Below are 72,089 nucleotides of genomic sequence, written 5' to 3' on the forward strand. Positions count from 1 at the left end.
ATCCCCCAAGCTGAACCTTTGCTCGTCCCGAGCAAACAATCAAACTTAGCCTCGGTGGATCAGGTATTGTTACTATGTTCACATTTCAAGAGTACCATGTGTACAACAAAGTTCTTCTCCTTGCATGAAAAATTTAGCTATGTAAACTTACCCCTATTACCTTGGTCCCTTATGGGGCTTATGGCTTTTCCTTTGTCTTAGGTGGTTGAGAGACAGAACAGTTTGACTTGAGCACTAACTTTCTCATTCGTAGCAAGTTTCATATCAGAGGTTTTGTGATAGTTTCAAAAGAAAGCTTAAATGTTCCTCTTATGGTTCTCTCATGTCACTCAAATGGTGTATGATTCCTCACCAAGGCATATGGTAAGAGTTGCCTTCTCTATTTCATCCTATTTCTAAAAGGCTTATGTGGAGTTCAAGGTAGGGATGAAAGGAGATAGCATACTTACTTTGCATGTATTGCGAAGTCAAAGCTCGGATCCTTGAAGAGAAGTGTCATACTCCCAGATCAAGATGTGCAAGTGTGATATATGGTGGACTAGGTTGCTCCTTTATTTGATAGACTCTCTATGTATTGAGACATGGCTAGCATTTTTTTTTCTTCTTTTTTTTTATATATGAGCTTTCATGTGCTCAATTTTCTTTTTCTGTGGACTTGCACATGTCCATCTTTTTATTTCATTTTGCCTAGCCTTTTGATGTCTCATTTACCAAATAATGCTTAGAGAGATGTTCTAACATTTAGAGTATGGAGCAACCTATTTAGTGCATGCGAAATACATGTGGTTGCGTACTTCCAGTGTAGAAGCAGCATATATATATGTGGTGTGTACGTGATCTTGATCTTAGGAGCATGAAAAGTCTCTTAACAAGGGTCAACAAGACTTGACGACACTCAACACAAAGCAAATAGCCTATGTGGAAAGATTGCAATTATGTAAAGTAGATATGGCTGTGGTAGGAATTCATCACCATTGAGGAACAATTAAGGTTTTGATCATTTTAAGAATAAATCTCTGATAATCATGCATGCTTAGAAAAATATTATAGTAGCTCTTGTCTTACTATCTCATGTCCCACAACAACTTAGACTTAGTTCTAGCACTTGCAACCCACAAAGTTTTTAGGTTCATGGCCGTTTAAGTGAGCTAAGTGATCCATACTTAGAGAAATACTAAGTTGTATACTAGGTACTAGAGAAACATTAACAAGCAACTAGTCATCATTTCCATGAGGGATATAAACATACATGAAGCATATATGCTAAAGGGAAATGCTAATAAATATTTATTATTATTATTATTTTTTTAAGTAAGAATGATAAAATGTATGAAAATAAATAGGATAGAATACTTACCTTAGTGGGGGAGAGGATCTCCCCCAAGCTAGATCTTCGCTCACTGTGGTGGCGGGAAATTCTGGTACCATCCAGCCCAGCGTTGTGCGTCTTCCTCTCGCACACGTCGGATATGTTGGCCGTTTTGTAACGCCAGTTGCAATGTTGCTTCTTGCCCAATCTGCAATTCGCCCATGTCATTAATGAGACTGTCCATACCTGTGGGCTGGTGACGCCTAGCCCTGTCCCTTGGGCGTGGAGTGCGTTGTGGAGGTAGACCCATGGAGTCTGAAGCATCCACTGACATCGCTTCATCGCCCTCTTCAACGTCATGGTGCGAGGATCCTCCTTGCTCCATCTGGGCGGCTTGCATCATCCTTCTTGTCACCCTGCGTGTCCCTGCAATATCTGGACTTGCCACTTGGGCTAGTCTAATGGTAAGTGTGCGGACCCCATACAACTGGCGCCTCGCACATGGGAGAGGAATTTCGGTTGTATAGCCCGGATAAATCATTTTAAGTTCACCATTTGGATCTCTTATGAGCATGTTAGCATTGATAAAGAAGTTCTCATCTACCACTCCTCTAACATAGCCAATGTCTTCAAAATAATGTGATTCAAGTAATCCAAAAGTATCGGCTATTCAAGTAATAAAGGATGTGAAATAGATGGGCTTCCCATACTCAATAGAGTTAAGCCAATAGTTCACTAGCAGTTTCACAGGGGAGACCTTGATTTTACTAACCATGGCATAGAGAATTTTAAGTTCATCATCAATTAAAGTATCAGTTCCCATGCCAGGATATAGAGTGCACATGATCCAGAAGTGAAGAAAGCGCAAGGTTGGATTATGGATTTCAATGGGAGTAGGATTTGAACAATCATTAGAGCCAGAAATTGCTTTCCAGAATCTAAATTTATCGAACATTCTAGTGGCATGATCTAGATCAAGTTCACATTCATGTTCACACCCTAAAGCAGTGTTTAGCAAACTTCAATTTAATTGATGTTCTTGCTCACACATGCGAAAAGATATTCCATTATTTGTGAGTTTTAGGGTGCATAGAAATTCCTTAGCAAGCAATTCTTTTCCAAATTCAGGCACTTGCCAAAAACTACTCCAACCAATTGCTCTAAACACCTTATCGAATTCAACATCCATACCTGTGCGGGCCAAAAGGTCCGGATCGATGATGCTAGTGTGTAGGAAGAGACCCTCTCGGATGATGTAGTACCTTTGCAACTCTTCTTGGCTTAACATGAGGCCGCTCTCGGGCTCTCTCATCCTTGATGGAGGCTCGTAGGGTACCATCCCATGGTAACCTTCTTCTTCCTCCCTTCCATGAGCATGGTGAGAGCCTTGAGAAGAGCTCTCACCCTTTGCTTTCTTGAACTTGCCGAAGATATGCTTCTTCATCCTCCTACACAAGTGAGGCAAACCAAGCTCCTACTACTACTACTATGCAAGGGGAATCTTTTTGGGTTTTTGTTTTGATGACTATTTCTAAACTAAACTTGAGAAATGGCTTGTAACAAAGAGAGAAGAGAAAGGATTGTGAGCTCGAAATGGTTCTGGTGGTTTTGGGTGTGGAGTTGAGCTCACAATGCTGTGGTATTTATAGGGGGAGAAGGGCAAGTAGTGGACCCACAATATAGGGGTCGGCCGACCCCCCCTAGAAGCACTTTGAATTTGAGTTTAGCTTTATACAGGGAACCATTCTGCATGCTTTCAAGATTTTGCAGAGATGGTCCAAAATGGGGGTCGGCCGACCCCCATCCTAGCCCCTCCTCCACTTTAAACATTGTGTCATTGATTGTCCGGAAAAGTAAAGGCTAGGTGTGGACCAAAAATTTTCAAATTGTTTCTGAGATTCCCTGTTTTAGTGCTTTGTGAAAGGTAAAAGATGAATGGCAAAAGTGGAGACATGTCTAAAGTGATTCCTATGGACCATGGGAGCACTCAAGCATGCCTAGGTGACCACTTTGCAGAATTTAAGCTAGTGGAGTGGTCCCAAAAGAATCAAAGATGAAAGGAGCATCTTATGACTAAAGTAAAGGATCAAGGGACCACTCTTTTTCAAACTTTAGCTAGTGTTACAAGCATAGGACTCCATTGTGATTCAAATGGTGGCCAGCAGGAGGCAAGTGGGGCCAATATGGGGGTCGGCCGACCCCCACATTGGAGCTCCCAGAGCATCCAAGTGCTGGGTTGGAACCTCTATGACTAGCAAGGTTGAAATGTGGTGAAGTGGGCCCCAAGGTGGGGTCGAGCGACCCCCCTTTGGGAGCTCCAGCAGCTCAAATTTTTATGACAAGTTATTCTCAAGATTTTATTTATTATGGCTAAACATTTTGTCGAAATAAGATATGCAAAATTCAAAGTAAGAATGCAATTGAAAAGTGAATAGTAGAAATTGAAATGCAGAAAATAAATATGGGATAACTACTGATTTACCTTAACAGCAAGGGCTCCATGTTTTAGGTCCGTAGAGCAGGACCTCTCCATCTTGTTCATCCTTCGGGTGCATCAGATGGTCCCGGAGACGTGGACCTTGATTGCACCTCTTTCTCCCGCCATACTTGCTTGGTATTGATTTTTGGTTCAGCGGGTTCCTCTTCTTTCTTTTCGGCCCTTTTGGCCGACTTACCTCTCTTGTCCCTTCGGCGTCGGATGTGGCGAGGCTTAGTCGGAGGTTCTTTGTCCTTCACCTGCATGTTAGCTTTATAACCATTGAATGGACATTTTACCTTCCATCTTGGGAATTGGAGGTGAATCTGGCCGGACCCCACATAGATGACTGCATTGACCGTGTTGAGGAATGGCCTTCCCAAGATGATCGAGACATCATTATTGGATCCCATATCCAAAATGATGAAGTCGGCAGGGACGTAGTCATCTTGGACCTTTACCAGTATGTCCCTTGCCAACCCCTCAGGGAACCTGATCGTCTGATCTGCCATCTGCAAACGAACAAATGTGGGGTGCAAAGGCCCCCCTAGCAAATTATCATAAGTTACCTTGGCCATGATGTTGACACCCGATCCAAGGTCGCAGAAGGCGTTGTGGAAGATTTGCGGTCCGATCTCACAGGTGATGGTCGGCAGGCCTGGGTCGTCCTTCTTGGTGATGAAGGGCGAATCCAGAAGATAGCTCCAGTTGGATTGTACTGGAGGCTTACCGAACCTCGTAGTAACTAGTTTAACTCCTTCAATTGGGTCCTCAGGTTTCCCTGGGATCTTACCTTGCTCGAAGGATGGGACAGCTGCTGCTAATTGAGCTAATTGTGTTTCTAGCATTTTGTTAAAGCTCAACTGATTTTTCATAGCAGAGTTAAAGCTATCCAACTTTTCACTTAAGTTTTCAAGGATCTTATCATTAGCCATCATTTTCTTGTTAATGCTATCATTGATTTTAGATTGGCCTAAGACAAGATCTCTAAGAGAAGGTTGGTTACCAAAAGAATTATTGAAATTTTGATTGTAACCATTACCTTGATTACCTTGGTAGAAGGGGCGCGAGTTCCATTGCTGTTGTTGGGGCCGGTACCCATTGTTGTTGTTGTTGATGAAGCTCACTTCCTCCTTTGTTTCGGGACAATTGTTTCCCGAATGATCATCTCCTCCGCACACTTCGCACCATGAATCAGATTCAATGGCCCGTGCAGTGGCGTAAGGTTGAATGGTCTCTTGCTTGGAACTTTCTTCCATCTTCTTCATTAAGAGGTCCATCTTAGCAGAGAGCATGTCCACCTCATTCAAGGCATGGACACCTCTTCTCTTGGGTTGGAGGCGTTCCTCATTCCATCCTTGGTTTATAACCATCTTTTCAATGAGGTCCTTGGCATCCTTGACATTGTGTTGCAAGAATGCTCCTCCAGCGGCAGCATCAAGGTGACTACGGGCCAAACCGGTCAGGCCATGGTAGAAACCTTGGATTAGGAGCCACTCCTCTATCCCATGATGAGGACAGGCGCGAATGTACTCCTGCAGACGTTCCCATGCTTCGGGAATCGTCTCATCCTTTTGCTGTTGGAAGCTGGAAATCTTTCCACGAAGGGCGCTGGTCTTGCCCATCGGAAAGAACTTCTTGAGAAATGCATTGGCGCACCTCTCCCACGTGGTCACTTCACCCTTGTTGGCGTAGAACCATTGCTTCGCCTTCCCCAATAACGAGAATGGGAAGAGGCGAAGACGGATGGCGTCTGCGACGACATTCTTGATGGTGAAGGTGCCGCACACCTCCAAGAAGTGTTGGAGATGGGCATTGGCATCCTCGTGTGGCTTTCCACAGAAGGGATTAGCTTGCACCATATTGATAAGCGCAGGCTTCAACTCAAAAGTCGCATCCCCCAAGTTAAGCTGCGGACCCGTGGCGACATTGTCAGCCGACGGCGCAGAGTACTCAGAGATGGTCTTCTGGGCCATAGCTTCTTTGATAACCGGTGCAGATACTCCTTCCTCTAACGGATTCAGGTTCGAGATGAACCTTTGAGGTGGAACTTGACGACGTCTAGTTCTCCTCAACAGTTGCTCAGGATCTTCAACGAAGTTTGACGGCAATTGGAAACCGCTCATACACTGTCAGGCTTCACAATAAAGGAAGACAAGACAAGTGATGGGTTATCCCTATCACTACTTGATAACTAGCAAACTCTGGATTCTCTTTTTGTTAAAACTCTTAGACAGACGCTCTCCCCGGCAACGGCGCCAGAAATGCTTGTTGACACTTCTTAACGCAACCACCGGATATCGGCGACGGCGCCAGAAGTGCCCTGGTAGGGTAACTCTATTTACTATTGGATAATTCCGCAAGCGCACAGAATGTACCGCTGTAGCACTTCACCAAGGAGTATTCCAAGGTATCGTAATTTATATTTTCCCAAGGGAAAGCGGCTAAGTGTGTTTAACAAAAAGGGGAATGAGATTCCTTGAGTTGTCTAGTATCAACTAGTGAATAAGGGTGGTAAATAACGAATAGGAAGGGTAGTGGTGAATCCAAGGTCCTATGCTAAAGGTAAATGGTAGAGTTAGCTAGGTGGGAGGACAACGAGTGAGTAAAGGACTCCTATGTATCTAACTTGACTTCTGTGACTTACTTTAATAGATAATTGCCTTAACTACGCTAGAGCCTTACTAACTGTGTGCGAGGGATAGCCGAGCTGGTAAGACGCTTAGAAGGTTTTTCACCTAACCCCTTACCGAAAGCGACTATTGGGCTTATGGACGCCTTACCTTTTAAGAACTAGCCTGTACGTGAGGAGAACCTAATGCCGCCCACGATCTGTCACCTACTAGGGAGTGCGCTCCTACTTTCCGTTCAAGCCAGCGGTAATCAAAGGTAATCTTAAGTATGAGCACCACGCTCACACTTAATCCTACAACTCTAACTAGTTGCAGCTAGCTAGAGCTCCTATACAAGATAGGACGATGATGCACACACAGGAGTGGTTACAGGTCACTAACTTCACTAAGACAACTATATTACTAAAGTAAATGCACAACAAGACTAAAAGACTTGCACTAAGTAAGAACTCAGTAAAGTAAAGTAAGAATAATATATTAATAAAAGGAAAGTCTTACAAAAGTAGAAAGGTACAAGAGCTATACCAGACTCTCCAGAAGACGACTCCGGAGACCCCGAGCTTCGCTCGACTCGACTCTAACTCCCACTCTAGACTAACTACTACTCTACTTGTATGCTTGGAACTTGTAATGCACTTGGCCTTGGAATTGCACACTTGAAATGAAGGGTGGAGGCTGCCTTTTATAGAGGGAGATGGAGTAGGGGTTACTCCATCGCCACGTCATCGATCCGCGTGACATCTTCTCTCCACCCTTGGATCAAACCGACCTCACAACCGCCATTTGATCAACGGCAGGGGCAAATCAACATGTGGGACATGTGGGGAAGGTCGGTGGGAGGCCACCGACCCTGGAACCGCCTTTGATGTGGGGTCGGGCGACCCCACTTCTGGGCCTCTGGGCCCACCAGCAGTGTCCACAGGGGTCCCTTATGTCGGTGGACTAGGTGGCACACCTGGGTCCCACCAAAGAGGGGTCGGGCGACCCCCTCCCTGTGGGCCCAGGGTGTCACCTGTTGTCCCCTCGATCTCCTCTTGATGATTCTGATGTTGGCTTTGTCAAATAATGTCTTGAATTTGTTGTTCCTGCATAAACAAGCTAAGAGTACAAGTGGAACTAGTTATGGATAAAATATGTTCATGTCATGTCGTTTCCCCTTGCAACCGAGGCATGTTGACGGTGTTTTGTATGTGGATTTCTATGGTATATCCACCGTCAACAGGGGTCCTCGCGGTTTTTTATGCTCCGTGGTGGCGATGAGATCATCATCGAGGACCTCACGTTGGAAAGGCCGCGCTTTCTTCATCTTCTTGTTCTTCTTGGGTCCTCGACTGGGGCCCCCATCATTGTCGGCTGGCGACTTGCCTTTGCCTCCTTCGCAGCTGAAGAAAGCGCCGACTGCTTCCTCTCCCGTGGCATAGTTTGCCACCACGTCCATTAGCTCATCGACAGTCTAAGGGCGATTCTGGCCCAATTCCCGCACTAAATCTCGGTAGGTGGTGCCCGAGACAAAGGCCAGGATAATGTCGTGGTCTGGGATGTGCGGCAGCTCGGTGCGCTGCTTTGAGAAGCATCGAGCATACTCTCGGAGAGTTTCTCCTGACTTCTGCTTGCATTTGCTGAGATCCCATGAGTTGCCAGGCTGTATGTAGGTCCCTTTGATGTTGCCCTCGAATACTCTGACCAAATCCGTCCAATCATAGATTTGGTTTGCTCGGAGCTCCTCGAGCCATCTGCGAGCAGTGTCGGAGAGGAAAAGCGGTAGCTGTCGGATGATGGCTCAATCGTCCCCTCGAGCGCCTCCCAACTGATAGGCTAACCAGAAGTCTGCTAGCCATAGTTCTGGCTTGGTCTCGCCGTTGTATTTAGCAATGCTAGTCGAGGGTCCAAACGGCCTGGGCAGCGTCGTGCTGCGGATCGCTCTACTGAACACGCGAGGGCCCGGCGGTACCGGGGCCATACGGTCCTCGTCGCTGTCGTACCGCCCGCCGCGGTGGGCGCTATAACCGTGCTCCTCTGCATCCCCATGTCGACGGCGACGATACTCGTTGATGTCGTGTCGTGCGTCGTGTCACTGTTGATTATCGACAGGGTGGTTTTGGACAAGCGTTGTCCTCTTTCCTCGAGGGGGTGGTTGCTGATGGACTAACACCTCCTTCTCATTTCGGATCGGCTTGTCACGCTTCTCCGTGGCTGCTCCTCGACGTCGAGAAGCCGAGCTCTCGGCCTACTGAACTGCCGCCACTTGAAGCAGAGTCTGCACCTCGTCTCGAATTCGCTGCGCTTGGGAGTTGGAGGGTTCAGGCATGTTATGTAGCAGCATCGTTGCTGCCACGACGTTCTGGCCTGCTCGGGGGAAGAGGCTGACGGGTTGTTCTGGTTCCTTGTCCCCAATGATCTATCGATGTACTTCTCGAGCCCGTCTACGAGCACTTCCGCCAGGCGGGTATGGTTGGTCCTGCTCGAGGATCTGCTAGAGCAGGACAAGGCGCTCGCGATCTTCATCGAGCTTTGTTTTGAGCTCCCGTAACTGCGCAAGTTGCGCGGCTTTGTCTTCTTGTGGAGGGGGGTCGACCTGACCGTCGTTCCCAGGCATCCTGGGGTCCTCCCTCGCTACATGGGCTCGACCGCCGGCGACAGCGTCTTGTGTTTCGTCGGTGGTTTCTACCTCCCCGTCGATGTTGAAGCATTCCCTAGTAGGGCCGTAATTGTCGGACTCAGAGTCGGAGTCCGGCTCGGCGGCGTAGAAGCATCCACGTCCCTCCTCCAGTAGCCGTTGCCTGAGTGAGGTGATTGTGTATCGCCCAGGTCCTAGGCGGCGGAGGCCTCGTACCTGGGAGGAATCCGACAGCTCGGACGCTTGTTGTCGTGCTCCAGCGTCGCGTGGGAGGACCATTGGTCGATCTACGTATGTCTGGGCGTTTGGACATATCGTCTTGGCAAGCGATGCCGCGGTGTTGTCCAGACCGAACGACAGCACTCTTCTTGGGGTGAACAACCCGTGCGGAAGTATCATCGTGGAGGACAAGAGCGCGTGAGGCACGTCATCTCCCAATGTCGTCGCACGATCCTCGTGACGTCGGGCCGTCATATCCGCGGCTTCGGCGCGCGGGGCTATCGGCTCCTGCGTCACCACCCACCTGGCACGAGCTGGCGACCGCGAGGAGGCAGAGGAGTGATGGTGGCGCTATCCACGCCACTTCTTGGGCGGGGAGGCATGGTGGCGAGGCCGTCTCGGAGCCCTCAATCGTGCGGGCGCAATGCGAGCTCCTCCCAGTCCTTTGACCGAGAGCAGGATCATGTCATAGCCGAAACTGGTAGACATGAACTCGAGGCTCCCGAACCAAATCACCGTGGAGCGCGGAATCATCGAAACAAGAGTGGCCATCTGGAAAGAGATGGGAAATCGGTGAAAAACACACAGGACCCCTACCTAGCGCGCCAAATGTCGGTGTTTTCCCCCTGGGGGGTCACACCAACGAGTAAAACTTGTGTGCGTGCTCCCTTTTCCAGATGGTGATGCAAGAAAAGACATAAAGATTTATCCTGGTTCAGGCAAGAGAAGGCCCTACGTCCAGCGGGGGGGAGTGTTTGTATTATCTTGCACCTAAGTGCTTGTACAGGGGTGAATACAAGTCGGTATGGATGGAGGGATGAAGATGAAGTATGGTTGCTCTTCTACGTATGTCTTGTCTCCTGTATCTGCTCCTGAGCTTCCCCTTTTATAGTTCCAAGGGGAGGCCTAGGTTACATGCATAAGCGACACAGTAGGGGTCGATAGGGGTGTGGCGCGCTGACCTACTCGAGGCCTCTGTACCGGCGTGGCCTCGAACAATCTTGTCTCGGTACCTTGATGATGATTACGCGTGCCCCTGAATCCTGCTCCTGTGTGCCGTCCTGGACCGGTTTATCCATTGCACGCTTGTACGTCGTGGCGGCAGCTGCGTCAGAGTGGTTGAGGTGCCGTCTTTTGTCGCCCGACTCTTCTCTGGGAAGGAACACGCCTGCTCGAGGGTCCGGCGTCGCGCCAAGCTTTGCTGAGCAGAGCGCTGACTTTGGGCGTCTCGAAGGGGGTCTTGATGGGACGTTCCGACCACCTCACTGTGCCCTGCCATGCTCTGGCTTGTTTGGTGGGCAAGGCTGCAAAAAAGAAAGATTGGACAGGTGCTTGTTCCCTATCACGCTTCCCGTGACTGACGGGTTAGGTGAGAACACGGCAGGCGCATTAAATGCCCTGGTTCCTTGCGGCGGGCGGCGTCCTTGCGCTTGAGGCCTTTCGATTCGTACGAGCCTGTTTCCGTATTCGATGGTCGCCGGCGGTCAAGCCCCAGTTGGTTTGGACGACGCTCTTTCCATGTTCGAGGCTGTGGACGTCGATACTCGTGCATGCGACTGGGGGCATCGAGTCAGGGACCTCGATTTACGTACGGGCGCTCTCGTCATGTGCGTCAGTTAGGGTACCCCTTACTGATACCCTCGACAACTTCCCTCGGTATGCTAGGCATATCCGAGGGACTCCATGTAAACTTGTTGCTGTTCGCACAGAGAAAGTCGACGAGCACGGCCTCGTATTTGGGGTCGAGGTCGGCACTAATCGTCAGCACCTTGCCATCAGAGTTGTCGGGGTTGAGCGGGACCTTCTTTGTGCCTTCTGTGGGCTCAAAGCTACCTGCATGGCGCTTTGGCTCTAGAGCCTCCGCGGCGAGGGCCTCGAGCCTCGAGGCGAGCTCAGTGGTGTTGTTGATGCAAAACGGATCTGCAACACAAAAAGGGCTAATACCCGATTCAAATGTTGAGGCGTGCCAGCCGATTTAACCTAGCAATCGACAAAGGTGATAACTTGAACACTTTGGTCCCGACAATAGCTATGCACCCGGATGTCACGGCCAAGAGGTATTCACGCAGAACTTGAGAATTCATCGAGTATGACTCAATGAACCCTTAAGAACTCGTAGAAGAAAGAAAAAAATATGCGAGTTGACGAAGTTGACAAAAAAGTAGATGCAAAAGTAGATGTAAAACTTTTGTATGATATTGATTGATTGTCTTTCTTACATCGCTACTGGGCCTATATATATACACTCTATCCTAAAGAGTTACAACCGTATATGACTAAGATTTAATTCTAAACCAAACAGGACTCATACATAAAACAAGCTCTAACAAATATGGAAAATAACTGCCTATCTTTCCTCATGATTGGCATATCACCGTTGTCTTCCTATCGACCCCCACGCCTTCCTTCATTGTCATCGGCACACGCCCTGTATCTCTTTTCACAACTGCCATACCATTCCTCATCGGCATCGGCAATCACTAGTATCAGCAATCGGCAAAAATCAGCAACTACCGCCAGACTTAGCAACATCTTCCTCCTGTTGTCCTGTCATCGGCATCATTGGATATCGGCAATCTCCTTATCGGACAGATACATCACTTCTTTGACTACCAATTCAAGCTTCACTGACTATCCTAACTTATGCCCAAAAATGGTGTTAACACATGCCCCCCAATTTCAGAGTATGAGATCATTAATGCATCAAAATTCTCTCCTGACAATGACGACCTTTTCACAATTATTTCATTCTAGTAACAATTAATTACAAAATCAAAACAACCTTAAATACCTCGAATCTCTCAACCACCCGACCCAAATCTCATAAAAACACGCTCATCGGCAACTTTTCTGTTAGGATTGATTGCCGATGGACCGACCAAAAGATTGTGTACAGTGGAATATCTCATAAAATCATGATTACTTGCCGTCAAATCACCTGTACAATCCTTTGATTATCATGCGAACAGTTACCATATCCATCTGAACAACCTCAAATTTCAAAGATACGGCAAAGAGATAAGTCAAAAATACCCTTGCTCATTTCAACCTATAAATACTTCCTTCGCCAGTACTCATCCTCTACCTCTCTTTCTCATTCTCAAGTTCATCTCCCCGGCGGCGACATTGACGAAGAGCTCAAGATCTCTAGTGGCAAAAAGCTCTCCTACGGCAAAGTCCCCCTAGAACCTTCAAATATTCGGCTCTTTCTTCTCTTTAGGAGGAAATGGCCGTCAACTTCGTTGTTCCTGAGGTTAATCCATTCCTATCCTCTCTTTATTTCACTGCAATCTTTAATTTTCGCAAATTTATTTACTTTGCATTTTCTCCCCATTTTTCTTGTTCTTTTGATCTCCAAACTCTAGGATCTGATTGAGAAAATTGTTATTCCCACTGAACAACCCCACCTCCAATGTCTTGGTCCAATGGGTGACCCAGACCCTACCGATCTGATCAACACAGAAACCAATAGGATTCCCTTTAGAGCCGAGAAATTCTCTTTAGATCTATGGAAGGACACTTTCCGATCCTGGCCAAAACCCACCAAAGGATGGAAAGATTGGTTCCTGAGGGTCAGTAAAACGAATGAAGTATACTGGGGTGAAAGCAAACTAGACCAATGTATCAGGCTTTTGTGGCAGAACCCCCTAAGTGTTTGGGCCCACCGACACCTGTCATTGTCCTAAGGACCTCTGACGGTGATGCCGGGGATCCTCCCACTTTAGAAGTCCGATGAGCATCGCTGGACGCTCATTCCACTGCTACCTGTGGCGTACTAAGCAGGCTCGTCCTGACCACTGGTGATGGTCAATTAACGAGAACTTCTTCTTCTCGCCCTTACAGGATAGCAAGTGGCCACCTTAACACCAGGATCATTCGTTGCGAAGACATTGCAGTATCTCAAACGACATACGACCAAATAATATTTCAGAGTAAAACAGCGAAAGTATTACATAACTTAGTTTACAAAGGAGTTCTTCCAAATAGCAGAGTGTTATTACAAACCAGGTCCAGCGGAGCAACTTAAACTTTAGTACACAGATTACAAATTTACAGACCCTACCCATGGGTCACGCTCACTCTTCTTCTTCGTCAAGCTCGACGACGGTCACACAACAGGGTCCGAAACAAGTCGGCTCCTGAGCTTCACCTGCAACAGGGGTATTGAAACCCTGAGTATGGGAGTACTCAACAAGACTTACCCGATGGAAAAGAGGAGAAGTTAGGGATGCAGGCTTAGGGTGGACAAGGAGTGGCTGAGCAAGGAGCCAAAGTGTTTTGCCAAAAAGCTTACTAATAGTGCATCCTTACTTTCAAGTTTTACCCGCGAATTCCTCTCCCGAAGAGGCCGAGGAGTTCGAGGACAGTCTATCTAGCTGCTTCTCACAGACAAGTCTGTAAGTTCCTAGTCCTTAATCAAAGTATTATCCATCCAACGGCCATAGCTTCATGTCACTCTGAGTCCGGGAATTGGGATCCGAACCTCATGAGACATTTCCCCCTTCCTCATTTTATCACTTAGTTGCATATTTAACTACGATGAGGGTCGAAGGAATTGAGTCTCCCAATCGGGGAGCAACGACGATTCGAATCGCTTAGCAATCCAGCTGGAGTTCCTAACCACCCGACATATGTAGAACCAAATCTTGCATATGTCAACCCAAATCAAGCTCTCCCCAAATTTGACCATGTTCGCGGCACCCGAGAGCATAGTACTCCACCATCCTACAGCCGATCTAGATGTTTCCCGGTCATCTCAGATCCGTAAGGTGGGTACACACTACTCTCTCCATCGCTCCACGCCCAGTGCGCGAGTAGCTGTTCGCGTCGAGGGCAAGTGGCTAGTACTATAAATTCTCAACCCAGCAGGCCATCAACGGACCGGTCCTTAACCGACACAGTTGGGGACACTACTTTAAGACTCCATTCTTAAAGCAAGTCCACCAACTGGTCTCAAGTTGAAACATCATTGATCATAAGTGTATTCCACAACAACCCTTCAAACTTTCTTGTTTGAAAACCTATCTAGTAGCAGGGCTAAGCATCACTACGCAGTTTTTAAAATAAAACAGGTGCCAAGGACAAGATAATAAATATCAAGGTAGTAAATGCAGCAGGTAGGTTAACCCAATTCTCGACTACCTAATGCAGCATTTTCAATTCATAAGTGATAAAAGATTCAAAACATTTAAGGAGGGGTTAATGCATCCGGGGCTTGCCTTGGTTGCAGGGCAGAGAGGGTCCCTCGAAGACTTCCCAAGTCTCGGGTCCTACTTCCTCGAACGGAGCACCGACCTCGGGGTTCGGTTCAACGGGCGCTCCTTCGGTCACGTGCACTATACGCAAAATGATGAATGCTCATGATATGCGCATGACAAAAAAATGCAAAAAGGACCAAGTTGAGTATAATTGGTCTCCTCGGTGCAATACAGAATAAACAATAATTAAAACTGTTTAACAACCTACTGTCTTTACCCAAGAGGTTGCATCTGTAAATTATGACTTCTCTTAATTCATAATTATCTTTAATTAATTAATTATTAAACCTATTTACCTTAATTAATTCTTAATTAATTACTAATGACAGTAATTAAGCATTAAGGCCAAACAATAATTAAATGCCAAAGGTCATTAGGGTTAATGACCTCAGGTCATTACATAATCCCACAATCACTCAAATCCTAATTTTGAGCAATTACTAATTATTATTTAAATATTCTAGAATTATTATTTAATTACTAAATAAGGGTTTATTAATATTTTATTCAAGCATTATCCAAATGCCACCAAATTTTGTGTGGAGCCAGGGAATACCATTCAGAGGCATCCCACAATTTTTGGTGATTTTTGGACATATTAATAAATTATTAAAATTCCTAGAACCTTATTTACTAATTAAAAGAGCCAATTTTTGTGGACAGGCAAACTATCAGAGAAGTAGACCCTAATATTTTTCCTATGTTCTAAGTATGCTCTGGAACCTACACAAAAAGTTTCACTATTTTTTGGATCACTACACAATTCCCTACACAATTTCAAATATCAAGCATTTTTAATCAAAAAGGAAAAAGAAAAAAACAACACTACTGCGCAGGCGGCCCGCTTGGTCATGGCCCAGGTCGGCCCAGGAGCTCTCCCGCGTTGTGCGCGGGCGCTGCCCTCCACCCACGGCCACTGACGGGCGGGACCCGCCCGTCAGAGGCTTCTTCTTCCTCCCGCCACCGCTCCGGTGAGCTCAGGCTCCGCGCCGGTGAGCTTCCGGCCTCCGCGGTGGGGTGGGCTAGCACCTCCGGCCTCTCGCGCAACCCCTAGGACACACGGGACAACCTCTACTCCCTCCTAACCCTCCTGCTCACGTTCATGGCGGACGGCCGCCTCGGCCGAGCAAACGCCGGCCACCATAAGTAGAGCGCGAAAAGAGTAGCGCAAAAGCATCAGGGGCTCACCACGACTTCAACCAAGCAAAAAGAAGCAGCGGAGAGGCTTCGAGTGATGCTGGCCACGGTGGGGTGCTTGCGGCGGCGCTTTGGCCGGAGTTGGAGAGGAAAACGGCCCGGTTGGAGCTTATGGGGGCTTAGAGTTTGCGTTAGGGGGCGCAATCGGTGGCGGGGCTCAAGGCGGAGCTGCTGGTGTGCTCAAATGGCTTAGAAAGGCAACGGGTGAGGCGAATTTGGCGGTGGCGCGGGCGTAGCTCGTCGGCGTCGGGGTTCAGGGAAAGAAGAAATTTTTCCACGGCGGCTCGGGGCTTTATCCTTACATCGTTGAACCGGCAGTGGATGAGGACGTCCGCGCGAGGCAGAGCAGGAAGCAGCTGCGTGGCCAGGCGTGTGGCGTCGCGCGCGGAGGCGGCTCTGCCCCGGCGGCAGAGCACCCCCCTGCCCGAACACTGTAGCAAGCCCAATCCATTCAGTTTGTAGTTTTGCCAAATTCGCCCAAAATTTGAACTGAACACAAAATTCCACCAAAACAAAAGTTGTGCACAATTTTATAAACTACAATTCATACTTTGGTGACCAAGACTAATTCTGAGTGGAAATTAGTGATTTTGCCAAAACAGTTTGCAAATCAAAATTCAATTTGAGAAGATTCAAATTTTTGAATTGGGGCAGATCAGAATTTCCAAAATTACTTTTGATTTTTCCAAACAACTCGAAAAACTTTCAACATGAAAGTTGTTCAACTTTTTGTGCTCTACAACTTTCATGTTGACCACTTTTCAAAATTCCAAACGGATTTTGAATTGGAGGTTCAAATTCGAAAAGGGGACACTTTCTGGAAATCTGTTTTTTCAAAATTACTTTGAATTTTATATTGAAACTTCAAAAACTCAAAACACCAAAGTTGTACATCTTGGCAAGATCTACAACTTTGCTTTTGAACTCATCCTCAAATTTGGCTTGGTTTTTGAATTGCACAAAAAGGGGCAAATCTGGGGTTCAAAATCAGGGTTTTTCCCCCCTAATCTTTCAGAAATCTTTCACCCTAGGGTTTTAGCAACCAACTCAAGCATCAATACACAACGTAAACACACTTTAATTCCCTAAGCACAACCTTTCAAAATAAACTTGTTTTAGGTTGATGCATAATAATGTGCTTAACAAGGATGCAATGCAATGCTCATGATGATATGATCCAGATTTTAGTAACCGCAACATCGTGGATGTTACAGCTTTCCATTGCCGATATAGAAAAGAATGAATCAATGTTGATAGCTGCCTCATACTTCTGGTCATATACCTTTAATGCCTTTATCTTTGGTCATGGCCTAGCTTCCCCCACACTTGCCGATATTGTCATGCTTACCGGCCTAGATATTACCCATGCCGATGACGGTGGTATCTTCAACCACAAATCTGAGTATAAGGTAGAAACTCGCAATATCGACGGTTGGTCAGGATATGTCCAAAAATATCGGCAAACTAGATCAGTTGGCCAGAGAGAGCACGCCATTTTTTTGAACATGTGGTTAGACAAGTTTATCTTCTGTGGCCGATCAGTAGGGCCAACTTGTGTCTAATTATCGGCAGCAGAGCGATTAGCCAATGGCAACCGATTCCCCCTCCACCGATATTTGCTGGGTTCTGTCTATCACCTTCTCCACCAAGTAGCCGAGAAACTCCTGCTAGGTGAACCCATCGGCAACCTAGGAGGTCCTTGGTGGTTTATTAATATGTGACTTAACGCCCATATGCTTATGCGTCTCCAATGGGATTTCTTCGCACAGCAGTTCCCACGAGACATCGCTGAGGATCATAAACTGGCAGAGGATGAATCGACAACACACTCGCCCCTCAATTATGACGAAGCCATCATAGTCCTCCTCGATTGTTGACGGTCCTTAATGCTCACATTTAACCGTCAACTAATCATGGAAAAGGACCTATATGCAACCAACATCCAAAATTAGGGTTTCATCTGACAAAATTCCACGAGTTTTGGTGTTCATCTATTTCTGCAGGGGGTTATCAGGAAATATGGAGGAAAGGCCCACACGTCGGGTTTACATAGAGATATTAACGTGTGCGCCAATTTTCTATCATCTATAAGACTCCAGAAGCCACGGGAACAAAGCAGAGGCAGAATGGGGTCTGGCCCAGTGCGCCCGCCCTCCTGTGGTGCCCAATCAGGGTCCACCTCGCGGATTATGCTCCATCGACCTAATGGATAAAGGATAACCGTTCAATCAATGTCGGTTTGATTCGACGGCCCAGATTCATCTGAAAAGACTATATAAGCAAGGCCCCCTGACCCCTAGAAAACATACCTCTTCTACAGAATCAAAGCTAGGGTTTCAATTATTCATCCAAGTAGAGAGGATCCCTCTAGTTCATCTAGTTCTAGTTCTAGTTCCTCTAGTTCTAGTTCTAGTTAGTTCTAGTTGTAATCTAGAAAATAGGGAGAGAGAAGAGGAGAGCAGAGGAGGAGCCGAATCTGTCGGATCTTCCTCAATATTGTACTTCTGCAGCAACTGGTTCGTTCTTCATCATTCTCTAGGTTCTTCAATTCATAATTCCTGAGTTCTTTAATTGTTTTTATTTACATTCAAGTTATTTATTGGATTCCTGCTTGCATTCAAGTGCTCTAGTCTTTGCAACGCTAGAGTAGTAATTAATAGATTAGACGTGGTGTTTAGTTTTGCAATTACCTGGAATTACACCTAATCCTACGGATTGTTGTGGTAGCCCTAGGGTAGTGACAGCCCTAACGGTCGACGTATTCCACCTCGTTCGGATCGGTGTTTGTAGGACCATAGTCAAAGCTTCCTAGCCACCTTCTCATCTCTTTCTGTGGTTAGTGTTCTGATGTCTCGAAATAAAGAATCTTTGAAGTAATTCTTGATTCTTAGATCACCTAGAGAACTCTCAGGAAACTTCCTCTCTTCTCACCAAAAATAATTATATAGTTATCCTTGGGCGATCTTGAATCTTAATTAGTACACTCACATTCCCTCTGGAAAATCGATACTTTGGAATACTCTCGGGTGAAAGCTACATCGGTATCCGTGTGCTTGCGAATTTTTCTGTTTGCGTTTAAAATACCCAACATCGGTACCGATGCAAATGAGAACCAGATTGGCTGATTTTTTCAAACATTGTATGACGGCCTTTCCAAAGATCAGCGAGCCTGGATGCCTTATGAAGATCCAGAGTCCAGATTTTCATTCACTTTCCACCCTGCCGATGATGCACTTAATAAGGATAATGATATGATGATGGCAATCAATACTCCAAGAGTAATCCCAGTGAACAACTTCGGCAACGGAAAGAACACCAACACTACCTACGAGTTCTACAACCCATCGGCACTGGCTGGTCAGCTGGCTTTTAGTCAGGTACCCATTAAACTTAGTTATGCCGATGTGGTTAAGCCGAGGGAGGTGATAACCAGTGGACATGAGTGGATCAGAATAGCTCAACTCTAGCCAGATGCCGATACAACAGATATTGATTTATCGGCATGGATTCCAGCCCTTTTCATCACCCAGTCATACAAACGGTGGTGGGAAGAATGGAAAGAGCATCTGTTCAAGGTATCAGCTCACATGTATCGCAACATGATCGATCCTGAATATGAAGTCCCTGATGACGTTGTAAGTCCCTTTTCGATACTTCAATCATTTTATTAACTTTAACTTTATTTTTAACTTACCCCCTTTTATTTCAACAGGTTGATGACCCTACACAAACAGTAAGCGTTTCTCTAGGGTTTCTCTACTTCAAAGGGGCATGTTTGTCTGTGGCGTACCATAAGTATAAAACAACACAGAGGATGTTTATACTTAAGGTCGAGGACTCCTACCAGTCCTGCTAATAGGAGGTGGACTACAGAGGACCACATAGCTGTCACCTACGCGGCCTACCACGCGATCCGGCTAACAGGGGATATCCAAAAGTAATCTAGGCCTAAGCACCACGCTTACACCTATACTACAACTCTCACCTATAGCGTCCTATAGATTAAAGTACTCAAAAGAGTTATGAACCAGAACATACATAGATAGTAATTGCATAATGAAATAGAAGTAGATTACCAGTGTCATCCCATGAGAAAGCTTGATTAGAGCTTGATCATGGCGAAGTACAACCGGAGGAAGAACCGACAAGCCGGCCTCTCCTCCAATCCTCCCTCGCTCTCTATCTCGCTACTATCTAGATCTACTCTAGTTTAGAGAGGAGAGCTCTCATCTCCAAACCCTAGCTTTTGCTCTGTCTATCAATAATGAATAGGGGATGCAGAGGTTTCTCCTCTAGGGGCCAGGGGCCCTGCTTATATAGCCCCCTCAAATGAACGTGGGCCGTCAGAGCAAACAGACCTTAATCGCACGGTTTTCCTTGATCCTCAAAGGCGGTGGAGCATAATCCTCGAGGCAGAGCCTGATTGGTGGAAAAAGTAGGGCGGGCGCCCAAGGTGGGAGGGCGGGCGCCCAGTCCCCGGGCCCACTCGGCCTCTCGCTCATTCCCGTGGCTTCTGGACTCTTCTAGATGATAGAAAATCGGTGCACACATTAATATCTCTATGTAAACCCGTCGTGTGGGCCGTTCCTCCATATTTCCTAAGAACCCCCTACAGAAATAGACAAACACCAAAACTTGTGGAATTCTGTGAGATAAAACCCTAAGTCTGGGTGTTGGTTGCATTTGGATCATTTTCTTTGTTTATTTGATAATTAAATTTGGTACTTAAGGACCGTCAACAACTCCCCCAAGCTTATCTCTTGCTCGTCCCTGAGCAAGGATGGACTCAAGAGTTTCTGCAGTGGTTTCATGCCTTAAAAGTACACATGTGTTCAAACAAGATCTCATCTCTAGGTTAGGGTAAACTATTAAGATTTAAACTTACTCATATTACCATCCACCATGGGGCATGTAACCGTCACTTGTGTCTTGAGTATTTAAAGGATAGAATGGTCAAGTCAAGCGCCATGTCTTTTGTTCTTGATCAACTATAGCTCTAGAGTTTTTTGTAGATTTTCGAATAAAACATAGAGATTCCTTGTAGGACTCTCTCTAGTCTCTCTTTTGTGGTATTTTTGGATCCTTACCAACACATTAATGGTGTATGCCTTCTCTCAAAGTATGTGGTATTTTTGGTATGAGGCATTGTTGATGCAAAAGCTGATCTGCAAACACAAAGGGCTAATACCCGATCTAAACGTTAAGGTGTGCCAGCTGATTTGACCTTACAATCGACAAAGGTGGTAACTCGAACACTTTGGTCCCGACAAACAGCGATGCGCCCAGATGTCACGGTCAAGAGGTGCTCACGCGGAACTTGAGAACGCGCCGAGTTTGACTCGACGAATTCCTAAGAACTCGTAGTAAAAAAAATATGACGAAGTCGCCGAAAAAATAGATGCTGGAATATGTGTAAAAACTTGTGTTTGATTGATTGATAGATAGATCATTACATTGCCACGGAGTCTATATTTATACCCTGCTCAAAAGAACTACAACTAAACACAACTAGAACTCAAATTCCAAATTAAATGGAATCCGTATACAGAACGAATTCTAATAACTAGGAAAACATTAAACTATCCTCCGTAACCGATCGGTACACTACCATGAGTCAATCGGCAACCCCTGCGGATTTCTTCAGAGTCATCGGCAGATCGTCTGTTACAGTTATCGGCAAACATCAGCACTGGTCATCGGCACGAACATATTACCACTCCTAGACTTGGTCATATTCGGTTGTTTCCTTGTCGGCACCAATCTTCATCGGCAACTCCCCTGTTGAATAGTCACCATTGCCCCATCTGCCGATCTACACTTCATTAACTCCAGATGCGTATCCAAAGATACGTGTCCAAAAACGGTGCCAACAGGCTTAGTGACATTGCCTTCTCTCTCACCCTATTCTAATAAGGTTTTGATATCTGGAGCTCATAAGTGGGAGACAGCTAATACATACTTAAAGATATTTATTGCATAGTCAAACCATGTATCTAGAAGAACAAGTCAATAAGTCAAATCAAGATGTGCATGTGTGGCGAATGAATGGTGATAATGGTGAAAATAATGGTGAAAGTCTAATTCTACTTTTGCTCTTTTGAGGGGGTACATACCTTCCTTGCACTTGAGCCTTTTGAGGGGAATGAGATGCTCTATATTTTATTTTTCTTTTCTCTCAGGTTGGTATCTTGTACCCCTATCAGACACTTGTCCATTTTTACCTCTCGTCTCACTTTTTCTTTTTTCGAGGTTTCGGGCACTTGCCCCTTTTTATTTCCTCATATTCATATTTTTTTCAGAGCACTCATCCTCCTAGAATAATATAGCAAGTGGTAGTAACCAAGATAACTCGAGCATTTATTTTGCAGGGAATAACAGGGATAGGAAAAAAATTTTAGCTATTCTCTCCCGGATAGGAGTAGAATAATTTTAGGTGAATCTCGAGATGGAATTGTGTGGATGTATGTGGACGCGTATTTCGGAGTAGAAGCAGCATGTATGAGTGAACGTGCAAGTGAATCTTGATTTTAACCGCATGACAAGCTACTAAGGGTCTACAAAACTTGACCACACTCAATGCTCATAAGCAGTAAAAAGTAAATGTATGGTTCATAGTCTAATAAGCATGTATATATATAGCTGAGGTAGGATTTTAAACTCTCATCATACAGGAACTCATCATGCAATATTTTAAAGATTTTCAAAGATAAAATTCTCTAGAATTCTAGCATCGCTAGAAACAGGTAAATCTTCCCATATCGTACCCGTTAACGACTTAGACTTTAGATCAAGTACTCTTCCCACAAGTTTAGGTTTATAGTAAATCTTAATTCATAACAGTCATGTCTAAACTTGAGAGAGATTTCAATTTTGAGAACTAGTCAGGGCAGAGCAACTATTCATCATTTCCATGTGAGAGTTTATCATGAGGGTTCATAGCAAACTTTATTTATTTATTTATTTAGCAAACTAAGCAAAGATATATATATAATCACAAAATCTTTATTTGGGTTTTTATGATTATGCATTGTTTTATTATTTGAGTAAAGTATAAACGCGAGTAGAAACACTTAGCTGGATAAATGGAGGTGCTCTCCCCCAAGCTGGATTTTGACGTAATTTCTTCTGATGTAGCTAACATGTGGTAGAGGTGTATTTAAATGTCGGCAGCACCCTGACAGCAAAGCTTTGTGGAACTGGTTAAGTGTTAGCATAAAATCTCTTAGCCATTACCATGTTGAGCTTCCTCTAATAAATATTACTCTCTTTGGTAAGATCATAAATTTATTTTTATATTTTCATTTTTATATTTTATTTTTACGCCACCATAGTGAATGTACTTATGGGTTTTATGCCACGAGCATACTCACATGAGGCTTACTGTTTTTAATATTTTTATTTTCTTTTCAAGATAGCATGATTAACTAACAAGCTATTTAAGGAAAGTAAATAATTTAAGGAAAAAGGGAATGCAGAAAGGATAAATATGGATAACTACCGATTTTACCTTTCGGCAAGGGTTCAATGTTTTAAGTATTCTCAATAATACTTCTCACCGTGTTCATTTTTTAGGTGCGTCATTTGATTTAGGTGTGGACCTTGACGTCTGTACCTCTTGATACGGTGTCACCCATGTTCTTTGTTTGTCCAGCAGTTCGAAGTACGGCATTGGCAGCATCCTGCTCAGTGTGTTTGTGCTCGTAGATCCAGGTCCTTCACTTGGTGAAGTCTGGGAGTTGTAAAACTCCTCCATGTTTTGCTCGAAGTGTACCTGCTCATAGAGACAAGGCAGAGATCAAGTGCATGGGCCCTGTTGGTGGAAAACACCAATAGAACCAAAAGTGTATTTGTTCTTCTCTAACCTTAAGCATAGTGAGAAAGACAAAGTGGATGGATAATAAGATCATGAGTGTAGCATTTAAAACATTTGTCAGATCAGATCGCTCAACCTAATGGAAAGATAATCTATCTATATTTATGTGTTGTTTTTTATATATCTTCCAAAGATTGAGTGTGCAATATTTTAGCTCATATGATTAGGAGTGTGGGATCACAAAGGTGGAAGGACTAAACATGTTGAATCGATTGGGTTGGTTAATCTAGAGTTGTAAATTATACATGTTTGTCTCTTTTATTCATGTGAATGCCAGAACCAAGGAGAAGCTTATAAAAGTGATAGTCAAGTACCTTAAGATGTTACCTTACTTGAAGAGTGATGGTACAGTATCACCTTGTGGAAGCTTTCCTTTCTTAGCAGTTGTGCATCGTGTTTGTGGCACCCTCCATGGATCATCTCTTATGAGCTATGTCTTCCTTGTGTAAATTGTTAAACTTCATGTGTCTCTCTCTTTGTCTCCAATGTGAGTTTATCTCAGGACTTCCCAGGTCGATATTTAAAGTTTTCCTGCAGGGGTGTCCAATAAAATATCCAATATTTACTATACCATACTATCGGCTCAAAAATCAACCTAGACACCATGTCTAATTTGCTTTAGGAGGGCATTTTAACTTAAGCACCATGCTTAATTTAAAATCCCCTGGAAGTAAGATCATCATTCCTAAACTAAGCACCATGCTTATTTAAGAGATAAATAAAACTACTCCAAACCTAGACATATACTAAAGCAAATAAAGTTAGCATGAGAGCATTTATAGAGATCTACTCAAGTGGAGATGAAGTAGTGTGATTAGTATTTAACAAATTGAGCATGTCTCAAAGGTAGGGATAACCAATATAGCAACATGACAAAGGATGTTTTTATGTAAAGTAATCCCCCAAGCTTGAATTTTACAAAATTCAAGTTTGGATGAATTTAATTCAATATTGTATGATGATTGGTTGGACATACTGTAACACCCTAAAATTTACTCTTTTTGAAATATAGATAAAATTATTTAATTTTGTATTTTTGTGCTCATGAAAATATAGGGAAAATAATATTTTTCATTAAATTAAAATTTATCATAAGGCTTAGCAATATTATTATGCATACATGCTGGTGCATATGTTTTGATGTGATGCTTATTGCTCCTTTATGCTCAAATTTTTATTAGGACCTTCCTAAAATATTTTCTTTGTCACTCAAATCACTTCTTTTAGTTCCTCGTCCACCAAGCACTTTCTACAAATTTTTCAGGAATTTTTTCAGCTTCTATTCTCACTTTTCTGTGAGCATGATCTAATTTTTAGATGCTCCAAACAATCTTTTCATGAGCTCCAAAAGCTTTATTCGGGTTCTCCATGTTCTATAATATCTCTGAGAATTTTTTCTGAATTTTCGAAGCTTTCGGAGTATTTTTAATGGCTTAAATCATAATTCTGGACTTTTCTAGGATTATTTTATTCGCCAAATTAATTAATTTCAAAAATAATAAAATCTTTTATTTTATCTCATGCTCAAGCCCATGATCTCTATGGTCAATGTCTTTATTTACTAATGGGCTTTAATAATTAATTAGGCCTATTAGTAAAGATGAAGGTTGCAAATCAATTAGTACCATATCGCTAGTTGACGTGGAGGTGGGGAGTTTTTCTCCCTATATATATATATACCAACCCCTTAGGCAAAGCACACCAAAGACTACCATATGGGAAGCCTCTAATTTGAGAATTCCTAAGGTAGTAAAATAAAATTATTTTTTCTTCTCTACAACGTGATCGTCATCGTCTCGCCTATACACGACATCTACGAGCGGTCGACTGCTCCGGTGTTGCTATAGCTCCAAGAAAGTGTCGCTGCCAGTGAACCTGCTCCCTATCCACCAACGTAAGCCCCAATCACTTTGCTTTCCAGTTTAGAAAACACAAACAGCTCGGTTTTAGATTAAAAATACGTTTTCACTATTTACAGAATTGCCACTGAGTTTCTTTTGGCCATAAAATATTCATCTTAACTCCGTTTTGACCCATTCAAATTGCGTTGGATTCGTATTAATGAGCTCTACATGTGAGTAACACTGTTTTCTCAGTTTAAAACTTTTTATTTTCGTGACCCTAATTAATTAATTATTTTTCTAAACGAAATCTTAGAAAATTCATAACTTTTCCGTTTTAGCTCCGATTTTCGTGATCTTTACGTTCGTGTGATCGTAGCGATGCATAGAATCTTTTTATAAAATTTTTATACTGTTTTTGTATGATTGGTGTACTGTTCTAATTGTAGCCTTGTTTGCTTCGTGTATGTTTGTTTCCGTATGTTTGTGATCGATGATCGGAATTAGTCGGTGAGCAATTCGTGGTGATCAAGAGTGCTTCAGTGATCAAGATCAGAGCCTTGGACAACTAGCAAGATTAGAAAGAGTATTTGGATCAAGGCAAGTATAGCATTTGGATTTTATTTCTGTGACCCGTGATCCTGTGACTAGATTAATGTTAAGTAATAAATGATAAAAATGACTTTTTAGCAACTTGATGATTTGTCTCTAAGTGATAACCGGGACTACAGTGCAACCATGAGGGCTATAATGGCTCTGGCTTTAGCTCAGTATGAGGACCTTTTTCTAGCTTGTTAGCGGTTACCTTAAATGGCGTAAGAATGGCTAGACACGTTGGGTATAGCGTGGCCTCTGTCCGTGTGTATAGGCTGCGGGTTATGTGCCATGGAAGGGGGGCTCTATATCTGCCTGCCGAGTGAATCTAATGGCCCTAACTTGTTAGACGAAACCTTTGAAAGGCTTCATAGAGATCCCTGCCGACCTCCCTAGGAAGGGGGTTAAGAGACTCGCAATCTCGGGCGAAAGAGTAAATCATGACTCATGGGTAAAGATGTGCAACCTCTGCAGAGTGTTAAAAACTGGTATACTAGCCATACTCATGGTCAAGAGCGGCCTTGGGGATTCTTGCATCAACGGTGATGATTCTTGTGTGTTAAATATGCTCATTATTTATTGTTTAATGCTTTACATTATTTATGTCACATTGATCATGAGATTGTGGGAGCTATACAATCTAGTTGCTATACTTGTTGAGTTCGACATGGACTCACTCTTGCTATTTCCCCAAACCTCACGAGAAGTTTAGGCTTGTGATCAACCACTCAGTTGGATCCTGTAGATTGAAGTTAATACCCGAAGTTTGGAGTTATCTATCCGTTGTTTGATACTAAAAGTTATCTCTTTTATACTAAGTATGTTATATATTTATGCATTGTCTTTTGATATTACCCCTTATTTGTAGCTATATGTGAGATTTGGTCTCTAAAACTCACATATGGTGTATATCTGGTTTTGTCCTTAAAATCGGGTATTACACATACCTTGTGCTTGTCATTCATCCGATCTTCTTGCTCCAATCCTGGAAAGGTTAGTGACAAGAATACCCAAAGGAATATTTTTACAGTTATCCTTATATGCTCAATACACTAGGTAATGTTGCAAATAATTAAAAGCTCATGTTACGATCTGAGTAGTGCTTATTTTAGGACACTAAGCTTGTCCTTGGAAAATCATCTATTTATGTCGGCAAAGTGGTTTCTCCTACAACGCTGACCTATATCAAGATCAACTCAATGAGATCTGCAATATTTATTATAGACATATGCATCGACAACCATCGACAACCGCCCTTTTAAAGTTTTTATAAATATAAAGGAAGAGGGGGTTTGAGATCTCAAATGTGGTGATGTTGGAGAGACCAATAGATTGGGAAGATGTTGCATATGAGCATGGAGTAAACGAAGTGGCTATGAAGTAAATTCCATGCTCATTAATGTTATCTTCATCTCCAATCTGAATGTTTGGAGTTTCTCCTAGACTGGTCTCGCCTATGTCCTCTTCTGTAGTTGGATGAATCTCATCTTCAAAGGGAGTCAAGAACTCACCATTTGAAATTGAGCCAAAGTTAGAATCCATTAAGGCCTCTTCCTTGTACATCCATTCTACACATTCTAGCCATTTAGAACTTGTGATCAGGAAACGGGAGGTGTTAGAATTTTCTATATGGCTTAGCTCTCCTTCTATGACATTACTTGACATGTCATCCTCATGGTCTTTATGACTCCTATGGTTTGATCGTCTTGATGTATTGCTAGGATCATCATGAGACTGAAAAGGAGAGGGATAAGAGGGGTCTCTAAGGTCAAGGATGGATTTAGAATTTGTGAACATGGAAGGGGAGCAGATAGAATTTTCTATATGGTTTAGCTCTCCTTCACTTGATATGTCATCCTCGACTTCTTCATAACGACATTCTCTAAGAGAACCATTATTGCAAGGATTTGAATTATCCCTGCTTGAAGGTCTCTTATGGAACCAGAAGACTAAACCATCAGCATTTGAAAGATTTAAGGTCAGAATTCCTTCCTCCCTTGGAGAATTTTGCGGTATTGATGGTTTAGGATCGATAGCTAAAGTTTGGGATTGAAGTGGTTGTAATTTGGCTATCGAAACTTCCTCTTCTTGTCTAGGAACTGATTCTTTCTCTTTCTCAGGGATATAAATGCTAGGAGACTTTCCACTTATTAAATCAATCAAATTCCAAGCTTCACTAGCGGACAGGCGGTGGAAAGATCCTCTAGAGGCCGCATTAAGGGTTTGCTTATTTTCCCTACTAAGGCCCTTAAAAAAGTGAATTAGAAGAACTTCTTCTAGAATAGAAAGATTTGGACCAGTGAGAGTAAGGTCAATAGAGCGGTCCCATGATTCGCAAAGAGATTCTTCTTCTAGTTATCTAAAAGAAAGAATCTCGATCTGAAGATTCATCACTTTGGAGATTGGGAAATATTTTAGGCAAAAATTATTGGATAGCACCATCCAATCTCCGTGAGCACTTCCTACGTTGAGTTTATACCAATGTCTAGCTTTTCCCGTTAAAGAGAACGGAAAGAGCTTCCATTTAAGGGTCTCATCGGACATGCCTTCTATGCAAAGGAGGTCACAGATTTGTCCAAACTCTTGGAGGTGTGTGTATGGGTTTTCCTCACCTTCTCCTGAGAAAGGTTGTTTTTGACGAAATTCTATGTATTCTAGGCTTATCTCAAAAATAAATGTCATGATAGGCTTTGAAGATTTTTATGGTTCGAGATGTGTGCCCGTAGGTCAATGAAACTGATAGATAGACATGTTTGCATTCATGATAGACCAGAGATCAAGGATTAGATAAGAAGAAAAAATAGCAGAGATGAGGCAAAGGATTATTTTATTTTATTTTTTTTAGAAAAAATGATTAAGCTAGTCCGTAGTCAACTCAGCAACCGTCTCCCCAGCAACAGCGCCGAAAAGCTTGTTGACACTTGCCAACACCACTTGAATACTAGGTTGTCATCCCCAGCATGGCACTAGAGTGTACTATGGTATTTATACGCACACAGATAAATCCGCAAGCGCACAGATACCGTTGTAGCTTTTACCCGGTTAAAGGTTTTATCGTATCCACAGGGAAACGGGAGAACCAACTACGCTCTAACTTAACCAAGATAGATAGATAGGTGTAAATAGGAAAGATGGTAGAACTGAATAAGAATAGTATTAAAGGTAAAATGATAATGGGGGAATATAGAGTAGAGCAATCTAATATATGGGCGATAATAGGAGAATAGAGAGGATAACTCAGGTTTCTCTACTTCAAAGGGGTATGTCTGTCTGTGGCGTACCATAAGTATAAAACAACACAGAGGATGTTTATACTTAAGGTCAAGGACTCCTACCAGTCCTGCTAACGGGAGGTGGACTACAAAGGACCACGTAGCTGTCACCTACGCGGCCTACCACGTGATCCGGCTAACAGGGGATATCCACAAGTAATCTAGGCCTAAGCACCACGCTTACACCTATACTACAACTCTCACCTATAACGTCCTATAGATTAAAGTACTCAAAAGAGTTATGAACCAGAACATACATAGATAGTAATTGCATAATGAAATAGAAGTAGATTACCAGACTCATCCCATGAGCAAGCTTGATTAGAGCTTGATCATGGCGAAGTACGACCGGAGGAAGAACCGACAGGCCGGCCTCTCCTCCAATCCTCCCTCGCTCTCCATCTCGCTACTATCTAGATCTACTCTAGTTTAGAGAGGAGAGCTCTCATCTCCAAACCCTAGCTTTTGCTCTGTCTATCAATAATGAATAGGGGATGCAGAGGTTTCTCCTCTAGGGCCACGGGCCCTGCTTATATAGCCCCCTCAAATGAACGTGGGCCGTCGGATCAAACTGACCTTAATCACACGGTTTTCCTTGATCCTCAAAGGCGGTGGAGCATAATCCTCGAGACAGAGCCTAATTGGTGGAAGTAGGGCGGGCGCCCAGTCCTCGGGCCCACTCGGCCTCTCACTCGTTCCCGTGGCTTCTGGACTCTTCTAGATGATAGAAAATCGGTGCACACGTTAATATCTCTATGTAAACCCATCGTGTGGGCCTTTCCTCCATATTTCTTGATAACCCCCTGCAGAAATAGACAAAATCCAAAACTCATGGAATTCTGTTCGATAAAACCCTAAGTCTGGGTGTTGGATGCATTTGGATCATTTTCTTTGTTTATTTGATAATTAAATTTGGTACTTAAGGACCATCAACAAATCATCAGGTGTTGAACTAAAACATAAGATTTCCAATCTATTGGTAAGAAGAGAGGCCCTGTTGGCTAAACTTAAACAAGTGGAGGTGTTGACACCGTTTTGGGGCACATGTCTAGGATCGGTAGAGTATAGATCGGCAAGACAGGGCAACAGTAGCTGGTCTGCAGGAGAGTTGCCGATGAAGGTGGTTGCCGATGAAGAGACGGCTGAATGTAGTTAAGTCTATGGGTGGTGATGTGTCTGTACCGATGGCCAGCATCAACCTCTGCCGATGATTGCGGTGAAGAGTCTGCCGATGACGCAGGAGGAAGACTTGAAGGTTGCCGATTGGTCTATGGCGGCGTCCCAGACTGTCACGGGGAGATAGTTTTATGTTTTTTCTTAGTTATTTAAATCGTTTTGTATACGAATTCTGTTTAATTTGGAATTCGAATTCTAGTCATGTCTGGTTGTAGCTCTTTTGAGTAGAGTATAAATGTAGACCCTAGGGCCTTGTAATGGACATACATCTATCAATCAATCAAACACAAGTTTTTACTCATATTCCAGTACCTACTTTTTCGATGACTTCGTCATACCTTTTTCCTTTTTATTACGAGTTCTTAAGGATTCGTCGACTTAAGCTCGGCGTGTTCTCATGTTCCGCGTGATCATCTCTTGGCCGTGACATCTGGGCGCATCGCTGTTGTCAGGACCAAAGTGGTCGAGTTACCACCTTTGCCGATAGTAAGGTCAAATCGGCTGGCACGCCTTAATGTTTAAATCGGATATTAGCCCTTTGTGTTTGCAGATCAGCTTTTGCATCAACACATCTTTTGGCACGCCCGGTGGGACCAGATTCAAGATCAAGATCAACATGTCGACTACTGAGTTTTATCAGGAAAACGTCATCCCCATGACAGAAGCCAATCTCAAACATGAGCAGAAGCAAGCTATTGCTAAAGCCATGGAGGATTACAAGCAGCAATGCCTGAGGTCCTTCAGCATGAACAGGAGCGGCGAGGTGATCCAAAAGGACGCGCTGCCGATGCCTCGGTAGGTTACTTTTGAAGCCAACCCTGTTAAACTCCAAGACATGGTCGATAGTGCTATCGACCGTGCCTTGATCAACCAAGCCGGTGTGCTGTCCAATACGGTTTTCAATGCCGTGGCTAGAACTTTCAAGAAAGGACAGTTGCCACCAAATTATGTGGGCCCTTCTCATCATCAGGTAGGATCACCGGTGGTCACAGCTCCATCGGCTGCTACAGCTGCTGCGGGCACGGAAATTCCTGTTCCTCCGAGCACGTTAGGAGTCACTAATGCACAGTCTATGCCGATGACAACTAATCCACCAACTTCAGATGAGCAGATTAAGCTCACTACAGATCTATTGGCATCGGCAATGTCAGGACCAGTCCCTCCACCTAACTCGTGGGGTTTCGATTGCCCCCGAAATACTTGAAGACACCTGGCACATCTCAGGCAGCTGATATGAGAGGCAAGGCTCCTATGGCATCGGCACCTCCAAATATGCCGATGAATCAGAGTCCCTAGTATACTACAACCACTACTACAAGGCCTTACACTGGGAATTCTCAAGCTCCAACGTTCTAGATGCCTAACGCATCGGCAGACTCAATGCTGATGCAACAGAGGCTTATGACTCAGCCAGGGTATGTCAATTCAATGATGATGCCCAATTATCAGTCATCGGCAGGGCCTATGCAGATGAATGCTAATAGTGGATGGCTTGGACAGCAAGTTTTTCCACAATTGCCCCAACAGAATCATGAGGCTACAGGGTTTCAGCAAGGCTAGATCTACCTCGGGTTCTAGAATCAGGGATTCCCCAACCAGCCAATGAATCTTGGGCAGCAGATCGTCGGACAGCAGATCGGCGGGCAACAGTTTGGCGGTCAGCAGATGGGTGGCCAAATGACTAACCCGATGTTCCATGCAGATCGTACACCGCATAGACACGTGGAAGCTTACCAGCAGATGCTAGATCCGCAACCGCCTCATTGGCAAGATGCCGATGCTTATTGGGCCGATAAGATTGCTGAAGTAATGAGAGACCAATTTGGGATAAAACCCAAAGTCAACACTTACTCTTATCGAACACCGTATCCTCCCGCATATGATTTAATCCCGCTTCCAAATCGGTACAAAGTGCCGGATTTTACCAAGTTTTCTGGACAGGATGACACGTCAACCATGGAGCACGTCAATAGGTTTATCATCCAATGTGGGGAAGCTGCTAATAAGGATGAGCTAAGGGTTCCATTATTCTCGTCCTCATTGTCTGGATCGGCTTTCACTTGGTTTATATCATTACCTCCCAACTCAGTGATTACTTGGGCCGATTTGGAAAAACAATTCCACAAATACTTCTTTTCTGGGATCCATGAGAAGAAGATCACCGATTTGGTTAAATTGAAGAAACGCAATGACGAATCGGTTGAAAGTTTTGTGCAGAGGATACGGGAAGTCAAGAACAAATGCTATAGCCTGGTTCTGGATGATCGGCAGCTAGCCGATTTGGCTTTCCAGGGTTTGTTCCCACACATCAGAGACAAGTATGCATCTTAGGAGTTTGAAAGCTTAAGTCATTTGGTGCAGAGAATTTCTGATCAAGACATCAAGCCTTTTGAGCCCAAGAGAGCATGGAACAAAAAGGTATCATTCTTTGATGAAGCAACAAGCTCGGATTGTGATGAGGAACCAGTCATCGGTTTGACAGAATGGGTAAAAAATAAGAAGCCGATGTCTTGCCCCTTCGGGTATAAGGAGCCAGATAAGTTCGCGTTTGACATCACTAAAGCCGATAGGATATTTGACTTTCTACTTCAAGAAGGTCAGATCAAATTGTCACCTAATCATGCGATCCCATCGGCTGAGGAATTGAAAAGGATGAAATATTGCAAATGGCACAATGCAACCTCTCACAGCACCAATGAGTGCAAGGTCTTTAGGCAACAGCTGCAATCGGCTATAGAGTCTAGAAGGATCAAGTTTGACAGCTCTAAAACTTAGAAGCCGATGAAGATTGATCAACATCCTTTCCCAACAAACATGCTAGATGCTAAGGGAAAGGCCAAGGTCTTGACGTCGGAAGCGGCTAAAAGAAGTGCATCGGTAGATCCCCAGCATCAGGTCACTACTGCCGATGCAAAAGGAAAAGGCTTAATCCTGGAGGGGACTAACTCAGGAAGGCCTCCCCGATCTGGTATTGTAATAACTCACAGAAGACCTCGGGAAACTTGGCAGCAACGTGAGGATCGGTATCAGCGCCAGCAGGAAGATTATCATCGGAAAGAAGAAAGACGCCGACAAGAGTGGAATTGACATAGGGATCACTCGAATTGTCCGTTCTTTATCCATTGTTGGGAGGAGAATATCAAGCTTCCTACTGTCAGAGATTGTCCTGAGTGCAACGGTTATGATCGGTATGACAGATCTGATCGGCGCTATCACGAGGATAATCGGCGATTTAATGGGCCGATTAGGGGGAGAGCGTCCGTTTATGATTGGCTAGGGGGTAGGCTCAGTGTGCACGACCGGCTCGGTGATCGTGTCGGGTATTTTCCCAGGAACCAGGAGGAACTTGAAGAGATGGCTAATGCACGGGTTGCCGATGAGTTCATCTTCTGCAGGGACGCCAATACTTAACGGATGGAGTCAAGGGGAAATCATCGCCCATCGGTAAGGCAGTAGCAACTTCCTCCATGGTGTCCAGAAAGGTTGACCAGGACACAGAAAATAAGACTGCAGCGCGAAAGGCGAGAAGAGCTAATCAAAGGCGAGAACTCTGGCCAGTCTGGGGATCAGCAACAATCAGATCCTAAGGGGGAAGGTCCATCGGCGGATGTCAACATGGTATTTATGTTGCCGATGGAGTTCCTTGCACCATCCAGTGATGATGAGTTGGAGTTTTCCGACCAGATAGCTCAGTTGGCTCTAGATCCGATGACAGCCATCTTCGAAAAGCCTGCCGATAATGAAAGGCAACATCTTAAGGCTCTGTTTGTCAAAGGGACAGTGGATGGTCAGCCAATGACCAAGATTCTGATTGATGGTGGAGCTGCTATCAACATCATGCCATATACAGTATATCGAAAGCTTGTAAAAGGGGATCAGGATTTGACCAAGACCGATATGATGCTCAAAGACTTTGAGGGCAACGTGTCTCCAGTTAAGGGGGCGATATGCGTTGAATTGACCATCGGCAGTAAAACCTTGCCGACAACCTTCTTCATGATCAGTGGAAAAGGGGCTTATAACTTGTTGCTGGGAAGAGATTGGAGCCATGCCAATTGTTGCGTTCCATCTACAATGCACCAGTGCTTGGTTCAGTGGGTAGGTGACAAGATTGAGATTGTCCCAGGAGATTCTTCCTATGTTATTGCATCGGCAGAGGCAGACGCTGTGGGGGTATAAACCCCTATACCCTTACGGCTAGACTTGGGCCAGGAGGCTTGGCCCATTACGAGACAAGTTCGAGGCTTGATCCGATCGCTCGGAGTTTCGCGCAAGGAAACAAGACGTGGAGATTAAGCAGGATTCTAGTCGGTTATAATAGGAATTGATATCGAACTATCTATGGCAATTGTAACCGACTAGGATTAGTTTCCAGATCTATAACCCTGCCCTCCGGACTATATAAGGAGGGGCAAGGGGCCCCCCTTGGACACATTATTCTCTCAATACAATCAATACAACCAGACGCAGGACGTAGGTATTACGCCCACACGGCAGCCGAACCTGGATAAAAAGCTTGTCTGTGTCTTGCGTCACCATCAAGTTCGTAGCTTGCGCACCGTCTACCGATAAAGTACTACCGTGGGTATACCCCAAGGTAGACTACCGACTAGCTTTCGTCGACAGTGGCGCGCTAGGTAGGGGGTGTGCGTACAGCTTTTCCGACGAGCAAGATGGTCATCGTTCCAGCTTCGGCGGCCGTGCCTGAAGGCCTCACATTCACTGTCGGCCAGATTACGTGGACGACTCGCGGCGCCAGGCTCACGACCACGGCTTCGGAAGAAACCCGGATCCAATCTGGGACAACGGCGGCATCGACTCTGACCACAATGACACCGAGCACTCGACCACCGCTCCCTCGTTTCAAGGGAAAGAAGGTCGACAGCTCGGACCTCTTCCGAGCCCTTGATCGCGCCGATCTCAAGCTCCTCGAAGCTTCCCGGCTAGTAGATGGGATCTCGCGCCAGTCTGATCAAGGCGCGTCGACGGATTTTTTCAATCCCTGCCGGCCAACTCGTGTCGTCACACACAAATGGCTGGGTATGTCTTTGACGATAACTTCCACCCCCTCAGGACGGTCCGTCGAACTCAAAGCTGATCCAGATCAAGTTTTCCCTTACGGGCTAAACAACTCAGCCTTTCAATATTCACGATACATCCAATCCCCGTTCAACGGGACAGGTTGGTTGCCAAAACGCGGCGGCCGAACCTGGATAAAAAGCTTGTCCGTGTCTTGTGTCACCATCAAGTTCGTAGCTTGCGCACCGTCTACCGATGAAGTACTACCGTGGGTATACCATCAAGGTAGACTGCCGACTAGCTTTCGTCGACCAGCTCGTCACTATGTCAACATGGTGACGATCCGAGAACTACGGGATGGCCAGGCTTCCAGCACAAACTCCAGCACTAGATCCGTTCCCACCGAAGTTATAAACTCCGAGGACGAAGACTACGACCTGGATCTACCATCGTACCCTTCGGATTTCTCTCACTTCCCGGTCTTCCCACCTCGGCGAGGAGACCTCGTCCTCAATGTCAGCGGTGATGAGCCGGTCGTCGATGGAGACCCCGACGAGCAGAGGCAGCTCCGCGAGCAGCGGAATGCTGACCGCGCCCGACGACGCGCGGACGAGGAACGACAACTACCGCTGCACAACCTCAGCAACGCTTTCGACATGGTCGGGGATCAACAAGTCTACAAAACACCAAGCGCTAACGTGGCCGTTGCTATGGCAAACTTAGACCGACTCCCTGACACTCCCGAGTGCCAGGGTGTCCGATCCAGTGTACGCGCGCATCTGATCGCCGCGATGGGACAGACAGCCACCCTGCTTAAAAGAGTCCTATCTCCTATGCAGATGTCTCCTCCGACCACACTCATCGCAGCCGGACCTCACCGCAACCCAGCGAGCACCACCATAGCCGCTCCCCGAATAAACGTCGGAGGGGTTCACGACGCGATAACGGTGGTCGGGACGCCGGCGGCTACCGCGAGCAGAATCATGGCCGCGGCCAGGAAGTGAACCAGGACAGGGATTTACGACAAAACATCCCTCCGAAGGATGCCCGGGACCGCATCAACAGGCGCGCCACGGAAAGAGCAGTGCACGAAAACCTGCGTCGCATTGAGTACGACGCCACGCACGGTCCTCCTGGCCTGAGACAATTTTCCTCACATCTCCGCCAGGTCGTGTGGCCCCGAAACTTCAAGGTCGAGAAGCTCAAAAAATATGACGGCAAGGAGAACCCCGAAAATTGGATCACTCTCTATGAGATCACAGTTCGTTCAGCGGCAGGAGATGAGCACGTCATGGCCAACTACTTCCCGGTCGTCCTCGACCAGGCCGGTCATCAATGGCTCCTGGGCCTGCCCGAGGACTCTTTCGACTCTTGGGAAGAACTCCGCCAAGCGTTTATCGACAACTTCATCGCTACCTGCGAGCAGCCCGAGAACAAGTATGACCTCGAGAGGATAAGGGACAGGAAAAACGAGCCTCTGCGCGACTACATCCGACGATTCTCGGATATGCGCCTCAAAATCCCAAAAATTTCCCACGACGAGGCCATATCTGCTTTCATTAAAGGGCTATGCTTCCACGAAGCACTGAGAAACAAGCTACTACGCAAAAGGCCAACAACGATGGCCGAACACCTTGCCACGACCAAAAATTATGCCGACGTCGACGACGCAGAAAAGCTCATCCGGGACGATGCAAGATGTCCCGACCAGCTCCCTCGACGAGACGACAGTCGTGGTCGTTTCGACAACAGGAACCATCGTCGCCCTGACAACTGCGACCACAGAGAAGGTTGGGATAGGCGGCGTGACAATCGTGATGACTTCAGAGGCAAGCGCCCTCGTGACCACGACCATGAGGTGAATACGGTCAAGCGTCCCAACGGGCGGCGAGACTACCAGGAAGACTACAACAAGACACTAAAGGGATCATGCCAACTACATCCAAAGTCTAACCATACGATGGAGGAATGTTGCGTCCTCAAAAGCATCTATACGCGGCGAGCTACTCAAGAAGACCCCGCCAAGAAAAACGGGAAACAGGACGGACGCGACAACGAAGACGAGGATGAGGACCAGGATAGGGACCCACGACACCAGTATGTCAGTCCCACCGACGTGGTCCACTCTATCTTCGGGGGCAAGGTCTCCATCGAGTCTAAGCGAGAAAGAAAACTCTTAAAGAGAGCCTGCCTCAACATAGACAGCACGGATGGCCTAATCGCCGATCCAAAATTTCCTCCCTGGTCGCACAGGGAGATCTCCTTCAGCAGGGCCACCATCCCGGAGCCAGGACGTTTCCCTCTAATACTGGATCCTTGCATCAACAGCATCAGATTCGAGCGCGTGCTCGTCGACGGGGGAAGCTCCATCGACATCCTCTTTCGCAATAGCTTGCCTGCTCTCAAGATAACCCTGGCACAGCTAAAGCCCTACGATGCTCAATTCTGGGGAGTCCTGCCAGGTCAAAGTTCAATACCCCTCGGACAGATAACGCTGCCTATCCAGTTTGGAACATCCGACCACTTTCGAACAGAGTTCATCAGCTTTGTGGTCGCCGACTTTGATGGAACTTACCATGCTATACTGGGCTGACCATCCCTGACAAAGTTCATAGCAGTTCCACATTACTCAAACCTGGTCCTCAAAATGCCTACAGAAAAGGGCGTCCTAACTGTCTGAGGCAATGTCTACACCGCATACACTTGCGAGGAGGAAAGCTTCAAGATCACCGAAGCAATTGATCTTTCAATCCGCATGGCAGAAACAGCAGCCCAAGCTGCACAGCTCCCTCCTGACCAGCTCCGACTACCCGAGCAGGAGACCGCTAGGAAGAATTCAAAGTCCAAGGAATACAAGGAAGTACAGCTGGTCGACGGCAGCCCCGAGAAGACGGCCCTCATCGGGGGCCAATCTGGACCCTAAATAGGAAGACGCGTTCGTCAGGTTTCTAAGGGACAATGTGAGCGTTTTCGCATGGAAACCCGCAGACATGCCCGGCGTCCCACGAAACCTGATCGAGCACTCCTTAAATGTCTCGAAGATCGCAAGACCCATCAAGCAAAAGTTGCGACGGTTCGCTCATGACAAAAAGGAGGCTATTAGGACAGAAATAACACGGCTTCTAGCAGCCGGATTTATAAAAAAAGTGTATCATCCCGATTGGCTCGCCAATCCGGTTCTTGTACACAAAAAGAATAATGAATGGAGAATGTGCGTTGATTACACTGATCTCAGTAAACACTATCCTAAAGATCCTTTTGGTCTCCCACGCATCGACGAGGTGGTCGACTCAACGGCCGGATGCGAACTCCTCTCTTTTCTAGACTGCTACTCTGGTTATCATCAGATCTCGCTAAAGGAAGATGATCAGATCAAAACGTCTTTCATTACTCCTTTCGGTGCATACTGCTACACGACCATGTCCTTTGGACTCAAAAACGCTGGAGCCACCTATCAACGGGCCATCCAGCAATGCCTCCACGACGAGATTCGTGATGACCTCGTCGAGGCTTATGTAGACGACGTTGTCGTCAAAACAAGGGATGCAAGCACCCTAATCGACAACTTAGACCGAACCTTTAAGGCACTAAACAAATACAAGTGGAAGCTTAACCCCAAAAAGTACATCTTTGGGGTCCCTTCTAGTCTACTACTCGGCAACGTCGTCAGCCGCGACGGCATACGACCGAATCCTTCAAAAGTAAAAGAAGTGCTCGACATGCGACCACCTAAGAATGTCAAGGATATTCAGAAGCTCACCGGATGTATGGCCGCTCTTAGCCGCTTCATCTCAAGACTAGGAGAAAAAGGCCTCCCTTTCTTCAAACTCTTGAAGGCATCGGAAAAATTCTCCTGGACAGAGGAAGCTGACGCTGCGTTCACCCAGCTCAAGACTTTCCTCACCTCACCACCTGTTCTCACAGCACCTCAGCCCAATGAAGACCTACTCTTTTACATTGCAGCAACCGATAGGGTTGTCTCCACGGCAATAGTGGTCGAGCGAGACGAGCCAGGTCACGTCTACAAGGTCCAGCGACCTGTTTATTTCATAAGCGAAGTCTTAAACGAGTCCAAGGCCAGATACCCACAAATACAGAAGCTCATATACGCCATCCTAATAACGTCAAGGAAGCTAAAGCACTACTTCGACGGCCATTGGGTCTTGGTAACCACCAGCTTTCCTCTGGGGGACATTCTGCGCAATAAAGATGCCAACGGCAGAATTATAAAATGGGCAATGGAATTATGCCCATTCTCCCTGGATTTCCAGAGTCGCACCACAGTCAAGTCTCAGGCCCTGGTCGATTTCATCGCAGAGTGGACGGACCTCAACGAGCCTCCCGTTTCCGATGTCTCCGACCACTGGTCAATGTTCTTCGACGGGTCCTTGAACATCAACAGCGCCGGCGCTGGGATACTTTTCGTGTCGCCTAACAAGGACAAACTACGTTACATCCTTAGAATCCTCTTTCCAGCATCAAACAACGTCGCCGAGTACGAAGCATGCCTACACGGCATACGACTAGCCGTCGAACTGGGAGTCAAACGCCTCTACGTCCACGGCGACTCCGCTTTAGTTATCAACCAGCTCAACAAGGAATGGGACGCAACCCACGAGAAGATGGACCTCTACTGCAAAGAAATCCGCAAATGGGAATCCAACTTCTATGGCATAGAGTACATCCACGTGGTCCGGGATAAGAACCAGGCAGCGGATGCGCTGTCAAAGTTAGGGTCATCTCGGGCCCAGATCCCGCGAGGTGTTTTCGTTCAGGACATCCATGAGCTAACTGTGGGCACAAACCTGGTCGAAAAACAACCTAATGAGGCAATGCTCATCGACGACGCTACTCCGACAACCACAGGCCATGACTGGCGCACCCCTTTCATCAGGTATATATCGGACGGGTTGGGCTATCAGGATAAAACAGAGAACGAGCGCCTCATTCAACGATCCAAGAATTACATACTGGTGGATGGCAAACTTATGTGAAAGAACTCAAGTTCCAAAGTGCTGCTCAAATGCATATCCCAAGATGACGGCATCAAGCTCTTGGATGACATACACGCCGGATCCTGCGGCAACCACGCGGCCTCAAGAACACTGGTCGGGAAGGCCTTCCGAGCAGGTTTTTACTGGCCAACCGCGGTCGCCGATGCCGAGAAACTGGTCCGACATTGTGAAGGATGCCTGTTCTTCGCTAAGAGGACCCACGTACCTGCTCATGAGATTCAAACTATCCCCTCGTCCTGGCCCTTCGCCTGCTGGGGCCTCGATATGATCGGACCATTTAAGCCGGCTCCCGGCAACTTCAAGTTCGTCTTCGTGCTAATCGACAAATTCTCGAAGTGGATCGAATACATGCCACTGGTCAAAGCAACCTCCGAGAAGGCTGTGGAGTTCCTTAATAAAATCATACACAGATTCAGGATCCCTAATAGTATAATCACTGACTTGGGCACTCAGTTCACAGGCACTACGTTCTGGGACTTCTGCGATGACAGGGGCATAGTCATAAAGTACGTGTCTGTAGCTCATCCACGAGCAAACGGCCAAGTCGAGCGCGTGAACGGAATGATCATTGATGCCCTAAAGAAAAGGTTGTACACCGAGAACGATAGAGCACCTGGACGATGGATGAAAGAGTTACCGGCCGTGGTCTGGGGTCTCCGGACACAGGCTAGTCGCAATACAGGCGTGTCACCCTACTTCATGGTCTATGGCTCCGAGGCAGTGCTCCCATCTAATGTAACCTTCGGATCTCCAAGAGTCGAAAACTTTGACCAGTCAACAGCCGACATTGCCAGGGAACTTGAAATCAACTGCATGGAGGAAAGGCGTCTAACCTCATGTCTCTGAACAGCAAAGTATCTCGAAGCCATCAGGCGATACCACAACAGGAACGTCAAAGACCGTTCCTTCGTGGTCGGTGATCTGGTACTCAAGTGGAAAACAAGCCAGGAAGGAGCGCACAAGTTATCCACACCTTGGGAAGGTCCCTTTGTGGTCGTCGAAGTCACACGTCCTACATCCTACAGACTGGCGTATCCAGATGGAACACGCGTGCCTAATTCTTCGCACATAGACAAACTGCGCCGTTTCTATCCATAAGTTCCAGCACCTTTTGCTTGTAAGTTTCTTATAATTAGCAATAATAAATGTTTTCCTTTTTTGCTATATATTGTTTACACGCAGAGCTTTCGACGAGCACAACAATCTCCCTCTGCGGCGAAGATTCTTAATGACTATCAATCAAACACAGTGATACATCACTCAGATAACATTACAGTGCTCAAAAATCATGATCATGGTAAAATCAAACTTTATTACAAACTTTACATACAGAGTTTACAATAAACACCCCGTTGGGCGGTTCCTAGTCTACTACAGACTATCCTACAGGCCTACTGCTCGGGCTGATCACCCGCTCGGCCTTGCTGCTCAGACGAAGGGGTCGGGGCCACCGGCACCTGGCTGGTCGAGACCGCAGGCGTCGACCGCCCATCTCCGACAATGGACGCTCCCGACAACTCCATGGCCGACCTGTCTGATCCCGGCTGGTCGGGGGGAGTGGCCGTCCCACAAAGGTTGATGTCGCCGATCACCGTCGACGACAAGTCAAGCAGGCCAGCACGAAGGTCGTCTGCCTCCTGCGGACCAACCTCCTTGGGGTACCCTCTCTCCAGCCTGGACAGGTCGACCAGAGGATAGTAGGCGCACACCATGCTGAGGACGTGTGCACCGGCGAATTCCCTGGTGTCCTTCACAAACTGCTGGAGTCAGTCCCACGCCCGCTGCGCCTTCTCAACTGGCGTCAGTCTTGGCACGCGAGGCTGGTCTTCAGGGAGCTCGGGGCTGATCAAGTCCAGAACAGGGGCTACTCCTTTCCAAAGCTTAATGCAGTTGGTCTTCCAGGAGTCCCGGTCCTTGATCAGCTCGTCTAAATGCTTTTTGGTATTCACCTTGAGCACTACAAACCAAGCAGGAGGTCAGTTCAAGAATAAGGAAATGAACATTGAGCAGCCAAATAAAAAAGGGGTGGCACGGTTATTACCAGACAACTCCCGGTTCCTGTTGCTTAGCTCCTCGCCGGCTCGACGCCCGGTCTCCAGCGCCCCGGCAAGCTCCTGGCCGAGCTGCTCGTTCTCTTGCCGGAGGCGTGCAACCTCCTCCTCCAAGTCTACAGGAACAATCCCCTGGTCAACAAAACTAACCACGCGGCTACATACAGCTACTCGGAGTACGCCACTGACCTGTCCTTTGCCGATACTGGTCAGCCAAACGCCGGGTGAGGTCGAGAAGGCGTTCTCCCTGGGCACTCATCTCGGCCACCTTATCCCCAGCTTCAGACCGAAGCCGATCCACCTCCGCGGACAGGGCCTTGTTCTCGGCCACAATACTCTCAATTTGGTCGAAGCACCTTTTCTGGTACTTCGCCATTTTCATTGCGCTCTGCAAAGAAGAACACATGTCGAACCCAGGAACACAGCGTATAAGTGTCGAGCAGCACAAAGGACCACTTACCTTAACATCGTCCACGAGACGTTTTGCCGCGCGCTCCACCCTCGCGGCCTCCTCTGTCTCCGCAAGCTCCTCATATCCGATGAAGTGGTCCCCGTGTTGGCGCCACACATAGACGTGCTGGCGGCCATCACTGGGACGACCTTGGATCTCCTCCACATCATCATCAGAGGCCGCCCGGGTCTCCTCGTTCACCGTACTACCACCGGCTGTGGTCGCAGGCATCATTGGCCCCTGGTCCAGGCCAAGGGAGCCTACGAGCAACGAGGCCCCTGCTCGGGGCGGAGTCGGGACTCCCCTTTCTTCGGCCGGTGGAGGAGTCGGGGCTCTGCTCTCCTCCTCCACAACGTTACGCGGGGGAGGTGTCCTCGCAGCCTCCTCGTTCCTCGTTGGGGTGCTCGCTGTGGCACTTGCCGGGGCCAGTTGCTCCTCGGCGCTCGTAGCAGCGGTTGCCGCCGCAGGCCGCTCCGTGGTCTGCGGCGCGGCGTCCCCAACGGCGGCTACAGGCTCGGCCACCCTCTGACCAGCAACGTGGTCAGGTCGACGTCCGAGGCCGCGCTAAACAACAAGACGACATATAAACAATGTCAGAAACAGCAACAAAATGCAGAATATTGCAGTACGAAAGTAAGATTGAAAACTTATAGGTCAGAGCGCCTGTGTGTCGTGGTGAACCTCCTCCTAGTCCTACCGGTCGGTGCCTGCGCCCCCGTCTCTACGACGTGCGTCGGCCCGGCGTGCGGTGCAGGCGGGTCGCTGGTCACCCGACCAGTGGTGGCCGGCGCAACGTCCGGACGACTGCGTGGCCTCTGGACCACAGAAGGCGCGGCCTCCTCATCCTCGTCGTCGTCGGTAATCCGGACGAGCCGACGGCGCTTCGGCGCCTGGCTGATCTCTGCCGGCAGCGCTTCTGCAGGGGAGGGGTCTGCTGCCAGTGGCCTTTTCCCCGCCACTCTGTCTTCGATGGTCAGGGCGGGATCGTTCTGCTCCTCTTCGCTGCTGGTGTATCGAGCACACCGAGCAGCGTCGTCTTCCGGCGGGTCTACCCCCGCAGGATTCTCCATGCCAGGTGCCAGCGATATGTACACCGCGCACCGGTCAACGTCTCCAATCTGCAACACAATCAAAGACAAGTCAACAACTAGAAGAACAAGAACTAAGGGGGTAACATCAGTCAGTAACATTACCTTTGGAACTGGTCGCCCCAACTTGAAGGCCTGCACCCGATCACCGCTTTGAACGAAGCTGTTGTCTGCAAAGTTGAATAGCTCGTTCAATAGCTGTTGCACTTCTGCTTTCTCCAAGACCTCACGACTCATCCTGGTCGCGTCCTGGCTCCCAGCGTACTCGTACGCCGAGTGCACCCTCTTCTGGCAGGGCATCACCCGACGACAGATGAAGTTGCCGACCACTACTAGCCCGTCTAAACGCAACCAGTCGATCAGCTTCATCAGGTCTTCTACCTGACCGGCGATCTTTGGGCGGTCTGTCCAACTGACCCTCTTCTCGGGAATGTACCCCACGTCGCAGAACGTGGAGCTGCCTGGCTCTTCCCTAACGTAGAACCACTTCTTGTACCATTCGGTGAGAGAAGTGTTCCACGGGCAGTTGAGATACCGGTTCTTCATCCCGTCATGAAGATTGAGGTATACTCCACCTACAATCTTGGAGCCTCCAACCGCTCCCTTCTTCCTCAAACAGAAAAGGTAGCGGAAAAGATCGAAGTGCGGCTCTATCCCAACATAGGCCTCTCACAGATGGATAAAAGTGGAAATAAGAAGAATCGAGTTCGGGTGCGGATTGCAGATCCCGATCTCATAGTAAAGAAGAAGCCCCTAGAGAAAAGGATGGACAGGAACCCCAAAACCCCTCTTGAAAAAATCTTCGAAAACCACGATCTCACCGGCACGAGGGTCGGGGTAGCTCTCCCCCTCTAGCGCCCTCCACCCACCGAGCTCTTGGCTGTGTAGTAGCCCCATGTCGACGAGGTCGTTGAGGGACCTCACGCTGCTCCGGGACTTCTTCCACTCCTTAGCCATCAGTTCGGCCCTCTTTTTGGAGTCGCTCTTCGCCATGGACGCTGTGGGAATGGATGCGAGTTGGGTGGACTGATGGTGATTGCAGAAGGCAAGAGTGGAAAGCTTGAAGGCAATGGCAGGGTAAGCAATACGGGGGCAATGTCAAGCTTTTATAAGCGACAACTCCACCCCTCCCACTTCCCGTATTCCTGTGAAGTGGGCGGGCCCAACGGCGGACGCGGTGTTTCGGTTTTCAACAATTACCGGCAGTTAATACGGCGGCCTTTTCGTATAATTGATGGTTTCCTTTTCTCGAACCGCACAAAGAGCGGCTACACAGTTACTAGGCGCACCTTTTCACGCAACCATCTGACAATGCGCCAGGAGGTCTCGTCACGTCACTCATTTATGTGGTAAGATGCTTTTTTTCAAAATAATAGACAAAAATTGGTGGAGGATCAACGTTCCTGGGGACTGCACCGACCACTGGGCACTGTATGCTCAGGGACTGGTTGTCTAGTCTGCCAGTTTGGAAATCTGGGGACTGCACCGAACACCGAGCACTGTATGCTCGGGGATTGGTCGTCCATTCCACCAGTTTGGAGATCTGGGGACTGCACCGACCACCGAGCACTGTATGCTCGGAGACTGGTCGTCCATTCCACCAGTTTGGAGATCTGGGGACTGCACCGACCACCGAGCACTGTATGCTCGGGAACTGGTCGTCCAGTCCACCAGTTCGGAGATCTGAGGGCCGCACCGACCATCGAGCACTGTACGCTCGGGGACTGGTCGACTAGCCCGCCAGTTTGGAAGAATTAGGGACTATACCAACCACCAAGGCGTTATCTGCTCAGGACTGGTTGATAAGTCTATCCGATGGCAAACGAGCATGAGATGCTCGGGGACTGGATAATTTTAATTTTTTAGACCTTGCTACAAGGCTCATACTTCGCCTTCCAGCAAGCTCGGGGACTACATCGGTACGATGCATCTGGCGATGCATCTCAGTTTTAGAATTTCTCTGAGGACTTTTCTTCTGACCCTGGCACCACGTGTCTACGCCACCTACTACCAGGCTCGGGGACTAAGTGGGCACACTTCACCTTGCGATGAATATGCTTGCTTTTTTGAGGTCTATACTTTTCAGAAAAGTAAAGTGGGCACACTTCACCAGAAAAGAAATCTTTTTTGATTTAGAGCACCATGCATTCTTCGAACAACCTGCTTCTTCGATGTCAATGTTGGTCAACTGTCTTTTGAGTTGGTCAAAATACCATTGCAACTGTTCAGGCGACTTTCTTGCCTATTGAAGACGTCAAGTTTCACTGGTCGACGAAGCTCAAGACGGCGTGTTACTTCACAATACATGGTGCTCGGGGACTAGCTGTGGGGGTATAAACCCCTATACCCTTACGGCTAGACTTGGGCCAGGAGGCTTGGCCCATTACGAGACAAGTTCGAGGCTTGATCCGATCGCTCGGAGTTTCGCGCAAGGAAACAAGACGTGCAGATTAAGCAGGATTCTAGTCGGTTAGAATAGGAATTGATATTGAACTATCTATGGCAATTGTAACCGACTAGGATTAGTTTCTAGATCTGTAACCCTGCCCTCCAGACTATATAAGGAGGGGCAAGGGGCCCCCCAAGGACACATTATTCTCTCAATACAATCAATACAACCAGACGCAGGACGTAGGTATTACGCCCACACGGCGGCCGAACCTGGATAAAAAGCTTGTCCGTGTCTTGCGTCACCATCAAGTTCATAGCTTGCACACCGTCTACCGATAAAGTACTACCATGGGTATACCCCAAGGTAGACTGTCGACTAGCTTTCGTCGACAGACGCCTACGAAAGAACTAGGTGTATTTCACGAGATGTTTGGGAAAAGGATTTTCTCAAGGTTGCCGATTATGAAATTCTACCGATCCAAGCAGTCGGTTCTGACGAAGGTTTTTAATGGATAGGTTCGCCGATGATGGAAAATTAGGCCAGGGATTCACCGGCCGATGATCTAGTAGAAGTAGACATAGGTAGTGGTGATAAGCCTAGGCCTACTTTTATTAGTGCTAAGTTAAATTCTAAGTGTAAGCAACAGTTGACTGATTTGCTAAAGGAATATAAAGATTGCTTTGCTTGGGATTATACTGAGATGCCTGGTTTGGACCGATCGATTGTTGAACATCGGTTACCTATCAAGTCTGGGTTTCAGCCACATCAACAGCCAGCTCGCCGATCTAATCCTAATATTCTTCCTGATATTAAGGCTGAAATAACCAAGCTTATTGAAGCTAAATTTATTCGGCAATGTCGGTATGCTGAATGGATTTCCAATGTGGTTCCAGTCTACAAGAAGAACGGGAAGCTTCGGGTCTGCATTGATTTTAGGAATCTTAACAAAGCTACACCGATGGATGGCTACCCAATGCCAGTTGCCGATCTGTTAGTTGATGCTGCAGCCGGGCATCGGATTATCAGCTTTATGGATGGCAATGCAGGATACAATCAAATATTCATGGCTGAAGAAGATATTCCAAAGACTGTTTAGATGTCCTAATCATGTTGGGTTGTTTGAATGGATAGTCATGACCTTTGGCTTGAAGAATGCTGGTGCTACTTATCAGAGGGCCATGAATTTTATATTTCATGAGTTCATCGGCAAGCTGGTGGAAATTTATATTGATGATGTGGTGGTTAAGTTTGGAGACTTCACAAAGCATCTTACCGATTTGCGAAAGGTGTTAGAATGCACAAGGAAGCATGGTTTGAAAATGAATCCCAATAAGTGTGCATTTGGTGTATCGGCAGGACAATTTCTTGGTTTCATGGTGCATCAAAGGGAGATTGAAATTAGTCAAAGATCCATTGATGCTATCAACAAAATAGTTGCCCCTACCAACAAGACTGAGCTCCAATCCTTGATCGGCAAGGTAAATTTTATCAGAAGGTTTATATCTAATTTGTCTGGTAAAATTTGTGCTTTCAGTCCTTTAGTTAAGTTGAAAGCCGATCAAGAATTCATCTGGGGGAAAGAACAACAGTTGGCCTTGGATGAAATCAAGAATTATTTAGTGAGTCCTCCAGTTCTGATTCCACCTCAGCAAGGGAAGCCCTTCAGATTGTATTTGTCTACCGATGGGATGGTCATCGGTTCGGCGTTGATTCAAGAATTTGAAGGGAAGGAACGTGTGATTTATTATTTAAGCAGGAGGTTGATTGATGCTGAGACCAGATATTCGGCTATTGAGAAACTATGCTTATGCTTGTATTTCTCTTGTATTAAGTTAAGGCATTATTTGCTATCAGACGAATGCACTGTTATCTACAAAGATGATGTGGTCCGGTACATGCTGTCTATGCCGATCATGAGTGGTAGGATCGGTAAGTGGATTTTGGCACTGTCGGAATTCGATCTGCATTACGAATCGGCTAAGGCAGTTAAGGGACAGATTATGGCCGATTTTGTAACTCAACATTGCGGTGTAGTGGAGGCTTTGGAAATTGTACCTTGGATGCTCTTCTTTGATGGATCCACATGTGACCGGAGGGCAGGAATCGGCATAGTATTAATTTCTCCTTGGGGAAGGAAGTATGAGTTTTCCTTGCCGATTGTTGCCACATCCACAAATAATCAAGCTGAGTATCAAGCTTTGATAAAGGGTTTGGAATTGCTGAGGGAAGTTCATGATGATGTTGTTGAGGTCTTCAGAGATTCTATGTTGGTTATAAATCAATTGGCTGGAAGCTATGAATGCCGAAGTGAAGTCTTGATAACTTATCATGAAAGGAGTATTCAACTATTAAAGGAATTCAAGGATTTCCGGTTAGAGCATGTTCCTCGATTGCATAATGAAGAGGCCAATCGGTTGGCTCAGCATGCCTCGGGATATCAGCCCATGACTAATGCAATATCGGCAATCGGTGCCGATGAATGGAGGAAAGGGATCATTGATTATTTGAAGGATCCATCTAAGAAAGTTGAGAGGCGTGTTCGGTTTCAAGCGACCAAGTATGTGCTCCTTGAAGGTGAATTATATTACCGAACTATCGATGGGATTCTTCTCAGATGCTTAGGTGATGATGAGGCTAAGAATTTGATGGGAGAAATCCATGAAGGAGTATGTGGAGCACATCAGTCGACTTTTAAAATGAAGTGGATGATTAGAAGAAATGGGTATTATTGGCCGACTATACTTGAGGATTGCTTTAAGTACTTTAAAGGGTGTCAAGGATGTCAGAAGTTTGGCAATGTTCAAAGAGCACCTGCATCGGCTATGAATCCTATCATCAAGCCTTGGTGAAAGGTCCTAATATGGCTAGAGGGGGGGTGAATAGCCTATTTAAAAATTCTACAAACTCACTAGAGCAAGAGGTTAGTAAATAACAAAGTGAAGCTTTTTGCTCTAGCTCTAAAAGGGGTGTTTGCAAGCCACCTATCCAACAATTCTAGTTGTTAAGATCACTAGGCACACAAGAGCTATGTCACTACTTACACTAGAGAGCTACCTAAAGTTTCTATATAAGTAAGTAAGCTACTCTAGTTTGCGGGAATGTAAGAGAGAAGGTTTGATCTTTATACCACCGCGTAGAGGGGATGAACCAATCAATAAAATGAAGTCCAATCACCGGGAGAAATCCAATGAACAAACACAATGGAGACAAGCAATTTTTCTCCCGAGGTTCACGTGCTTGCCGGCACGCTACGTCCCCGTTGTGTCGACCAACACTTGGTGGTTCGGTGGCTAAGAGGTGTAGCACGAACCTCGTCCTCACTAGGACACCACAAGAACCTACCCACAAGTGAGGTAGCTCAATGACACGAGCAATCCACTAATGTTGCCTTTGGCTCTCCGCCGAGGTAGGCACAAACCTCTCACAATCACCGGGAGATGACCACGAACAATCACCAACTCGTGCCAATCCTCCTCCGCTGCTCCAAGCCGTCTAGGTGGCGGCAACCACCAAGAGTAACAAGAAAACCGCAGCTAGAACGATCCCCAAGTGCCACTAGATGCAATCACTCAAGCAAATGCACTTGGAATCACTCCCAATCTCACAAAGATGTATAATCTATGAAGGAGATGAGTGGGAGGTGTTTGCTTAGGCTCACAAGGATGTCTAGTAGTCAAGAATGCCAAGAGCGTGAGCCCCAAGCCGGCCAAACACGTATTTATAACCCTTCAAACAAATAGAGCCGTTGGCTCTTTCACTGGGCGAAAAACGGGGTCACCGGACGCTCTTAAAGGGGCACCGGACACTCAACACCAGCGTCCGGTGCTCCAACGTCAGCCGCGTGTCAGAGTCTAACGGTAACCTGCAGAGCACCGGACGCGTCCGGTGCACACCGGACTCATGCGCAGAGAGCTCCGCAAACTCGCACGGTCACCGGACGCAAGCCACCGCACGCACCCTGAGCGTCCGGTGCTCACCGGACTCATGCGCAGAGAGGGTTGCAAAACGCTCTCACACCAGACGCTAACCACCGGACGCTCAAGCCAGCGTCCGGTGCCTATCGTCCGGTGCCTTACCCTAGCTGGGACAAGCACTGTCTGCACACCGGACGCTCAGACACAGCGTCCGGTGCCTCTGAGCCAGCGTCCGGTGAGTGTTCCTCAGCGAGAAACACTCCCACGACTTCTCCAAAATTTCCCACCGGCGCAATAGAAAATATGCACTTCATTTTCTCGAAAAGCGCCGAATCCCGCCGAGCAAGCTCGGCGGGAGGGAGAGAGGAACCCATCCTCTCTCTACCTTCCAAACTCCACCTCCTTCTCAACGTGTGCCAACACCACAAGTGTAAACCAACAAGTGTGCACGTGTGTTAGCACTTTCACAATCATTTTCTTTGAAGGAGTTAAGTTAGTTCACTAGGTTCTAAATGCATGCACATGAACAATGACACCTAGTGGCACTTGATAACCGCTTAGCCAAAGAATTCCCCTCTTTATAGTACGGCTATCTATCCTAAATGTGATCACACCCTCTATGGTGTCTTGATCACCAAAACCAAAACCCTAAGCAATACCTTTGCCTTGATCTCCATAGGGTTTTGTTTTTCTCTTTCTTCTTTTCCAAGTTGAGCACTTGATCATCTTGTGGTCATCACCATCATCACCACGATCATCACTTGCTCCATCACTTGGCATATACCAACCTCATTAAGTCTACACACACTTAGTATAGAGGTTAGTACTAGGGTTTCATCAATTATCCAAAACCAAACTAGGGCTTTCACTTGGCCGTTCCGGGGATGGGCTATCGACTTAATCAGTCAGATTTATCCACCATCCAGTAAAGGGCATAAGTTTATATTGGTTGCCACCGATTATTTCACCAAATGGGTTGAAGCTATTCCTTTGAAGAAAGCTACATCGGCCAATATGATTGATTTTGTGAAAGAGCACATTATCTACCAATTTGGGATTCCTCAAACAATTACTACCGATCAGGGTACTATGTTCACATCGGGGGAGTTTGATGAATTTGCAATCGGTATGGGAATTAAAGTATTAAATTCTTCTCCTTACTATGCTCAAGCTAAGGGGCAGGCCGAGGCGTCTAACAAAGGAATTATCAAGCTTATTAAACGAAAGATTGAAGAAAATCCTAGGAGGTGGCATACATTGTTAAACGAAGCTCTATGGTCATATCGGATGGCTTGTCATGGATCGACCAAGGTATCACCTTATCAGTTGGTGTATGGGCATGATGCAGTGTTACCTTGGGAAGTTAAGACTGGGTCTAGGCGGCTATCTTTTCAAGATCAGTTGACTACCGATGACTATGCTACTTTGATGACAGACGAGTTGGATGATCTAGCAGGGCATCGGCTAAGGGCTTTGATGAGTATAGAAGAGAATAAAAAGAGAGTTGCTAGATGGTATGATAAGAGGGTAAAGGCTAAAGAATTTGCCGATGGAAACTTAGTATGGAAATTAATCTTACCGATCGGGACTAAAAGTTCAAAATTTGGGAAGTGATCTCCCAATTGGGAGGGTCCCTATCGGATAAGTCGATCGGCTCCTGGTAATGCCTATATTCTAGAAACTCTCGAAGGAGTTGAATTTCCCAGAGCATTAGATGGCAAATATCTAAAGAAGTACTACCCCAGCATATGGGTCGAAGCATGAAAGTTTGAGTGCCGATAACATCCCTATCGGCTGGGGCAAAATGTATCTGGGACCGGACTTAGTATTTTAAAAGGTGCCGATAACAGTCCTATCAGCTAGACTAGATAACAGGAAGATATGGCAACTGTTCGCACGGTAATCAAGGGATTGCGTAGGTGATTTGATAGGAAGCGGTCGTGATCTGGAGATATTTTACTGTGCGAGATTTCCTGATCGGTCCATCGGCAGTACCTTGTAACGGTCATATTGCCGATGAACGGATAAAGTGGGAATATTCGTTTGGGAGGATAAGATACTTTACTGAGCAGAACGTCCTAGTCAGTCCATCGGCAGGTCTCTGTAACGGTAACATTACCGATGGGCGAATAAAGTGGAAATGTCCGTTTGGAAGGTTGAGGATTTCGAGGGATCTACGGAGGAATCAAACCAGGGTTGTTCAGATTAAGGCTGTCAGTTACCAAATTGGGAGAGTTAATTGCAGAAAGGCATCATTATTGCAGAGAATTTGGGAGCATTAATGATTTCATACTCCGAAATTGGGGGGCATGTGTTGACACCGTTTTGGGGCACGTGTCCAGGATCGGTAGAGTATAGATCGGCAAGACAGGGCAACAGTAGCTGGTCTGCAGGAGAGTTGCCGATGAGGGTGGTTGCCGATGAAGAGACGGGTGAATGTAGTTAAGTCCATGGGTGGTGATGTGTCTGTACCGATGGCCAGCATTAACCTCTGCTGATGATTGCGGTGAATAGTCTGCCGATGACGCAGGAGGAAGACTTGAAGGTTGCCGATTGGTCTATGGCGGCGTCCCAGACTGTCACGGGGAGATAGTTTTATGTTTTTCCTTAGTTATTTAAATTGTTTTGTATACGGATTCTGTTTAATTTGGAATTCGAATTCTAGTCGTGTCCAGTTGTAGCTCTTTTGAGCAGGGTATAAATGTAGACCCTAGGGCCTTGTAATTGACATACATCTATCAATCAATCAAACACAAGTTTTTACTCATATTCCAGTACCTACTTTTCGACGACTTCGTCATACCTTTTTCCTTTTTATTACGAGTTCTTAAGGATTCATCGACTTAAGCTCGGCGAGTTCTCAAGTTCCACGTGATCACCTCTTGGCCGTGACATCCGGGCGCATCGCTGTTGTCAGGACCAAAGTGGTCGAGTTACCACCTTTGCCGATAGTAAGGTCAAAACGGCCGGCACGCCTTAACGTTTAAATCGGGTATTAGCCCTTTGTGTTTGCAGATCAGCTTTTGCATCAACAGGAGGAAGCTCTGACCCAAGCTCAACAAGAGGAAAGCCAACTGCCCAATGTGCTCAAGAATCTTCAACAAGAGAGGGATGCCCAAGCTTGCAAGGCATTGCAAATGAAGAAAAAGCTGAAGCCAGTGGAAGGTTCTGCCGATGAAGATACCTGAGAGATAGAGGAGGCCAACCAGATTCGTTGCGCGCAATATCGGCCATACAAACCTTGCTGAATCTATAAACTCTTTCATCGACAGCATGTTTACCTTATTTTTTCAAAAACTTCAATCATTTGGTCCAGCTGATAGGACTGTTATCGGCACATAAACTCTTTATGCATGGCCCTAGATACACTTGATATTTTGTCCAGCCAATAGGACTGTTATCGGCATTTAAACTTTTATGCGTCAATCCAGATACTAGGGTAGTATCTCTTTAAATATTTTCCATTCAATGCTCTAGAAATTTAACTCCCTCGAGAGTTTCTAAAATATAAGCATTGCCAGGGGCAGATCGACTTATCCAATAAGGACCCTCCCAGTTGGGAGACCATTTTCCAAATTTCGAACTTTTAGTCCCAATCGGTAGAATTAGTTTCCAAACTAAGTCCCCATCAACAAACTCTTTAGCCTTCACCTTTTTATCATACCACTTAGCCACTCTCCTTTTATTTTCTTCTATACTAATCAAAGCTCTCAACTAATATTCTACTAAGTCCTCCAATTCATCTTTCATTAGAGTAGTGTAATCATCGGCAGTTAATTGATTCTGAGAGAACATCCGCCTAGAACCGATTTTAATTTCCCAAGGCAGTACCGCATCATGTCCATACACTAACTGATAAGGTGATACTTTGGTTGCACCATGACACGCCATCCGGTAAGACCACAAGGCTTCATTTAATAATGTATGCCATCGTCTAGGATTCTCTTCGATCTTCCATTTAATGTGTTTAATAATCCTTTTGTTGGAAGCTTCGGCCTGTCCATTAGCTTGAGCATAGTAAGGAGAAGAATTCAACACTTTAATCCCCATACCGCTTGCAAATTCATCAAACTCCCTTGATGTAAACTTAGTACCCTGATCGGTAGTTATCGTTTGAGGAATATCAAATCGGTAAACAATATGCTCCTTTACAAAATCAATCATATTAGCCAATGTCACCTTCTTCAAGGGAATAGCCTCAACCCATTTGGTGAAATAATCAGTGGCAACAAGGATAAACTTATGCCCTTTACTCGATGGTGGATAAATTTGACCGATGAGGTCAATAGCCCAACTCCAGAACGGCCAAGGTTTAATAATAGGATTCATGGCCGATGCGGGCGCCCTTTGAATATTGCCAAACTTTTGACATCCTTGACACCCTTTGAAATACTTGAAACAATCCTCAAGTATAGTCGGCAAATAATATCCATTCCTTCTAATCATCCACTTCATTTTAAAAGCTGATTGATGTGCTCCACACACCCCTTCATGAATTTCACCCATCAAGCTTTTAGACTCATCATCACTTAAATATTTAAGCAAAACTCCATCTATCGTACAATAATATAATTCCTCATCAAGGAGTACATATTTGGTAGCTTGAAACCTAACACTTCTCTCAACTTTTCTGGATGGATCTTTTAAATAACCAATAATTTCTTTTCTCCAATCATCAGCGCTGACTGCCGATAATATCTCCAAGATAGGTTGGTATCCCGAGGCATGTTGAGCCAACCGGTTAGCTTCTTCATTATGCAGCCGAGGAATATGCTCTAATCGGAAATCCCTGATTTCCTTCAATAATTGTACACACCTTTCATAATATGCTATCAAAACTTCACTTCGGCATTCATAAATCCCAGCCAACTTATTTATAACAAGCATAGAATCACCAAAAATTTCGACATCATCGGCATGAACTTCTTTTAATAATTCGAACCCTTTGATTAGGGCTTGGTACTCAACTTGATTGTTTGTCATCGTAGCAACAATCGGTAAAGAAAACTCATATTTCTTTTCTGGAGGAGAAATCAATACTATACTGATACCTGCCCCCCAATCACATATAGATCCATCAAAGAAAAGTGTCCAAGGAACAATTTCCAGAGCACCCACTACACCACAATGCTGAGTTATCAAATCGGCCATGATCTGCCCTTTAACTGCCTTAGCTGATTCATAACGTAAGTCAAAATCTGATAATACTAGTATCCATTTGCCAATTCTACCACTCATAATAGGCATCGACAACATGTATATGACTACGTTATCTTTGCATATGACAGTGCATTCGGCCGATAGCAAGTAATGTCTCAACTTGACACAAGAAAAGTACAAGCATAATTTTTCAATTGCCAAATACCTTGTCTCAGCATCCACCAATCTTCTACTCAGATAGTAAATTACACGTTCTTTCCCTTCAAATTCTTGAATATGAGCCGAACCGATGACCACATCATCAATAGATAAATACAATCTGAAGGGCTTTCCGTGCTGAGGTGGAACCAAGACTAGAGGATTTGCCAAATAATTCTTGATTTCATCTAAGGCTAATTGTTGCTCTTTTCCCCACACAAACTCTTGATCGGCTTTCAATTTAAGCAAAGGGCTAAAAGCACGAATCTTACCCGACAAATTAGATATAAATCGTCTGATAAAATTAATCTTGCCGATCAATGATTGAAGTTCAGTTTTATTGGTAGGAGCAACTACTTTACCTATCGCATCAATGGATCTCCTGCTAATTTCAATTCCTCTCTGATGCACCATAAAACCTAGAAATTGACCTGCTGATACACCAAATGCACATTTATTAGGGTTCATCTTCAAACCAAGTTTCCTTGTGCATTCCAACACTTTTCGCAAATCGGCTAGGTGTTTTATGAAATCTCCAACCTTAACCACAACATTATCAATATAGATTTCTACCAATTTGCCGATGAACTCGTGGAAAATAAAATTCATGGCCCTCTGATAGGTAGCACCAGCATTTTTTAAGCCAAAAGTCATGACTATCCACTCAAACAACCCAACATGACCAGGACATCTAAATGCAGTCTTGGGAATATCCTCCTCAGCCATGAATATTTGATTGTACCCTGCATTGCCATCCATAAAACTAATAATTTGATGTCCAGCAACAGTATCAACCAATAAATTGGTAATTGGCATTAGATAACCATCCATCAGTGTGGCTTTCTTGAGATTCCTAAAGTCGATGCAAACACAAAGTTTTCCATTCTTTTTGTAGACAGGAACAACTTTAGAAATCCATTTGGCATACCGACACTGCCGAATAAATTTAGCCTCAATGAGTTTGGTTATTTTGGTCTTAATATCAGGAAGAATATTAGGGTTACATCGGTGTGTTGGCTGTTGATGTGGCCGAAATCCAGATTTAATAGGCAATCGATGTTCAACAATTGATCGGTCTAAACTAGGCATCTCGGTATAATCCCAAGCAAAGCAATCTTTATATTCTTTTAACAAATCGGTTAATTGCTGCTTACATTTAGAATCTAACATAGCACTAATAAAGGTAGGCCTTGGCCAATCACCACTTCCTATATCTACTTCTATTAAATCATTAGCCGATGTAAACCACTGTCCTAACTTTCCATCATCAGCGAATCTATCCATTAAAACTCTTCGTCAGAACCGACTGCTTGGATCGATGGAATTTCATAATCGGCAACCTTGAGGAAATCTTTCTCCCAAAGCTCTCCTGATATACACCTAGTCCGCTCATATGTGTCTGATTCCGCCGATGCGATGACATATGAAGAATCTCCTGGGACAATCTCAATTTTGTCACCTACCCACTGAACAAGGCATTGATGCATTGTAGAAGGAATACAACAATTGTCATGAATCCAATCTCTCCCTAGTAGTAAATTATATGCACCTTTTCCACTGATAACAAAGAAGGTCGTCGGCAAGGTCTTGTTGCCGATGGTTAATTCAACGCATATCGCTCCCTTAATTGGAGACACATTTTCTTCAAAATCCTTCAACATCATATCAGTTTTGGTTAAATCCTGATCTCCTTTGCCAAGCTTCTGATACATTATATATGGCATGATGTTAATTACAGCTCCCCCATCAATAAGTATTTTGGAAATCGGCTGCCCATCAACCCGGCCTTTGACAAACAAAGTTTTAAGATGTTGTCTTTCATCATCGGAAGGCTTTTCAAAAATAGCGGTCATTGGGTCAAGTGCCAACTGAGCTATCTGATCAGAGAAATCTATTTCCTCATCATCACTAAAGGGCGCAAGAAATTCCATCGGCAACATAAACACCATGTTAACATCTATTGATGGCCCTTTTCCCTATACAGATCTTCTTGGCATTCTCGCTGCATCCTCCTTTTCTGCATCCTTGTTAACCCTTCTAGGCACCATTGGGAAAGCTTTGTCCTCCACACTTGTTAATGGCGAACCTCTCTTAATTCTAACCGATGAGTATTAGCATCTCTGCAGAATATAAATTCATCGGAAACCCATGCATCTGCCATTTCTTCAAGTTCCTCTTGGTTCCTTAGAAAATGACCAACACGTTTACCAAGCCTGTCATGCACACTAAGCCTGCCCCCTAGTCGATCATGAACTGACATTCTTCCCCTAATTGGCTCATTAAAACGTCGATCATTGTTCTAGAATCGCTGATTTGACCGATCATACCGATGAGAACCATTGCATTCAGAACTGTAACACCCTAGGTGTTAAGCATGCACTTAGTCTCATAAGCATCTTCATCAAGCATAGCATCACATAAGCATAATAGCAATGAAAGTGTGATTTTATGTGCTTAATTTAAAATGAATTAAATATGATAAAATGTGTATGCTTGCTTAAAATTTCATGTAATGACCAAAATAAGTTGGAATATATTTTAGAAGAATTAAGAACAATTTTATGAAATTTTTGGAGCTCTAGAATTTGAGAAATGGATTTTATACAAAAATCCCCAAAATGAATTTATTTAAAAACCTAGAACTAGTTTTAATTTTTAATTCAAATTCTGTTTGGAATTTGAACTTGCATCTTATAGCAAAGTTGTAGAGAACATTGTGGGGGACATTTCTTCTTTTTACACCAACTTCGAAAAAGGTTTGCAAGGGCTTCAAAAATCTCATTTAAGTTTTTTGGGAAAAAGGATTTAAAAAAAGAAATGGGAGAGGGGGCTGTTCATTGGCGGGCCGGCGCCAACCAACCGGCCCAGCCAGCGAAGCCGGCCCGGCCTTCCCCCGCCCTGCCCCTCGTGCGCCCGCGTCCACGTCCTTCCCCCTCCCCGCGCTCGGACACGGCCACACCGCACGTGTCCGACCGTGTCAGGCCATCGACGCCGCGTGGCCGGCATGCGCGCTCGCCGACGCCACGACCAGCCCCCTCCGCCCGTGGACAGCGCCAGCGCACTCGCCACTCTCGCCCCCACTCCGTGCGTGCCTCCCCGATTTTACTCTCGCTCTCCCGCCTCCGCTCCACGCGCACTGCACCGCCGCCCGCCACCGGAGCTCCCCGAGCTCCCTCCGCCTTGTTCCCGACGTCTCGCAGCATCGCAGCGCCTTCTTCCACCTCTCCGAGCTCTGCATTTGCTTCCGTGCGCTCGGGCGAGACTTCTTCGCGTAGGTGAGCCTTCCCAGACGGCCAAATCTCTCGTCGGAAAGTGTGTGGCCTCGTTGGAGCTCTCCGCGGCGTCGGTGTCTTTGGCTCTCCCTTTTCTGGCCTTCTCTTGCCTCGCTACCGCGCGCATCTTGGTCGCCGTAACTCCCTGAGTCACGAGTAGTCGCTCCGGCACACTCTACCGGCGTGTGGTGGCCGGCACCACCGCGGCGGCGCCGTCGGTCTGCCATTGCCAGTGGCCAGCTTGCTGTGTTTTGTCTTAGGGCGCGTAGCGGGGTGGAATCGAGTCGCAAGGGGGAGACGAACGCGTTGGTGCCCTCGGTTTCGGCCGGGAGGCCTCACCGGCGGCAAGCCGTCGACGGGGACCTTTTCCCCTCTCGGTGCTCTGGCCAGCGGGCCCGGCTGGCAGGCGGGTCCCGCTCGTCAGCGACCGCGGGTGCACTGCACCGGGTGCACCTAGCCGGATTCCGGGGTGGATTTGAAAAAGGATTTCAGAAAATAATTTCTCAGAAATATTTTAAAACATGTAAAATTGATATCTTGAGATCGATAGCTCCAAAAATGATAAAATAAAGTTTGATGTGTTCTATAAATCTAGATCTACAGTTTGGTGTAATTGCATGTCATGTTTGTACTACTTTTCTATGTAAATATATTTATTCCATGTTTTTGCTGATAATTAGAAAATGCATAGTAATTAGAATATAACTCAGAAAAATGTGATTCTTGTTTTGTTAGCTTTGCATGAATATTTAGTCTCTGGGAAAAATATGTGACACAATATTTGTTGGATAAATTAATTTATGATGAATTAAATGCTTGCATGACAGTGGTCTGTGATTTTTAATAAATAATTCGATCATGCAATTAATCTGGAAATTTTTGTGTACATTTCTTATGTTAGTAAGTAATTTATAAAAATATGAAATCTATTGTTTGACACTTGATCATCAGTAGGGTATTTCTACTTAATTATATTGAATAAACTTGTGTTTTGTGTAGGCTAAACTATCTGTCCAAATATTATGAAAATTTTGTGATAGACTTTATATTTGACCAGTGATCTACTGTAATTTTTGTAGAATTTATTGATGACCAAAAATATATACTACTGTTGTAGGCCTAATAATAATTAAATAAATAAAACCTTGCTATGCATGAAATGAATAAATCAAAGGGGTGTTTGGTGTGTCTTTGAAGCATCATGTTAGCTTGCTGGTTCCTGATGATAACAACTTGTAGAAGGGAATGCAATAGATGCTTAGTGTGGTTACATGTTCTTGGATGATGTCGACTACCTTGTAGAAATAACTTCTTGTCTCATCCATGCATCATGTTATGATCATCTGGTATTCACTTGCATAAGCATTGCACCCCGGGCATCTCGCACTCCACTCATGAGCACTCATGCATCAGACAGGCTCGCAGGAGAACGAGGTGGGACCCGAGGAGCAGGAGGAGACCCAGGAGCAGGAACTTCCAAGAGGACCAGAGCCGGAAGAAGAGCTGCAGGAGTGCCCGGACCACAGGCCTAGCACGTTCGAGAAAGGCAAGCCCCGGAGCATTCTAAGTCTCCCTATTCTCGCTAACTTAATTTGATATATATATCATGATTGTTCTACTATGCTACATTTAACTGATAGAAGTTGCTTGATACCGTTGATCCATATTTACTCCTTGATATCACCACCTGTTTATCTACCTTGTCCTATGTAGATAGGCTCGAAGTCTATGCTTAGATTGCTTAGTACGATAGAAGTCGGGTGATTTCCTGTCACCTACGAGATATAGATGGATACCTGAATGTTAGCCATCAATGCTATGATAAAAAGTAACTAAGTGTGGAAATGAATTTGAGACCGGACGGGGTCTTATAGTGGTGTTGACCGTAGTGCCCCCGCCTGCATCGATTAAGGACCGATCATTGATGGCCCTCTTGTCATGTTGATCACATGCCCCACACTTAGCTAGAAGGATAAGTCATTCCGACCGCGAAGCCTGAACACCATCCGGGTCGGGAGTCGAGCCGCCATGCGCTGTATTGGTGATGGTTGAGGAGAACGACGAGAGCGCGATGCGCAACCTTGGTATACCTTAGATACCTCGATCATCGGAACGGCCCTCGGGTACTGGTGGTGCCTACCGAACCCGTGATTTGGTTCTGGATAGTGTAATATGGTGATCTGTAGCTCACTTGATCAGTGAGTGTGGTTTGTGTGGGGAATAACTCGCCAGCTGGTTAGAAATCGATTCGAATCGCCATCGCTCCTCGACAGTGAGCACTTGACATGAGCTTCATCCTCGTAGTAAGGACTATGAAACACTTGGGTTATGGCGAGTAATGAATTGGGAATGCTATGATAAGGTACTATCATATCACAACACTATTTACAATAGTACAGGTGCAAATCTAGATGATAGGTAATGATAATACTTAACCTGAGCTAAATAAAAGAAAGGAGGATATCAGATTATACCTCTAAGATGGTAACGCTTTTTATGCAAAGGTCTCAGCTACCCCACTATACAGCCTTCATGATCCTTGAAGAGTCTTTTATTTTGGTTTATGACGGGTAAGTCTAGCTGAGTACATTCTCGTACTCAGGGTTCTATTCCCATATTGTTTTGCAGATGGTCAGATGTATTATGGGTATTGCATTCACTGCTTGTACCCAGCAATGGGTGATGACTAGACCAAGGGTGTTGGTCACTCTACCTCCTCTTTTGCTGTTGTAGGAATGATTAAACTATGGCACTGTATTCAACTAAGTGTGTGTTATTTTAAAACTATGATGCTTCCGCTACTCTTGAACTTGGTTTGTAATAACTTTAAGTGAACTCTGTTGTAATCGTTGAATGATGTGAACTGAATGTAACTGTGGATGGTGATTGCTAGACTTATTATGATCTTGGCTGTATGTATGAGTTGTGGTTTGAAATCCTTCGAGATTTCACGGACTACCGGGATTATATGGGCTTAAGCTCGATGGTTCGACTGTGCAAACGGTCACTATTATGCTTAATCTCTTATAATTTGGGCTGTTCTGTTACAAGGACAGTCTCTGACCAGCAATTTGATATTTTGTTCCAAACAATGAATGAAGAACGGGTAATTTCAATAATCTTTATGTCCATTCCATTCTTCTCGCTCCCTTTCCTCTTGCTGATGCCGATACCGATCCTCACGCTCCTGCCAAGTCTCCCGATGTTATCTATGAGTAATCACAATGCTAGAGCGGGGAGGTCGTCTAGAGCTACTGCCCTCCTTTAGGAAGCCTTTGCCCTTAGCGTCACCGGTGGTTATTTGATGCTGAGGATCCACTGATGTGTTCTTTTCAGCTATTTTCTGATGTTAAGACCTTAGTCTTACCCTTGGCATCCAACATATTTGAGGGTGTTGATTAATCTTCATCGGCTTCTGAGCTTGGAATTATCAAACTTGATTCTCCCAGATTCTATAGCCGATTGAAACTGCTGCCTAAACACTTTGCACTCATTTGTGCTATGTGACGTTGCATTGTACCACTTGCAATACTTGATTTTCTTTAGCTCTTCTACCGATGGGATCACATGATTAGGTGACAATTTAATCTGCCCCTCCTGAAGCAAGAAATCAAATATCCTATCGGCCTTAGTGATATCGAAAGGAAACTTCTCTGGTTCTTTTTGGCCAAAAGGGCAAGACATCGGCTTTTTATTTTTCACCCACTCTGCCAAGCCGATGACTGGTTCTTCATCAGAATCTGAACTCACTACTTCATCAACAAATGATACTTTCTTATTCCAGGCTTTTCTAGGCTCAAAAACCTTGATATCTTGATTAGAAATCCTCTGCACCAAATAACTCAAGCTTTCAAACTCTTGAGAAGCACATTTGTTCTTGATGTGTGGCAATAACCCTTGAAAAGCTAAATCAGCTAACTGCCGATCATCCAGAACCAGATTGTAACACTTGTTCTTTACATCTCTCAACCTCTGCACAAAACTCTCCACCGATTCATCATTACGCTGCCTTAATCTAACTAAATCGGTAATCTTATTCTCATGAACCCCAGAAAATAAATACTTGTGAAACTGCTTCTCTAGATCGGCCCACGTGATGACTGAGTTTGGAGGCAATGAAATAAACCAGGTAAATGCCGATCCTAACAAAGATGATGAAAACAAATGAACTCTTAACTCATCTCTGTTGGCAGCTTCTCCACACTAGATGATGAACCGATTAACATGTTCCATGGTTGATGTGTCATCTTGTCTAGAGAACTTAGTGAAATCTGGTACCTTGTAACAATTTGGAAGTGGAATCAAATCATAAGCAAGAGGAAATAGTGTCCGATAAGAATAAGTGTTAACCTTAGGTTTTATTCCAAACTGGTCTCTCATAACCTCTGCTATCTTATAGGCCCAATAGGCATCGGCATCCTGCCGATGTGCGGGTTGAATCTCTGGCACCGGCTGATAAGGTTCCATGTGTCTCTGTGGCATACAGTCTCCAGGAAACATAGCATTGGCTATAGCTTGCTGACCACCAATCTGCTAAGCGAGATTCATCGGCTGATTGGCCGGTCCTTGATTCTAAAAACCGACCTGCATCTATCCTTGCTGGAATCCCATAGCCTAATGATTCTATTGTGTCACATGTGGAAAGACAAACTGCCCTGTCCATCCATTGTTAGCATTCATCAGCGCAGGTCCTGCCAATGGCTGATAATTAGCCATCATTGCTGGGTTGACATACCATGTTTGAGTCACAAATCTCTGTTGACTCGGCAATGGATATGTCGATGAATTTACGTTAGGCATCTGGAATGTTGGCATTTGAAAATTCCCCGTAACAGGTCTTGCAGTAGTAGTTGTAGAATACTGAGGAATTTGAGTCATCGGCGAAACCGGAGGTGCCAAAGTCATAGGAGCCTTCCCTGCTAAATCAGTTACTTGAGATGTTCTAGAACTATTTGTGAAAAATTCTGGAGGCATGCCATATCCCCACCAATTGGGAGGAACTTGACAATTCTGAAACACAGATCCTGACATTGTCGATGCCGATAGATCTGTGTTAAGCTAAACCCGTCCCGTTGATGTCATTGGATTAGGTCTCATCGGTGTAGATTGCTCATTGGTCAACCCTAATGTGCTTGGAGGAGAAGTAGCTTCTGTACCCGCAACGGTTGGAGGAGCCGATGGAGCTGTAACTGATGACAATCCTGGCTGATGATAGGCCGGGCCAGCATACAGTGGTGGTGTCTATCCTTCTTTAAAAGTTCTAGCCACAGTATTGTAAACAGTATTAGACAGCACACTGGAGTGGTTAATCAAGGCAAGATTAATAGCATTGCCAACCATGTCTTGCAATTTACCAGGATTGGGATCAAAAGTAACTTGCCGAGGCATCGGCAGTTCTTGCTTCTCGATTGCTTCCCCACTCCTATTGATGCTGAAAGATTTCAAGCAGAGCTACTTGTATTCCTCCATAGCCCTTGCCATAGCCTGCTTCTGCTCGTCCCTGAGATCAGCTTCTGTCACAGCAATGGCGTTCTCCGTGTCAAGATCAGCAGTAGCCATGTTGATTTTGTTGATAGATTTGTCCCACTGGGCATGCCAAAAGATGTGTTGATGCAAAACGGATCTGCAAACACAAAGGGCTAATACCCGATTCAAATGTTGACGCATGCCAGCCGATTTAACCAAGCAATCGACAAAGGTGATAACTTGAACACTTTGGTCCCGACAACAGCGATGCGCCCGGATGTCACGGCCAAGAGATATTCACGCGGAACTTGAGAATTCGTCGAGTATGACTCGATGAACCCTTAAGAACTCGTAGAAGAAAGAAAAAATATGTGAGTTGTCAAAATCGTCGAAAAAGTAGATGCAAAAGTAGATGTAAAACTTGTGTATGATATTGATTGATTGTCTTTCTTACATCGCTACTGGGCCTATATTTATACTCTATCCTAAAGAGTTACAACCGTATACGACTAGGATTTAATTATAAACCAAACAGGACTCATACATAAAACAAGCTCTAACAAATATGGAAAATAACTACATATCTATCCTGGTGATCGGCATATCACCGTTGTCTTCCTATCGACCCCCACGCCTTCCTTCATTGTCATCGGCCCCTGTATCTCTTTTAACAACTCCCATACCTTTCCTCATCGACATCGGCATCAGCAATCACTAGTATCAGCAATCGGCAATAATCGGCAACTACCGCCAGACTTAGCAACATCTTCCTCATGTTGTCCTGTCATCGGCATCGTTGGCTATCGGCAATCTCCTTATCGGCCAGACACATCACTTATTTAACTGCCGATTCAAGCTTCACTAACTATCTTAACTTATGCCCAAAAATGATGTCAACAAGGGATCTCGACCGCCTCCCCGTACTCGACGCACTCGATGTCACATTCATAGGCGTGCTCATAAGAGGAGCCGACGGTGACAACTCCCTTAGGCCCGGCATCTTCAGCTTGAGGTAGGTGTAGTTGGGGATCACCATGAACATGGTGTTGACTGTCCTTAAGTACCAAATATAATCATCAAATAAATAAAGAAAAGGATCCAAATGCAACCAACACCCAGACTTAGGGTTTTATCTGACAGAATTCCATGAGTTTTGGTGTTTGTCTATTTTTGCAGGGGGTTATCAGGAAATACGGAAGAAAGGCCCACACGTCGGGTTTACATAGAGATATTAACGTGCCGCGCAATTTTCTATCATCTAGAAGACTCCAGAAGCCACGGGAACAAACGGGAAGGCGATCGGGCCCGGGGGCAGGGCGCCTGCCCTCCCCCCTTGGGCGCCCGCCCTGACCTAGAGTCCAATCAGGAATCGCTTTGGGGATTACGCTCCACCGACCTAAAGGATCAAGGATAACCGTTCAATCAATGTCGGTTTGATCTGACGGCCCAGATTCACTTGAGGAGACTATATAAGCAGACCCCTGGTCCCTAGAGGAGAACAAGTTCATCATAAAGTTGAGAGGAGCCCTCGAAGGAATACCTCTCCTCTAAATAGACATAGGGCTTAACATCCAATGTGAGAGTAGAATTAGTTCTTCTAAGTTCTACTAGATTGAGAGAGATAGAGTGGAGGTGTAGATCGGAGGAAGCCCGGCCTGTCGGTGTCTACTCCGAGGTTGTACCTGTGGGATCAAGTTCACCTAACCCGAGGCTTGCTCCTAGGATTCTTCAGTAATTCGACTTCTAAATTCTAGTAAGCTCTTGTTTTATTGTTCTTTGGTTTATGAGTTTACTTTAATCTCTTCCGGTTGAGTTTAGAGTAATCATTGCTAGCATAAACGTGGTGTTTGGGCTAGGGTACTCATAGATATCCCCTGACTAGCTGGTCCGTGGTAGTAGCGAGGAACGTGACATTTCCGAGTTACCTTTGCAGCCCACATCTCGTTAGTAGGATGGGTAGGGTTTATAGGTGCGGGTTGAACATCCTCTGTGGTGTCTAGATTCCGTGAGCCTCCCCAATAGAATAGTAGATCACCTTACCAAGGTTAGAACGAGACTACGGTTGTAGTCTTCTCTATACATCGCTCACATCGAATTACATTCTTTGTAGCCTAAAGGGTAGTAGCAATAGATTTGGTGAGTTAGATGCACGCTTTCTCCCAGTGGTAAAAATATAAATACGATACTCTGGATAACGTCTCGGGTGAAGTGCTCACCGATATCCGTGCGCTTGCGGATCATTTCCTGATGGCATTACCAAATATCAACACTTGGTATATCCCGGGCGTTCGATGATGGCGTGGTAGATGCCTCGAAAGTGAGGGTCTCCTTTCTGAAGTTGGCTGCCGTGCCAAAATAGACCAGTAGGTCGATTCGACCTACTAGCAGCGCTTTCTTTCCTGGCACGACGCCGTGGAAACCGCCAGCGCTGGGTTGGAGCTGTGCTCTCTCGATGCCTAGGAGGTTGAGGGTCTCGAGGTAGACGACGTTGAGGCTGCTGCTGCCGTCCATCAACATCTTTGAGAGTCGAGTGTTGATGATGATGGGGTCGACGACGAGCGGGTAGACGCCAGGGGAGACGACCCTATCGAGGTGGTCGTCGCGATCGAAGGTGATGTGGGTGCTCGACCAGTTGAGGTATTGTGGCACTGCCATCCTTGCTGTGAAAACCTCCCGGGGGCTCCCTCTTGCGTTGCCTTGAGGTGAGTTGCGTCGAGGGTCCGCCGTATATCATATAGCAATCGTGGACGGCAAGGAATCCCTCATCTTCTTTGCTCTCGCCCTTGTCGTCGCCTTTATCCTTCCTTTAGTCGTCCTTCTTCAGCCCTAGGCTGTCAAGTACTTCTTCAGCATGCGGCAGTCCTCGAGCTTGTGATTGGCCCCTCTCTTGTGGTAAGGGCAGGGCTCTTTGAGCATCTTGTCGAAGACAGCCCCTTCTGGGGAGCCTTGAGGTTTCTTGTGCTCGACCGCGGTGACGAAATCGTCGTCGAGAGCCTCCCGCTTGTTTTGCTTCTTCTTGTTGTTGTTCTTTTTGGGCCCCCTGCTAGGACCCTCGTCGTTGTCTGCTGGTGCCTTCCCCTTATCGTTCTCATGGCTGAAGAAAGCACCGACCGCCTCCTCGCCGGCGGCATAGTTTGCCGCTACGTCCATCAGCTCGTTGATGGTCTGCGGACGATTTCGGCCTAACTCCCGCACCAAATCCTTACAAGTGGTACCTGAGACAAGCACCATAATGATGTCGTGGTCGGGGATATGCGGGAGCTCCGTGCACTGTTTGGAGAAGCGTCCAGCGTACTCTCGGAGAGATTCTCTAGATTTCTGCTTGCACTTGCTGAGATCCCACGAATTGCCAGGGCGGACATAGGTTCTCTTGAAGTTTCCCTCGAACACCCGGACCAGATCGGTCCAATCATGAATTTGGTTAGCTGGGAGCTCCTCAAGCCACCTGCGAGCGGTGTCAGAGAAGAAGAGCGGGAGTTGCCGGATGATGGCCCGATCGTCCCCTCGAGCGCCTCCCAACTGGCATGCCAGCCGGAAGTCTGCCAGCCACAGTTCTGGCTTGGTTTCGCCATTATACTTGGTGATGCTGGTCGGGGGTCGGAACGGGCCTGGTAGTGGTGTGCTGTGGATCGCCCTGCTGAAAACTTGAGGGCCCAGTGGCTCCGGAGCCATCTGATCCTCGTCACTGTCGTAGCGTCCGCTATGGTGGGTGATGTAGCCCCGCTCCTCTGTGTCCCCGTGTCTGCGGCGTCGATGCTCGTTGATGTCGTGTCGAGCATCGTGCGGTCCACGATTGTCGACAAGGCGCTCCTGGACGGGGACCATTTTCTTGCCTTGAGGTGGTGGTTCCTGATGGACCATTTTCGGGCCAGCTCGGGGCGCTTTTCTGTGGCTGCCCCTCGACGTCGAGAGGCCGAGCTTTCAGCTTGGTCGGCTACAGCCATGTGGAGCAGTCCTTACACCTCATCTCGAATGCGCCGCGCCTGGGAGTTCGAGGGCTCCGGCATGTTGCATAGCAGCATTGTTGCTGCCACGATATTTTGACCAGCTCAAGGGAAACAGCTGACGAGCGGTTCAGGCTCCTCGTCCCCGACGATCTGTCGGAACACGTCTCGGGCACGACCGTGCGTGCCCCCGGCGTGTGGGTGTGGTTGGTCTCGCTTGAGGGCCCGCTCAAGCTGGTTGAGGCGCTCGTGATCCTCGTCTAGCTTGGCTTTCAGTTCTTGCAGCTGTGCAAGTTGCGCGGCCTTGTTGTCCTGAGGAGGTGAGTCTGCCTGCCCGTTGTTCCCAGGTGTCCTGGGATCTCCTCCTGCTGCGGGAGCTCGTGCGCCGGTGGTGGCGTCCTCCGTGTCATCCATAGTAGCCACGGCTCGGTCGACGTTGAAGCACTCCCTGGTAGGGTCGTAGCTGTCAGACTTAGAGTCAGGGTCTAGCTCGGCGGTGTAGAAGCATCCGCACCACTCCTTTGCCAACTGCTGCCTAAGTGTGGTGAGGGTGTATCGTCCGGGTCCCAGGCGTCGAGGCCTGCGTATCTAGGGAAAACCTGACCGCTCAACCACTTGCTGAGCCTGCTGTCGCATTTCCATGTCACGCGGGAGGACCAGTGGTCGCTCCACACACATCTCGGTGCCGGGACATATTGTCCTAGCGAGCGATGTTGCGATGTTGTCCAAGCTAAACGGGAGCATCCGCCTTGTGGCGAACAGACCATGTGGTAATAGTGTAGATGGTGGCAACGGCGCACGGGGTACGCTGCCCCCGACGCTGTCGCACGGCCGCTCTATCGTCTGGACGTCGTGGCTGTGGTCTCAGTGCACGGAGCTGTCGACCCCTCTATCGTTGCCTGTCCTACACGGGGCGACGATCGTGCAACAGCGATGGGGTGGTGGCGATGTTGATCACGCCTCCTCTTGGGCAGGGAAGCGTGGTGGTGAGGCCGTCGTGGGGTCTTTGATCGCGTGGGCATGACATGAGCCCCTCCTGGTCCTTTGACTGAGAGCAGGATCATGCCGTAGCCAAAGCCAGTGGACATGAATTCAAGGCTCCCAAACAAGATCACCATAGAGCGCGGGATTGGTGAAATGTGAGTGGCCATCCGGAAAGAGATAGGAAATCAGTTGTAACACGCAGGACCCCAACCTGGCGCACCAAGTGTTTTGCCTCCGGGGGGTGACACCAACAAGTGAATTTGTATGCGTGCTCCCTTTCCCGGATGGTGATGCAAGTGTGACACAAAGATTTATCCTGGTTCTGGCAAAAGGAGGCCCTACGTCCAACAGGGGGGAGTGTGTATTATCTTGCACCTAAGTGCGTGTACAGGGGTGAATACAAGTGAATGTTGCTGAAGGTTCTAAGTCCTAGCCGGTTGTGGTGGTGTGCGGATCATGTATTCTAGAAGTCTCTCAATATCATCCTCAGCATCCCCTTTTATAGTTCTAAGGGGAGACCTAGGTTACAGGGTGTAGATGTTAAAGTAGGCCTCGATAGGGGTATGGCGCTGACCTACTCGAGGCCTCCGTACCAGCGTGGCCTCGAGCCGTCTTGTTACTAGGTACTTTGGTGATGATGGCGCGTGCGTTCTCTGAATTCAACCCCTGTACATCGTCTGGCATTGGCCTATGCGTGAGCATGCTTGTATGTCGTGGCAGTAGTCATGTTTGGAGTGGTTGAAGCGCTGACTTCCATCGCTTGATCCTTCCCTGGGAAGGAGCGAGCCTGGTCGAGGGTCAGGTGGCACGGGCGGCTTTATGATGTAGGAGCGCTGACCTTGAACATCTTGAGTGGGTCGTGATGGGATATTACGCCTGCTGCACTGTACTGGTTTGTACTTTTCTCCAATCTTGAAGATAAAGCTGGAGAAAGTAGAGATTTGACGGGTGCTTGTTCCCCTATCACACTTCCCGTGACTGTCGGTTTAGGTGGGAGCATGGCAGGCGCATTTAATGCTCTGGCTCCCGTACCCGTGACAGGCGGCTGGGAGCGCTCTTGCGCCTGAGGCTTGTGAATTCGCTCGACGCTCTTTCTGTAATCGATGGTCGCTCGCTATCGAGCCCTTGCCGATTCGCTCGACCCTGTTTCTATATTTGAGGCTATGGTGGACACCGTGTCGTGGTTCGGACCGCGGTTTCAATGATCCTATATTTACACTGGAACATCGAGCCTGAGTCTTGAATTGTTTATGAATCTTCTCATTGTGAGTGTTGGCTGGGGTACTCCCTATTATCATCCTCGACAAGTACCATCAGTAAGGTATCTGATAAAAGGTGTGTGCCAAGCATTTGGGGCTATGGTCGATAGAGCTTCTTGGACGATGAGAACGCCCAACGACTCATTTTGATGCTTTTCGTTCACACTTATTACTTCTTCATCAATGCTTGGTTTGACCAGGTCTTAGACAAAAATGTCATGTGGGACTTTGGCTCAGGATGATCCTAACTTTGACAGTGCATCCGCTGCTTGGTTTTTATCTAGGACCACATGTATGTAATCGATGCCATGGAATTTCCTTCTAGCTTGCGAATCTCCTTGCAATAGGAATCCATCTTCTCATGAGTCAGTCCCAACCTTTGTTTAGCTGGTTGATCACTAAAGCTGAGTCACCATAGACGAAAAGTATTTTATGCCCAACTCAACTGCTAGTCACATATCATGTAGGCAGGCTTCGTACTTGGTAACATTGTTGGATGCGGGGAAGTGGAGTCTAAGGATGTAGCAGAGTTTGTCCTTGTTTGGGGATACAAAGAAAACCCTAGCCCTGGCTCCATTGATGTGAGTCATCGAAAAACATCTGCTAGTATTTGACAATTTTGCTGCTTGGAGGTGCATTTAGATCAGTCTATTCTACAATGAAATTGATGAGGGCCTGTGATTTAACGGTGGTGCGGCTCTAGAAATCTAGTGAAAAAGGACATAACTCCATTGCCCATTTCACTATCTGCCCATTGGCATCTTTATTGCGTAGGATATCCCCCAATGGGAAATTTGTAGTTACGATGATGTGGTGGTCATTGTTGACAGTCCTTAATGCTCACATTTAACCATCAACTAATCATGGAAAAGGATCCAAATGCAACCAACACCTAGACTTAGGGTTTTATCTGACAGAATTCCACGAGTTTTGGTGTTTGTCTATTTCTGCAGGGGGTTATCAGGAATTATGGAAGAAAGGCCCACACGTCGGGTTTACATAGAGATATTAATGTGCCGCGCAATTTTCTACCATCTAGAAGACTCCAGAAGCCACGGGAACGAACGGGAGGCCGATCGGGCTCGGAGGCAGGGCGCCCGCCCAACTCTCCTGGGCGCCCGCCCAGCTACAGTGTCCAATTCGGACCCGTTTCGCGTATTATGCTCCACCGACCTAAAGGATCAAGGAAAACCGTGTGATCAATGTCGGTTTGATCTGACGACCCAGATTCACTTGAAGGGACTATAAAACTAGACCCCCTGGCCCCTGGAGATCATACCTCTTCTACAGAATCAAAGTTAGGGTTTCAATTCTTCATCCAAGTAGAGAGGATCCCTCTAGTTCTTCTAGTTCTATCTCTAGTTCATCTAGATCTAGTTCTAGTTCATCTAGTTCTAGTTCCAGTTCCTCT

The 72,089-nt window shown here is 46.2% G+C and overlaps 1 protein-coding gene across 1 annotated transcript; it reads right to left on the reverse strand.

Moving 5' to 3' along the window:
• Positions 10,916–44,326, reverse strand: LOC110435939 (translation initiation factor IF-2-like). The gene is made up of 5 exons (XM_021462046.1): positions 44,195–44,326; positions 43,709–44,119; positions 43,151–43,565; positions 11,023–11,174; positions 10,916–10,951 (listed from the first exon to the last, which is right to left on the reverse strand). The coding sequence occupies exons 1-5, from the start codon at positions 44,324–44,326 to the stop codon at positions 10,916–10,918; spliced, it is 1,146 nt and encodes a 381-aa protein (XP_021317721.1).

Source organism: Sorghum bicolor, chromosome 5 (assembly GCF_000003195.3).
Source record: "Sorghum bicolor cultivar BTx623 chromosome 5, Sorghum_bicolor_NCBIv3, whole genome shotgun sequence".
Taxonomy (NCBI): Eukaryota; Viridiplantae; Streptophyta; class Magnoliopsida; order Poales; family Poaceae; genus Sorghum; species Sorghum bicolor.

Excerpts from the sequence above, each read along its gene's own strand:
- LOC110435939 (XM_021462046.1), bottom strand. The coding sequence starts at position 44,326 with ATGAGTCGTGAGGTCTTGGAGAAAGCAGAAGTGCAACAGCTATTGAAC. Across the intron at positions 44,120-44,194 it reads TGGGGCGACCAGTTCCAAAG|ATTGGAGACGTTGACCGGTG; the intron begins GTAATGTTACTG and ends ATTGTGTTGCAG. Across the intron at positions 10,952-11,022 it reads CCGACAACTCTGATGGCAAG|CAACAAGTTTACATGGAGTC; the intron begins GTGCTGACGATT and ends CTGTGCGAACAG.